This window comes from Trachemys scripta, chromosome 20 (genome assembly GCF_013100865.1).
Source record: "Trachemys scripta elegans isolate TJP31775 chromosome 20, CAS_Tse_1.0, whole genome shotgun sequence".
Lineage (NCBI taxonomy): Eukaryota > Metazoa > Chordata > Testudines > Emydidae > Trachemys > Trachemys scripta.
The window spans coordinates 3,227,900-3,297,827 of record NC_048317.1 but is presented as its reverse complement, the minus strand read 5'-3'; the positions used below and the strand labels follow the sequence as shown (position 1 = coordinate 3,297,827).

General features: G+C 50.4%; 3 protein-coding genes across 3 annotated transcripts in view; 2 read left to right on the top strand and 1 right to left on the bottom strand.

Moving 5' to 3' along the window:
- Positions 1-5,759, top strand: part of TEKT2 (tektin 2) — a 12,932-nt gene extending 7,173 nt beyond the window's left edge. Inside the window, exons 5-10 of the mRNA XM_034754177.1 lie at positions 565-708; positions 1,560-1,674; positions 2,616-2,723; positions 3,950-4,093; positions 4,403-4,482; positions 5,166-5,759. Of these exons, the coding sequence (XP_034610068.1) occupies positions 565-708; positions 1,560-1,674; positions 2,616-2,723; positions 3,950-4,093; positions 4,403-4,482; positions 5,166-5,379 (805 nt within the window). The 3' untranslated portion in view covers positions 5,380-5,759. The remainder of the gene's footprint in view (positions 1-564; positions 709-1,559; positions 1,675-2,615; positions 2,724-3,949; positions 4,094-4,402; positions 4,483-5,165) is intronic.
- Positions 5,760-6,972: 1,213 nt separating this feature from the next.
- Positions 6,973-13,015, top strand: ADPRS (ADP-ribosylserine hydrolase). The gene is made up of 6 exons (XM_034754179.1): positions 6,973-7,200; positions 7,903-7,999; positions 8,938-9,145; positions 9,270-9,454; positions 10,389-10,489; positions 11,061-13,015. Exons 1-6 carry the CDS (start codon positions 6,975-6,977, stop codon positions 11,351-11,353), a joined length of 1,110 nt encoding a protein of 369 aa, XP_034610070.1. The 5' UTR covers positions 6,973-6,974; the 3' UTR covers positions 11,354-13,015.
- A 3,542-nt stretch (positions 13,016-16,557) lies between these two features.
- Positions 16,558-64,249, bottom strand: COL8A2 (collagen type VIII alpha 2 chain). The gene is made up of 3 exons (XM_034754176.1): positions 64,149-64,249; positions 43,415-43,599; positions 16,558-21,520 (listed from the first exon to the last, which is right to left on the bottom strand). Exons 2-3 carry the CDS (start codon positions 43,575-43,577, stop codon positions 19,599-19,601), a joined length of 2,085 nt encoding a protein of 694 aa, XP_034610067.1. The 5' UTR covers positions 43,578-43,599; positions 64,149-64,249; the 3' UTR covers positions 16,558-19,598.
- Between the last annotated feature and the right edge of the window lie 5,679 nt (positions 64,250-69,928).

Genomic DNA, 69,928 nt, shown 5'->3' with positions numbered 1-69,928 from the left:
AGCTACAGCTGCGCCACTGAGTAAGGGTTGTCCCTGTGGAGGGTCCCCCGGGCCGGGGCCAGCCTGTTGCTATAGAATCTCATCATTTATTTATTTTTAAAAAAGCCCAATCGAGTCTCTAGACCCCCTGGTTCCCAAGAAAGCTTTGAAAAAGTGAACCGATTTTAGGCCAGTTGGACGGCTGGCCTGACTCACTGTCTCTGTAAAGGGGGAGGGATCGTTCAGTGGTTTGAGCATTGGCCTGCTAAACCCAGGGTTGTGAGTTCAATCCCTGAGGGGGCCATTTAGGGATCTGGGGCAAAAATGTGTCTGGGGATTGGTCCTGCTTTGAGCAGGGGGTTGGACTAGATGACCTCCTGAGGTCCCTTCCAACCCTGATATTCTATGATTTTCTAACCTCGGATGGACAAGGCTGTGTCCTCCCTGAGTGGATCTGTCTGGCAGCCCATGTCTGAGCCAGGCTCGGTCTGCCAAGGAGAGAGATTTTCACTGGCTGACCCACTAACACCTTTTTCAGCCTGCTGACAGTGACAAATGCAGCTTATCCTACCCCTTCTTTGGCAGCCTCTTGCAGGAAGCACGCCAGCAGCTCAACTTTGATCACCGGGGAAAAATGGAAGCACTGGAGATAGACCGGGTCTGTTCCTCCCTCAACGTCAACTCTCCCAACATCTCGTTCAAGGTCAATCCAACCCGGGTCCCAATTGGGTAAGGGAACCACCAGCCCCCTTGTGGCCAAACCCAGGCTGTTTTAACCTTCATGCTGATGCTGGAAAGACTTGGGACTCTTGCCGCCTTTAGTAGAGTTTCTGGTGCCTCGTGGAAATGACTGGCTCAATTAACAGACAGCCTGGCCTAGAGTTTAAAACACCAAGAGCTGGATTCAGGGCTGTCTTACTGGCTCTGCTGCTAGCAGGGAGTGATATCCGATACGGTACTCAGAGAAGCAAGCCCTCCCTTTCTCCATACTCCCAGTGATCCTCGTTCCCAATAACCATTGGTCCTTCCCAAGCACCCTCCCTCCGCCTGAGTGTTTCAAAGCTCTTTGTGGGCACACGTGAGCCTCACAACAGCCTTGTGATGTGACTTAATAGCATCCCCATTTTATAGAAGGGGAAACTGAGGCACAGAGGGGGAAGAGAATTGCCCAAAGTGTCCCAGCAAGTCAATGACAGACTTGTGGTGAGAACCCAGGAGACCGGCCTCCCTGTTGTAACCACCAGACCATGCTAGTTTCACAGTGAGGGTAATCAGAATACCCAAGAGGGTATTCTCCATCTTTTGGAGCCTTTCAATCAATGTTTGGATATCTCAAGAGATGTTGGGCTCCATGCAGGAATCCCCGGGTGTGATTCCCTGGTCTGTGTTGTGCAGCAGGTCGGAGGATGATCACAGTGGTCCCATCTGGCCTTGAAATCGGAGTCTCTTTGCAATTGTAGAAAGCGTTTCCACCTTGGCATGGAGAGGTTTCTTCCAAGCTGTCTCTTGCAGTCACTCAGCTTATTGCCCGAGGCATGAGTTTAAACAGCCTGTCCTGTTGGGCGCTCTTGGCATTCTAGATCAACAACGCCTGAGCAGTGGGACCAGTACAGCCAGTACAACAAAGACCGAGCAGAGGCGGAAATGAAAGCCTCCACTGAGCTGCGGGAAGCCATAGCACTCACCATTGCTCAGGTAAATAAATCGCCCATCACCGATGCAGAAACCATCGGTGCAGTTAATAGATGTTAAGCCGGGTGATGTTAAGTCATGTGTTCCCCAGTGGGGATGGCTGGGTGAATGCAGCCTGCTTCGCAGCTTAGAAATAGGCGGGGGTTACACTGTGCCTTCTGGAGAGGGAAGGCTTGAAAAAGCCAAATCAAAATTAACCCTACAGCACCCATCTGAATAGTTCAGTCAAACTAGGCTTGGACCTGCTGTGTGGTGCTGCTGGTTCGTGGGAAGGGAAGTTTCCTTTGGCTGTCAGATGACTGCTGTTTCCTGAATAGTGATTTTTAAAAAGGCAAACGTGCCTCACTAGATTATTCCTTGGCATCATGAGTGTTTCGCCGCTCTCTACTGATCTCACAAGGCGTCTGCCTTGCCCCAAAGAGCAGACCACAGACTCAAAACAGATCTGGCAGGGAGAGCGGTGTAGGAAGGATATGGGCAGAAGTGGTTTTGGAAGAGAAGAGGGAAGTCTGTTGAAACGTTGGGGGATGTACCAGGAGGCGGTTCCAGGCATAGAGGGAGCTCTTGAGAAGGGCCCAATAACTGAGTTATTGTTTCCCTATACTCCCCCGTCTGCCTGTTTGTGCATCTGTCTCTTGTCTTTATATTTACGCTTTAAGTTCTTTGGGGGCACCTGGGACTGTCTGTTGGTTCTTTGTTTGTAAGCCCCTAGTGCAGTTGGCTCCTGGGTGTTTTGACCAGACAAATAATAATGAGTGTTGGGGTGGTGAAGGGCACAGGGAAACTGTAGAGGAGCATGGCATGGGCAGGCGAAAGGTGAGGTCATGCAGGGCCCTGAAAGTGAGGGGTGTGTGTTATGGAGGGAGCAGGGTAATTGCTTTAACAGTGCAGGGGAGACACCTCCTAGAGGCACATGCACGACCTTTAACTTGTTTTCCCTCTAGACAAACAACGAGCTGGAAGCTCAGCGGGTGGCCACGGAGTTCGCCTTGCGGAAGAGGATCCGGGAGTTTGAAAAAGCCTACGACGAGCTGAAATGGCAGGAGAAGAACGTAAATTTCTGGCTTGTTTCCTTCACTGTCAAGCGCCCTTGAGGGAGATTCTATCTTCAGAGCGTATCTCTTGCAAGCGACACTGATGGCATGAAATGCTTCCTTGCTGCGGTTCAGCACACCCCAGTGCAAGAGGCGTTTCTGACGGAAACCTCTTGGTACATCCACTCCCTGGCACATACCTACCTGCCACGGCTCTCCCAGTACAATGTTGGACTGCTATGGCATCTATCCCACAGTGTCCAGCATTTTGGATAACTTCCAAATGAGAGAGACTGCACATTGGGAGGGTGTCAGCATGACTAGCTGATCTGGTACGGCTGCAACACATGGCCGCCTGTTCATCCCGGGGAGAAATCATTGTAGCCCACATGGAGTCAGCGGGACCCAAGCTAAAGCCCTCGTCTCAGGTGTTGTGATTGCCTGGTACACCCAGCACTTACAAAACACTTCAAGCAGCTGTTGTGTGTGGATGCAAGGCATCAGCTGTGCGAGCTCAAGGCATCCCAACCACAGCTTCTCTGCAGTGCTCAGGTCAACAGGGCCATATTGTTGATAAGCAGCTAGTATGACACCGCAGACAAATCTAAGCTGTTTATCCTCTCCTTGGGTTTTATCCTTGCTATTCAAATACAAAGGAAAATTCCGCTTTTTCTGATTGATCCTGTGAAGGCAGAGAAATGGAATTACAGGGATCACAGAGGGATGATCCGCAAACTGCTTCGAATCCAGCCCAGCTCAACACTGACTGAAAAATGTTGCTATCTGAAGCCCATTCAGTGGTGTGAGTGAAATAATTCAGTGGCTCTCGGTCCACAACACAATTGATGCTCATTGGCATCTGCAGGCCGAGAAGCCAGTTTGGGACCTTCTATCTCACCCTATTAACCCATCCCACGGCAGCCCTGAAACAACCACAGCATGCCTTGCCTGATTGGGGTGGAAATTGGATTTTTAAGCAGAGATGCCTGGTCCACACAAGCTGAGCAAGCTGTGTTTAACCCTATTTGAGCAGAAGTCCTTTAGTCCTTGTTTAAAAACCATTTCCAGCCTGGTAAAACCCCAGAAAGGCTGGAGCCTTCTGAGCACAGCTGGTTCCCTATCTAGATCTCCTGGGAATTTCCAGAGTGCCCAAAAGCCAGTCTTTGAGTGCACCCTTACTAAACTGGACAGCTGTAAGTGCACGATGGTAACAATCCCTTGTGCTGTGTGTGTTTAATCCTCAGACCTTGGAGGAAATTGCTGAGATGGAAGAGGACATCCGACGCCTCGAGGAAGATCTCAGGAAGAAAATGTGGGATCTAAAACTCGCGCACACTCGCCTGGAGACCCGGACTTACCGCCCCAACATGGAGCTGTGCCGGGATCAGGTACAGATGAGCCTGTGGGGTGGGATGGATACTAACCTGGCATGCCCGTTGTCCATGAGGGATTTGAGGTTGTGAGGGTGGAACCCTAGATAGAGCTTCTGTGGCTCCAAAATGATCAGACATGTTTAGGTGTGGACTGAATGGAGACTAAAAGATGAATAAAAAGGAATCCACCATACTTGTGTGAGTTAAAGCATAGAAACAAAGTGGGGAGGTGGGCTAAGGGAAGGGGAACTTGGGGGAACCATAGCAACAAGCAAAAACCAGTACTGGGTCTACTAACAGTTACGGCCTGTTCCTGACTCGTAGGTGCAGTATGGATTAACTGATGAGGTCCATCAGCTGGAAGGCACCATCGCCGCCCTGAAGCAGAAGCTTGCACAGTCACAGTATGTTCCTATGTGGTTTGGGAGTTACGCGTCCAAGAAAGAATAATGATGTTAAGCACCAGAAGGCTTTGTGACGTTCTTAGCAGGGGGCACTGGAGGTCAGAAACAGGGTGCCTCATTAGAGCTGTGTGGGGAGCTCTGGAGTGGACAGCAGGGGGCACTGCAGGTCAGAAACAGGGTGCCTCATTAGAGCTGTGTGGGGAGCTCCGGACTGGACAGCAGGGGGAGCTGCAGGTCAGAAACAGGGTGCCTCATTAGAGCTGTGTGGGGAGCTCCGGACTGGACAGCAGGGGGAGCTGCAGGTCAGGATTGGCAGAGCTGGTGTGGGATGGTGTGACTACACTTACGAAATTATTGAAGGGTGGGGGGAAATTGGATGAACAAATGGGGAAATAGAAATGCTGCTTTGGGTTTGTGTTAGATTCCCATCGCCATGTCTCTTGCGAGCTGCATTCCAGCAGCAGCATGTGGGCTTGCTATTCAAGAGACCCGAGCAATAAAGTACAATGAGTCAGGAACTTCCCCTGTAGCTCCGGTGTGCGTTAGCTTGAAGGCAAAGGCAAAAGCTGTGCTGATTTTTGTTGTGGTGAGAGAGCAGAAAGCTGATTATTTGTCATCAATGCCAGGAGGCAAGTTCAGTGGCACAAATGCACCCCTGACTCCCTAACTTTTGCTTTTCCCAGGGATGCCCTAGACGCTCTCTATAAACACCTGTACCGCATCCAAACTGATATGAGCTACAAAGCTAACTCCCTGATGCTGGATAACAAGTGCATGGACAGCAGGAGAAAACTCACAGTCCCCGCTGAGAAGTTTGTGCCAGAGGTTGACACCTTCAACCGAACCACTAACCGTACCCTCTCACCCCTGAAGAGCAGGCAGCTGGAGTTGGCTTAATCCACTGGGAACAGCATTGGGCAATGGAGCCAGACTGAAGATAAAACTCCTAGAGCCTCAGTTCCGTACCAAGGAAAGCTGACATCTGTGTCGTGTTAGATCAATGTTATTCTCCTGCCCCCGAAGTTGTTTTATAACTGTCTGTCCCCTCGCATGATTTGTATAGCTTCTTGCACTCCAAGGAGCATTATAAACAATAAAGTCCGTCTCTAAGAGCACTTGTCATCTGACAGCGTTGGAAGCATTTTACGATGATTGAATCCATGTGGACTCTCCAGTGATTTAAGTCCTTTAAAGTGCAGGACTGTGCTCTGAAAAGGAACTGTGTAACAGTGGTACCTCTCCAGATCGTCTTCCTGTGCTGATAGATTCAGATCTGCCCGCTTTAATTTTAAAATAACGTTTTGGGTTTTTTTCTCCTTCTCTTAGCCCTGCAGAGCCAGCGCTGCTACAAACAAGGGAGCTGGAGTCCAGTCTGGCTCTTGTGGCAACGGACTTGTTAACTAAGAGCTAGTTGCATAGTCACTGTGGGCCCTCAGGTGTTGTGTGTGTCCCAGTAGTGCTCACTCCTCATGTGCTAGGTCTTGTCAACACACCCAAGAAGACACAGGTGCTGCCCCAGAGAGCTTGCAATCTGTCCTTGTTATGCTTGTGAAATTGGGATCAGCATTTGCCCTGCCTGCCTGTCTGTCTATGACTCACTGTTTATCACCAGTATTAAATGTGTTTATGGGGCACAGATGCTACAGCCATGGGCCCTGTAGAAAGGAACCCAGCTTGATTTCCAGCTGCTAAGGTGAGTTTGCAGGACTGGAAGTTAGGGGAAAACCAACATCTTCATACCTGTCAACCTGGGCAGGTTCCCGGCATGTCTACCAGGCTGGGGTTTTTCATAGTGGCAGTTGTCTTCTGCTCTAGACTCTAAGCATTCATTTTATAAAAAGTCCTGTCTACCCTGGGCTTTCTAGCTACAGTGAGGGGGTTGTACAAATCCCTCGTGTAACAATACAGGTATAGTAGTGTAAATAATCACTTGCACTATGCCTAGATTAGATACTTGCACTACTGCAGCTAGAGTGGTGGCTAAAAACCCAGGCTGGATAAGGCCCCAGTCTCGATTGCGGGGGCCAGCATAGGAAACCTTATACCAGGGCCCCAGCTATAAACTAATGTAAGGTGGTCTGGGGTAGGCTGCAGCCCACCTGAAGCAAGGGCTCTCAGGGGTATGAACTGCCCCAGTTCTCAGCTAGTGTCACCTCTCAAACCTAATCCGATTTAAATATCACTAGTGAAAATGTCCTCCAAGTACGGAGGAAAAAGGAAGGGCAGGAACTCAGGCGCTGCTGTGACACCTCCCCTGCACCGTCCCCAAACTCCTCCTGCTCTGCCCCTCCCCTGGGACTCTCCCCCCCCCCAGCGTTCCAGCCCCTCCCCCCTCAGGGGGCCCTGCCCCCACCCCTCCAGGCGCTAGCCCCGCCCCCATTTCTCCTAGCCCCGCCCTCCCCAGGGTGCCAGTCCCCCCGTAGCCCCGCCCTCCCCTGGGGCCCCGCCCCCGTTTCCCCCGGTTACCAGGCCCCGCCCTGGGCCGGAAGAAGATGGCGGCGGCGCTGGCGGGCGGGTCGCTGGGCCGGGTCCCTGCGCGGCTCCCGCCGGCCCGGGGCCGGTTCCGGGGCTGCCTGGCCGGGGCGCTGCTCGGGGACTGCCTGGGCGCCCCCTTCGAGGGCAGGGACGTGGTGGCGCTGCCCGACCTGCTGCGCTACCTCCGCGGGCTGGAGCCGCCGGGCCGGGCCGGGGGCAGCGGCGAGGAGGCGGATGGCAAAGGTGGGGGCCGGGGTGGGGCTCACGCCCCCCGCCCCCCCCGCGGGGTCTGAACCCCTCCCGCACATCCTGCCTCGCCCGGGGTCTGTCCCCCCCGCATACCCTCCCCTCCCCCGCGGGGCCTGACCCCCTCACACACAGCCTGCCCCCCCCGCCGGGTCCTGAACTTCCCCCCCTGGGGGTCTGTCCCCCACAGTTGGTGCAGGACTGGTACCTGGAACCACTTTGAATTCATTGTTTTGAAATAATTAGATTTCACGTTGACTGTGTTTCTTTCATATGAATCCCAGATCACTGGTCTTGTTTCTCTTACTGACACTGCCACGTAGGGTGACCAGACAGCAAATGTGAAAAATCGAGACAGAGGGTGGGGGGTGATAGGAGTCTACATAAGAAAAAGACCCAAAAATCAGGACTGTCCCTATAAAATCGGGACATCTGGTCACCCTACTGCCACCTAATGTATTACTAGTGAAGGCGTGTTCCTCCACCGCTGTAGTTACGCCTCTGCAGTCAGTGACCATTTTTAATCTCTCCCAAGGCCTGCTAAGAGAACGGAGTGTCTGGAAATACAGCCAAGTCTTTTACACTCCAGATTCACAGAGAATTCCCCTAGCAGTAGAGAAATAGGATTGGGATTCTAGAGGAGCAATAGGACCTCTTGGTGTTTGGCTGATCATCTGGTATTTTTGCCTTCTCTTTCAGAAACGCTCTGCTACACAGATGACACAGCCATGGCCAGGTGTGTGGTGCGGTCCCTGCTAGCCAAGGGAGAGTTTGATCAAGTTGATATGGCCAGGAGGTAAGGAGTTGCAGTCACCACAACAGGGAGATCTGGGTTGCTTTTGCAAGTGATAGTGAAAGCTAAGCAGCCACTTTGTGCTGTTCCCGTTCGGTCCAGGAAAGTGCAGAGGAATTCAGTCTGAAGTGGCCACCTATTTGCGTGGAGAGACTAAAAAGAGCAAATGCTGCAATTTGGCCTGTGCCTGCAGGGTTTGTGCCATCCTAGATTCTCATTGACTTCAGTATCATTAGAGTGGCATCTCAAATCTGATGTTGAAACTAACATCAATGTAACTTGTGTTGTAAGCAAACAAGTTTGTATACTTTTGTTATTAAAAGCACTTCAGTGTTTCAAAATTATTCCCTTTCTAGTTTACTTATTGCTTGGTATGCTTTTTTACACTTCCCCGAGCTTTGGGCAATGAAAATCTTTGAAGTCAGTTTGTTTTATAGTCCGTTTCCCATTCAGATACTTGGTGCTGAAGTGTTTGGGTTTCAAATGGTGAAAGGCAAAAGTTGAATTGTTTAAAAACTGTCTCCACTGGACTTGAACAAACAATATTTCTGCCTGCCTGTGACTAGTAAAAATGTTTCCAATTATTTTTTAAAGTATATCTTAAAACATCAAAAAGTTAAGAGCTGAAACCAGTGATTTCCACACATAGATATAGTCAGTACAACCACATGGTCCAACCTCTGTTATCCTCATCCACCCAGGTCTTTGGGGCAGGGATTTTTCTCTTTCTACAGCACATATCTATACAGCACCTAGCGCAGTGGGGCCAGGATACTTGCTGAGGTCTCTGGATATTACTCTGATGCAAAGAATAATAAGGCTTTATAAAAGCGTCTTTCAAAAAAAGATTTTAGTAGCAGACCAAATGTAAGTTGAAACTGTCCCTTTCCAGTGTGGTTTTTCTAATTCCTATGTAACTGCTGCTGTTTTACCTTTGGCAGATTTGCTGAGGAGCACAAGAAGGAGCCGGATCGTGGCTATGGGATGGCAGTCGTCAAAGTGTTCAAGAAACTTCTGAGCCCCAAATGCAGTGATGTGTTTGAGCCAGCCCGAGTGCAGTTTAATGGGAAAGGCTCCTACGGGAACGGTGGTGCTATGAGGGTAGCAGGCGTTTCGCTGATTTACCCTGAAGTTCAGGATGTGAAGAAGGTGCATTACAGGGAGGTTGTTCAGGCACTGGGGCTCCCAGATCTCTGCTGATGGGATGGGGTTTGGTTATTCTCTTTTACTCTGGTTTCCTAATGATTTTTTTTTTTTTTTTTTAAATCCACAGTTTGCGAAGCTCAGTGCTGAGTTGACTCATGCCAACTCACTTGGCTATAACGGAGCCATCCTGCAGGCGCTGGCAGTGCACCTCGCCCTGCAGGGAGAGCTCAGTCGGGAAAGCTTCCTGGAGCAGCTGATCGGCCACATGGAGGATGTGGAGGCAGATGATAAATCTTTGGCTGATGCGCGAGCGTAAGTAGGGCTCAGAGAGTTGCATTGTGTCGTCCATATGGAATTTGGTCTAGTTCACAGCAGTGTCTTTCTCTTGACTCTGTACGGCTGTCTACCCAATGCCTCATAGATTGCACTCTGTCCTGTCTCTCGATGCCATTCTGTGCATGGGACGTGTGAGATTTTCCTTCATGTCATTAGGAAGGAATGACATGAAGGAAACATGGTGAAGCTGCATGTGACTGGGGAACTCATGTTTGAAAATACAGACTCCTCGCCTCTCTAGAAGTGGCCTGCAGAGCCTCTCTTGCCACACACTCCGCTGCCATGAACACGTCTCCCGGTCTGTCCTGGTGTAAATGTCCTCGGAGTGAGAAGTGAGAAATTCCTCCAGGTTCCATTTCCCTCTGCCTCTCCCCCTCAGTCCAAGCCAGTCCCTTTATGGAGTGGAAGAGTGTGGTTGTGATTCATAAAAGCCGTCCAACCTGCTGGCTGCATGCTGTTAGGTCTAGCTTCTCCTCCCTGTCCCGTAAGCAATTTGTGAGACTTCAGTTCGTCCTCTCCCATAACTGGCCTTTCCAAGAGAGTTGACTTGCTGCAGACTGGTAAGATGGGTCCTTTTCTCTCCTCCTCTGAAGCCCTCATTCATTCATTTCAGTTTGACGAGCTCTCAGAACAGCTTTGCTTTGAGGTTCTTGCTCGTTCTCCTCATGTGTACAGGAGGTCTCAATAGACATGGTCATGGTTCAAACACCTGGAAATGTGGAAAGATTCACTCCTATAGCCACTAACGTTTCTTTTTTCGGAAAGTCTGGGTCCCTGGGAGCCCTCTGTTTGGACACCTCTTCATAGGCTGGGTTGTATTAGATCAAATCAAGCAGATTGCTTCCTGGTGGCAGGGAGGGAGAAGTCACTGGAGCAGAGCATTTGTTACATTCCTGTCTCTTGTCTCCAGGATGGGTTTTGAAGAATTGCCATTTTCAAGGCGTCTTAAGAAGATCAAGGAATTTTTGGAGCTTAGCACCGTTCCGAAGTCAGATGTATTGCTTGAGTTAGGTAAGCACCTTTCTTCCTACAGGGATTCAGGAAAAGCCATGGGGCAGGGCCAGCTTAGGGAGCCTGTGGTTAGTGCTTTCCTGGACTTCTGCCTCTTGCTTGCCAGACCAGCGGGGGTTGGATGTGTTGCAAAAACTGCACGTTCAGCCCTGTGGAAAGAGTAAGTGTGTGACCCGCTCTGTGGTGACTCCCTCCCCGAGGGCAGCCCTGGTGGATGAAAGGCTCTCTTTCCAAGAGAAGAATAATGCCGAATTTTCCAAGATCTCATCTTAATGACAGTCCATCAGTCAGATCTTCCTTCTGGACACCAGGCAACCCAGTGATGTTACAGGTTAGACTGTAGTTGGGTGCATGTTCCTGACTGGAATGGTAGTGGGGTGCTGATCAGGAATGAGACCAGCGAAGAGCATGGCATGGAAAGAAACTTGCATAGCATCTACCCATACTTCACCTGGCTTGACCCAGCCATATTAGAGTTTGAAATTGGCAATAAGATGAGCTCATGAACAAAATTAGGGAAGGGATGTAACTGTCCTGCTTTGACACTGAATGCGGTTGGTTTTATTAACAGGCAATGGCATTGCTGCTCTGGAGTCTGTCCCCACTGCGATTTACTCCTTCTTGCGCTCCATGAAATCCGATCCAGATATTCCCGATCACTACAACAACCTACAGAGGGTCATCATCTACTGTATCTCGCTGGGTGGAGACACAGATACCATAGCTACCATGGCTGGAGCCATTGCAGGAGCTTATTATGGGGAGGAGCAGGTACCCCCATGCTGGGAGCAGAGCTGCGAAGCTTTTCAAGAGACAGAGATGCTGGCAAATAGCTTGCACGAACTCTACTGCCAACGACTTTGAGCCACAGAAGTGGTGTCTTGTGCCAAGGTTAAAGCAAGTGGCTACCTCTGCCTCATTGATCAGATCCATAGCAAATGGGTCCACCTTGTCTTTAATGATCTATAACCCGTCCAAGCCCAGAATGGCACTTACTGTCATGTGTCGCATGGTAGAAGTGAGACTTGGACCTTGTTTTTCTGTTACAATTGATCTGGAGGGTGCTTGCACAGAGTGTTTTGGACGATGGAATCTGTTGTCCCACCAAAGCACAAAGGCAATATCTGGTTTCTGATGAGATTTCTTCTTACCAAGGCCTCTCCTCCTGTCAGTGTCTCGTTCTGTCATACGACTTGTCCAAGCTTCAAGTGGGGTCTAAATCCAGGAACCAGCTTCCTGTCATCTGTTTCCAGATTCCACAGACTTCCATTCAGATGTTCACAGCCTAACCTTCAGGAAGCACTTGGGTTGCGCCATACCCATATTGCAGTTCTTTTGTCGTCTTTGCTCTCTGCATTACACCTGTGCCTGACTCCTTAAACTTTCCATTGCCTTATGCAGCAGACTGCGACCTTCCAGAATGCTGGTGGTGTTCTGCTTACTCTCTCTCCTCCCACTGCCTAATCTGTGCTGTGCTATCCTTGCACCCCATTCTGCACGCCTGGTGTCCAATTCATGTGGCAAGGTCACTAGTAAACCAGTGGGAAGAGATGTAGTAAAACCTAGTGGTACCTTAGGCCCAAATCTTGGTCCCACTGAAGTCAGTGACAAAAATCCAATTGACTTCAGTGGGAACAGGATGCAACTTTAATTGCTTTCAACCTCTGCACCTGCTTGGGATTGTCTAAAAGTGGACAGGAGGACGGTTTCAGTTGAGAATTCACTTCTGTTAAGAAAGGGCTCATGTACTAGGAGACCGTGCAAATGGTAGAAGATGTATTAGAAAACAGTGTTCTGCAGTGGGATGTTTAAAAACGTGCCCAGTCAAGCAGGCAGAGAGGAAATAAGCTGAGTCTGTATGCAAGCTGAATTGTGTAAATAATGTGTTTTGAAATGTCTATAGTAATTACAGAAAACGAAATAAAAACCATTGTGTTTGCAGGCAGCTATCGTATGGAAATGGGTATAAATCCGAATATTCCAAAGATTTTACTAAAACTGGGAAGTGAACACATTACTAATAGGGGGCTTATTTCCTGCTGATGTCAGAAGAAAGTTATTGTGTGTACATATGAACAATCTGGTTGTAATTGGGTTATTCCTCACCTTTCCTGTACTTTGCTTCCCTAGAGTACCAGTCTATTGCATGAAGCTTTAATGGATTTTCTGTGTATACACATGACTATTTGTCCTATAAATATGTGGAATTATGGGCCCACTGTATTTATAGACTGTGCTGCAGATCTGAGAAGTAAAACATTATATCTTATATACTTCAAGAGCCTTCAGAATTTTCAAGGAAGACATTTAAAAACAAATTTTCTGTTTAAACTGATCTTGTTTTTCTTTTGAATCAAAAGAAGTTGTGGAGCTTGCACAGGTTAGCTGTTTATAAAGTCTAGCTTTTCCTAAGCTAGGATTGAAATGTGTTTTTCTTAAAAGTAATCCAGTCACTTAGGATCATTGAAGGAAAATACAGGAACGGTGGCTAATTATCAGGGTAAAGGAGTTGTGTTGCATAAATCAGTCATTAGCCTGGAGCCTTATTTGACCTCAGCCTCTTTAGGTAGCAAACTAAAGTTTGGACGACTTGGACAAAGAGATGTTCTTTATACGTGCTTCTGGTATGGAGCCTTTCCTAGCCGGGGTAGAAATTCCTGGCCATTCAACTGTAGCTGAACTTGGAACCCAGTAGGGAAAATCTTTATGCACATTTGCGCAGACTAATTGGACTGGAGCCTGTTCTCCAGTGGTGGTGTGTAGGGATGGGAGTTTCCTATGTGGAAACCTTGTGAATCAGTGGCAGGCTCTTGAAGTGTTGCAGTGAAAATGACACCTCAGCTGCAGAAGGCCTTGGTCATCTTCTGTGTCCTCTTTCACAGCTCTGCCAACCGGTTCCCAGTCTTTTAACTGTGACCTTTGACGTTCATGCAGAGCACGATTCATCTACTGGTAAAAAGCTCAGCGCGCTTCAGCCAGAGCAGATGCTAGTCCCCTGGCAGCATTTCCCATATGTCCAAACACCAGTGACCATACAGGCTCCCAGCAAAGAAACTGCACTCAGACTTGTGTAACGCCTGTGATGATGAGTCAGTAACATCACTGGAGCTATGGTTGATGGGCTGAGTAAGGGACTTGGTTTTCCTGTTCTATTAAGGCACCATTTATAAATCTGGCTCCATTACTTTCCCATCACCTTCCTGTCTGGGCTCCCCACATTCTGATTGGAGCTTTCAAGGCTTCCCCAGTATCAAATTTCCTCTGCAGTCACCTCCTGCAAGCTGCAGTATACTTGGCTGGAAAGTGCCCCGTGGGTATCACCTGTAGTTGTAATTTGCCACGCCCTGCTCCACCTGGGAAGCTGCATTAGACCATTGGGTCTGTTGGCAGGAGCAGAACGATCTGTGCCCTCTCCTTGGGGTTCTTTGTTCTAATATTGCAGCCAGCTTTGAATTTTAGCACTGCTAGTTATTCCAGTGCAGAGCGCATTTAGCTTTTACCCTGTGTTAAGTGCAAAGGTGTTTGTGCTGACGCCATCACAGTGTGGGATTTGGGAATGATCCTGATTGCGTTTTCCCAGATCTTGCCTCCGCAGTTATAACAGTTCTGAAATTAACCCTGCTTCCATCTCCCTTCACAACTGATTTTGGCCTTTACTGAGCAGTACTGGTGGGGGAGGGTGCACTGGGTGCAGAACTAGTCATAAGTGTACTAATATGGTGATAATTTTACTAGACCATAACTGCACTTTAAATGCCATCTTTGGGCTTTATTGTATGTAATTCTATTTATAGTTTTACCCTCTGCCTATATATGTCCATGTATGGGGGCAGCCAGCCTCTTGTGAGGCTAAATTACAAGGGGAATCATAGGAAAGGCTTTAGGCTATTTCCATGCCCCCCCACTCCACGCACGCGCGCGCACGCACACACACATCCACACACACATCTCTTCTTTCAAGACTCAGCCTGAAACTGCTTTGTTATGGTTTCTTAAAAATGTTTCTCCGGAAAGCAGGATGAAAGCATTTCCAGGTCAATTAATGGCATCTTGTGAGGAGCCGGGCCTCCTGCTTCATTTGCAGTAAGTTTAATTCTTGAAATCTGTTGTAGAAATTGTTCTCACAATGGCTGCTTTTGTTTACAAGCAGTGAATGGCGAGACTGTCGTGGTAAAAGTGGGTAATGCCTGTTAACATACCGTGCACTGAGTGGCAATTGCATGCCCCCAAAGTATTTCAGTGCTGGAGTTTTCACTCGAGTCTTGCTTGTAGAAAATATTTGCAATAAAGAGCAATGGGTGGAAAGGAGTCAACTGCTGGAGCCTCGTTGCTAGAATCAGTTCAGATTAGTTATTATGTCTAGCGCACCAAAAGTGTCCTGGGAATATTAATAAGATGCACCAAGATGACACTTTGTCTTACGCCCCTAAATGTAACCGGGTTTAAAGGGACATGTCAACTTCAAATTCACATTTCTGCCTGGAAATGTTTCACTGGCTATAGTTAACATTCCCAATTAGGAGACCTGAAAGAGATCACTTAATAAATATTTTTTCCCTCTTTGTTTGCTTTGTGCCTCTGGCAGCACTTCATGTAATAGTCAGTTTCAACATTTCCCCAGCATAGTCAGCCAGTCCCTTTTGTCTGTGGAGAGAGAGAGCTTTTAAAATAAACGAATGTGATTATAAAAGCACAAGAAAATAGCAGTCAGGGGACACAGAGGCAGGGTGGTATCTAAAACTAGTGATTTTTTTAAATTGACTAGCTTTCAAAATGATATTGCTTAAAACAAAACATCCTTCCTCCTCACCCCCACCCCCAAAGAAAACAAACTGATGGACTCAATGATGCTTAAAGCCCAAAGAACTGAGCTGCATTCTCACCGGCATCTTTTTACGGGGAAGAAGGTAAATGGGTAGCATAGTCCGTATACATATTGGAATTTGTTATGGTGGCAAGGGTGGTCAGACCCAGCTAGCACAATCTGGTATTCTTCATAGTTTTGGGAAGCTTGAATAGAAATTCTGCATTGTTACTTAAAATTCCTGTCTCCTTCCCCATCGTAGAAGGCACGCATGCTGCTCTCCTTGAGAAGGAGCTTGGGAGTGATGGGTGAGCTCCTGGCTTTGGGTTCATTTTTAATTTCTAGCAAAACCCCATTTTTCCAGGAAAGGAAACTCCAGCATGCACTCCTGTTCCTTAAATTCCTCAACGTAATAATTGCCAGGTAGAAGAGGAAAAAATGTTGCAATATTTGGAAGGCCCCAAATTTCACCATCTTCCTTTAAGGAACTTCTGGACTGTGGCTGTGAGGCAATGTGGAATAAGTTTTTCCTATGTTGATCAGGGAGCAGGATAGATGCCATCTCCTATTACCATTCTCTCAAGCCAAGTCTGAGTTGAGTGGGCAACGGGGAGGTGACAGGCTTTGAATGAAAGCTGATACCCTCAGCCTATGCCAGTTGTGCAATCTCATTCCAGTTCCTAGGGGACAGTTACTTACATTACCAAAATCAATCCTCACCTTTGCCACCAATCGGTGCACTCAGTGGCAGTCTTAGCAGATAAACCATGGATTGACTGGACTGTGAAGGCTTAAGTACCCCTTCCTCTGGGTGCACACTGGTGGGGTGTTGCAGGGAAACCTGCCAGCGACCCGGGTGTGTTCCTGTTGCATGAAGAGAAGAGAGGACTTCCGTATCTAAGGCTGTGCATATTACAAAGGAGAGCTCATAGGGCAGGCAGCATGAGCTGAGACCTATGATTATGGCCAGACTTATACAAGGGTATTTCAGAAGTGGTACTTTGAATATAGAAATTTCGTCTCATTGTTTGGGTGCTGGCTGCTGTTACAGAAGGTGTGGGTTCAAATGTGAGCTCTGACATAGACTCCTTGGGTGAGCCATGGACTATTCCCGTGCCTCCTGTCCCCAGAACAATGGGATATTAATCTTTCCTTCACCTGTTCAGACTGTAAGCTCGTGGCGCAGGGGTTATCTCTTACTATGTGTAGGTGCGCCTGCAATACAAATAAATCATAATAGGACAAAGGCACAGCTGAGAAGATCTTTTATACAATAAGTTTTATTGATGTTGTGTCAATACAATCGAGTACTGTAGTTTTAGTTCTGAAGAGGCCAGTTTCCGATCACAATCAAAGAGAAGGCATTTTAAACCAATTTTACTATGACAGACAGTGCATGTAATAGGTATTTTTACAAAAACTAAAATCCTCTATATACTAGATTAGAAAAGAAGATACTAGAGGTAAACTTAAAAAAAAAAGTAAGAATTTGTATATAAAAAATGCACACTGTAATGTAGTTTTCATAGTTAAAAACTGACAAACTTCATCCATCCCAACCATTTTTTGTATGTGTGCGACTGATACCAACATCCCAAGTGCTCACACCCATGACAGAAAATAAACCTTCCTGCTGGCAAATATTACAGACTGCGTACTTCAAAAGAAATCTTCCTGACAATATCTGGTTTACTGAACACCTTCCCTCCTTCACCCTGTGCATCGTTTCCTAGCCTCCCTGTATGTGTAATATCCTTGTCATTCAATACTGTGTAAATGTAACAGGTTATAGAGCTGCAGAAGGGTGATTATGGTTTCTGTTCTGCACATGAAGGGAAAGTGAAATTGAATGAGTTAATATTTGCGTTTGGTTAGAATGTGCGTTTCTGTCACTGTTTTTGCCAGCCAGAACCAGAGTATTGAATAATAACAAAACCAAACCAGGACTGAACGTAGGTCAGAACACAGTATAAATAAATTGCTTTGTCGAGTAACAGGCTTAAACTTCCACCCTTGGGTGAATTTTCAACGGTGTGGAAGTTCCTTACCCTGCTGCAGGTAGTATATGTAAGTTACCATCTCTGCCTCTGGCAGTGTTCCGTGATTCAAGGAGTGAGACCGCTTTGCTCTGAAATGAAGGGATCTGCTGTATTATCAACTTGAGTTCATTGTGGTTCTCTGCAGGAAAATACATTTAAACCAAGAAGACAGAAGCCCCATGCCGGCTCTGTCCTTTCAAGTGTGGATTTGAAGAGAGAAATTGAGCTCCTTTTCTTCAAATTTTAGGTCTTTATGGTTCCTATTTCGAATGGGAAATCAAAGAACCGATTACCAACAGAATCTGGGCCGTGAAGGGCTCTGACATTCTTCTGCCTTTAGGAATTTAAAAACATCTGACAGAATTCAAAATATCAGGCTGTATTTGTCTCTGTTAAAAGTTCCATCGCTTCACAACCTGCTCTTGTAAATCCGAATAAAAACTAAAACAAAGGGGAGGGGAGACCCAATTCCAGATTCTGTCTGAAATGTTAGTCTATGGAATTTTTTTCTTTAGCTTCCTTCTTTTTGTTTCCTGTTTTGTAATTCAGGGATGGGCGGGTTTTTGTAAATGGAAGCCCTGGAGGGCAAGACACACAAACGCAGTGTAGTTTAAGAAAAAAAAAATCTATGTTTAAATAGTTTTATCTACAATAAATCTGGAGAATAATATTAAGTCACATTCTTACTCTTTCTCTCTCCTTTGGCCATATTCTAGGCATCATGGACATTTGAGAGTAATGAACACTGAGCTATTGACTGAATGAATTTCAGCTATTTTCTTAGGCACATGTCTTTGTAGAAAGGAATTCAGTATATTATATGTGGCTTAACTTCAACAGCGTTCTACCTACCCCGGCTGAGAAGAATCTCTTTAGTAACTTTTAAATGCAATGGTCTGTAGCCATTTTACCTTACCGCAAGCTGCAAAGCAACAGGCTTCAATTGTTCCAGTTTGCAAAGGCCAGCGCAGCCACGTGGTCACTAGCTGGGCACACCAAAAGCTGTAATAAACCTTGTAACCCATATTCAAATCAATGACGTTTCAAGCATTATTGAGGCAAAGTGGTAACAGGACAAACGTGAAATGATTTTTTTCCTAAGTCACAGAACCCTGCACGCAGACCGGTGCCCCTTTCAAAGATACGTATTGCACTATACTTGTAAATAACATTAAGTAGATAATAGCACCGTTGTAAAAGGAATGCATGGAAAGGTAGAATGAATGCTTTTTTTTTAATAAGTTCCCCAAGGGGAAGGGGAAAAAAAGTGTACACGTCCTGAAAGGTAGACATTAAAAGTAAGTTGTCCATAAATGGCACCTTAAAGAAAGCAGAGCTAAACCGTCCATGAAATCAGCTAGTAGCAATGTAAGCCATGCTTGCAGCGCCATCCTTGGACTGTCAGATAATAAAACGTTCATAAGCCCAAACAGGGCTGTGGGCTACAGAAATATATGTGATAGAACTGGCCCTTTGACTTGCCAATGCAGGAATTAATACAAGGTCAAGGAACATTGTTCATCACAGGGGGTCCCAAATTCCCTGAATGGCTTTGGAGTATATTCGGCACCCATCCTATTGCCAGGTGCTACTAACGATGTTTTTTGTTCCTAAAGATTTTTTCTTAAATATATACTTATAAAAAGGTGCTTCTGCAAAGTGTTCCCCTTTTGATGACTAAATCCACCCACCCTGATCGAATCCGAGACACTGATTCAAGCGTCAATGAGATTGAAATGTGGGGAAATGATTGCTTGGGAAGGTGAGAGTCAATCCACCAGGAATCTCCACTGCTCTAGAGATCTGAGATTGCTTAGGATCCCTGGATTGGCTAACGAATATGCAAAATGACTTTCTTTATTTAACTAGTACTCAACAGCGGGAACAAGGGCACTTGATTATAAACCAAGAAGGGTCTGGATTCTTCAGCTTTCCTCCTCTGACTTAAAGAACAATGTAGTTGCATAGCTAGATCCTAGCCAGCCTGAGCTAGTTTCTGAGTTTGATGTGCAGTCACAAAGGTAAAATTTATTCCAAAGACACCTCCCCCACTTGCCCCCCCCCAAGAAACAACAAAGGCTCCTTTCCCCTTATCCTCTCGACTCCTTGAGTGAACAGTGTGAAGCGAGGTCCTGCGCCAATGACTTGCGCGTTCTTCCCAGTGATTTTTCTTTTTTGTATTTCTTTTATTTTTTAAAAAAAATTATTAAAAAAACAAGACAGTTTATGGCTAAAGTGGGTAAAAAGGGGAAACACCCAACAACTGTTATGTGGGGCAAAGCAGGAAGCCGGAGAAAGAGGAGTGGATGTATTCTGTGGAGTACAGCCCATTGGCTTGGTCCGAGGGCATTTGGACCCAGACTTGGTCATTCTCTTTGAGTTCGAGCACTGCGCTGCCTGAGGCTTGATCCAGGTAGCCTTTTTTGTACTCGTCGTAGGTGTATGTGGCGGGCACATTGTTCTTATAAAGTGCCACCCAGACATTAGTCCCTTTGACATGCACGTGGTAGGCAAAGTAATAGATGCCGGAGATGGGGCAGGTGAATATCCCTGTGGCTGGATTGTAGGCGTTGTGCCCGTTGTACAAAGTCCTGTCGAATTTGACTGGCATGCCAGAGGCTGGGAACGGGGAGGTCAGGATGGCCGTGAAAGCGGGTGCTATCCGGGCAGAGAGCTCCCCTTTGCCATACTGTGGCTTCCCAGGCTTACCATTCCCTAACACCGCTCCTTCCACGCCTCCATCCGGCAAGTGCAGCCCAGCGATGCCTGTCTCGTCGAACACCCCTGGTGCCCCGGGGGGACCAGGCGGCCCTGGTGGTCCTGGGGGTCCGTTTAATCCACGTGTCCCTGGTATTCCAGGTGGGCCAATGGGTCCTGTAATGCCAGGCTCCCCTACCTTCCCCTCCCCTGGAGGGCCTGGGAGGCCAGGTTCCCCTTTCAGCCCTGGTAAGCCCTGTGGCCCCATGGGACCAGAAGGGCCTTGTAGGCCTGGAATACCAGATGGGCCCCTCAGGCCTGGCTGGCCTGGAATTCCTGCATCTCCCTTTGGTCCCAGGCTACCTGTTAACCCTGGCATCCCAGGAATCCCTGTGAACCCTGGTTCTCCTTTTGGCCCTGTGGGGCCAGGTGGTCCCTGAGACCCAGGCAAACCTCTCTCTCCAGGGACCCCTGGTTTCCCTGCAAAACCGTTTGGCCCTTGGTCTCCACGCATCCCTGGTATTCCTGGGGGCCCAGGCAGCCCAACCTCACCTTTGAGGCCTGGCAGCCCGTGTTTGCCTGGCAAGCCCATGGAGCCTGGCACCCCGGGGGATCCAATGACACCCTGCGGGCCCTGCTCGCCTGCTTCCCCATCCATGCCTGGTTCCCCTTTGTCGCCAATGGCTCCTGGGATCCCAGGTTGCCCACGATCTCCTTTTAAGCCTGGCAAACCTGGTTTCCCATAGCCTGCGGGCCCAGGTAAACCGGGAAGGCCACGGATCCCGGGTTCTCCCTTTGGCCCCACAGGGCCTTGCATACCTGGAATCCCTCCAACGCCCGGGATGCCTATTCCATCAATCCCTGGTGGCCCCCGTGGCCCCATCGGCCCAGGTTCCCCATTGATCCCAGGGGCTCCAGATGGGCCCATCTCGCCTTTCCCCCCTGGAGCACCTGGTAAGCCATTGAACCCTGGTTTCCCAATGCCATTTGGCCCTGGAGGCCCAGCGGGGCCGGGGGGGCCTCCATTTCCTCGGGGACCCGGAAACCCTGGCTTCCCAACACCATTTTCACCCTTTAAGCCCCGCTCCCCCCGAAGCCCTGGTTCCCCTTTTGGCCCAGGCTCACCCCGAAATCCTGGTAGACCTGGAGTGCCCTGCATGCCTGGTTTCCCATTGACTGAGATGCCTGCTGGCCCAGGCAATCCTGGTGGGCCAGGTAATCCTCTCTGGCCTTGCTCACCTCTCAGGCCGGGTTCACCTTTGAGGCCGGGCATCCCTTTCATACCTGCCTTTCCTGGAAGCCCTGGGATACCTGGTTTGCCAACACCAGAAAATCCAGGGGGCCCAGCAGGGCCTGGCTGGCCATGAAGTCCGGGTTTCCCAGTGCCTGGTTTTCCTGGATAGCCTGGGGGGCCTGGAGGTCCTCTTGGGCCTGGCTTTCCTGGGGGGCCTGGCTCCCCTTTGAGATCCATCGGCAGGAGCGGTTGCATGTCTGTTAAGAGCAAGAGACACCAAACCCTTACTGGATAAGTGAGGAAAGGCCTAGTGCCCACCCACTACCAGGAGAAGCAGAACCTCAGCGTCATGAGAGGAGAAGCCATGGTGGCTAGTGCTGAGCGTTAGTGAAGTCACAGCCCCGCGCCTCAGAAGGATTTAGGAGGCTAACGCCCACTGATTTTTAATAGGATTTAGGCTCCGGAATACCTTTTGAGGCTCTGAGCTGTACCGCCTTGTTAAATGGAGATATTGCTATAAACCCTCCTGCTGATGTTGGAAATTAATATTTGTGAAGCACTTTGAGAGTCTGAGATGAAAGGTGCTCTGAAAGCCTGGGGGTGGGGTATCATTAACTATACATAAGTTACACACCCAGGGGCTCCTTTTGCTGTAATGGTAGGTTGTAGGAATGTACGTTAGCACCAGATGAAAAGAGGCCTGTTCAGACACACTGTCATTTATGGCTGATTTAGAAGTAGCTAAAACAAGTCCCACCGGGTACTTGAACATTAAATGGGGAGTCTGACCAATTTGCTCAACCAACCATGGGGGGAAAAACTGAATAGAGATGAACAATTCAGACTTGCTGTGCTCAAGGTAATGCAAAAGGAAAAGAGTGAACCTGTAGCTTTTACTGAGACTAAAGATGGTGGCTTCACGGATGCCCTGCTGTCTGTTTATCAGTGTGGTGGCAAAACTAATAGTATCAGCCAAGATATTCTTTGGAGTGCGGGCTAACTCTGGGACGTTTTTGATAGTTTCAGAGGCCCCTGTGCTTCCACTGATGCTTCTAACAGGATCTAGAGTTATCATTATGGCATCTTCAATAAGCAATATAGGCATTTGCAAATAGTAACAAGCTAAGATGTTCACCAAATTCACAGATGATGCAAAATCAGTGTTTGGGTTGGGAAAAAAATCTATGACTTAGAGTTATCACTGTTGATATTATAGTAGCACCTAGAACCCCAAACAAGACTGGGCCACCCTCATTGTAGCACCTAGAACCCCAATCAAAACTGGGCCCCTCACTGTGCTTGACACACATATCCAAACAGGTAGTAAGCGAGTCCATGCTCAAAAACAGCTTACAGTCTAAACATATAAAATAGTCAAAAAGGAAGGAGTTTAATTAGGCCCATCAACAGAGGCACAAAGAACTTAAGGCCCAGCGCCTTAAAGGTAGTCAGACTCGTAAGGTCCATTGAAATCAATGGGCATTAGGTGTCTAAATGCCTCTGAGGATCGGGACCGAAGTGACTTGGTCACACAGGAGGTCTTGGCAAAGGTGGGGACTGAATCCACATCTCTTTAGCCCCAGCGCCTTATTCACAAGCCTTATTCACGATCCTCTAGATATGCATCGAGCCAAGCAGTGACAGAGGAGGCTTCACACACTGCCCCACCAATGAGCGTAAGGCCTGTTGTTGCAGAACTATCACTAGAAACAAGAGCATTGGCTAGCCTCCAGGGTCCCTGCCAACCCTTAGTTTCTCCATTGCCAGTATGGCCAAGCATGCCAATTAGCATCAGCTGTGAGGGTGATTTTTAGGGGGCTGTTTTTACATGTTCCCCAGGACCTGAGGACTTCTCCCCCCAAATCATTCATACTGGCTACAAAAGAGCCATCAGCGGGTAATGGCTTTCAGTCACTACCAAAGAGTGTGTTGGAGTTGAAAGGCACAGCCAAGCTTAATGATACCCTATCACCAATCCGCTGAGTGATTGAGCCGCCCTTAAAATCTTGGACTTCTCTAGTCCTATAATGGTTTTCTCTTACTAGGCTGACTACAGTGCTTTAGGATATTTTCTTGGGAGAGCAGCTAGGTAACTGCTTTGTCATTTGTGCATTCACGTAAGATGTGTCTGTGTTCACTGGCGCAGTCCCACTTGCCTATGGAGTGTAGCATCGGGGAGGAAACTTTAAACACACTGAGAATGTAGACAAAGCCAATTGCTGCAAAGGAAATGCAACAGCAATACCATCTTGGACTGATTCAGCACAGCTGGGAGTAGGTCCTAAGCACTTGCCATTTAGAGAATTCTAGCCGTTTTGCAAAGGGCCATAAGAAAAAGGAAAATGCATCAGAGAAGGACGTGGAGATGGAAGTGTAGGCGATCCAGAGTGTGTCATAATTGCTACTCACTACAGCTCGGTACTCTTGGTACAGGAGCAGCGTGAGTCCCCGGACCAGAGTAGCCCAGGCATGGCTTCACTTCCCACCTGAGAAGTGGGTGAAATTTTTGACTGGCTCTTGTCCCAGGTAGGTTTGATAGAAGAGAGATTTGATGGTTACTTATACACGTTTCGAAAAACAAGTTTCAGACTGGTAGCTATGTTAGTCTATCAGCAAAAAGAACAGGAGTACTTGTAGCACCTGTAGTTAGAGAGACTAACAAATGTATTCGAGCATAAGCTTTCGTGGGCTACAGCCCACTTCTTCGGATGCATGCTGTGGAAAATACAGTAGGAAGATATATATATATATATATATACACAGAGAGAGAACATGAAAAAATGGGTGTTGCCAGACCAACTCTAATGAGACTAATTGATTAAGGTGGGCCTCATTAGAGTTGGTCTGGCAACATCCATTTTTTCATGTTCTCTGTGTATATATATCTTCCTACTGTATTTTCCACTGCATGCATCCCATGAAGTGGACTTTAGTCCACAAAAGCTTATGCTCAAATAAATTTGTTAATCTTTAAGGTGCCACAAGTACTCTAAAAACAAGGGCTCTGATTGGCTGGCAAAGACTTCTCATTGCCCTGTCTATGACTTTATAGCCAAACGTGACCCAAATGTAGCAAACTGGCTACAACAGCCAACCTTTCTAAAAGTGATCACAGAAGCATCAGGTACCAGGGCAGCATCTGGCCCTCTGTGTCTGAGTTTATGTAATCAGGTAATCTCAGCAGCTAGATGGACCTCAAAGGAGTCTCAAACTGTTGGATGCTGTTTACATGGGAGGTTTGTTCCCTACTCCAATTCTGGTATCTGTATACACCATGTGTCTCTACAGTCACTGTTTACAAATGGAAGAGGCTGTGCCTGGAGACATTTGCATCACGTTTGCCTTTAGAAAGGGAGGTTTCTGTTCCATTTAGTTGTCCTCCTAAACTGTGGAGTCAAAGGTTTTACTCTTTGATGTGCATTGATTTACCCATGTATTAGGAGTTAAGATTACTTCATTGGGCCATATCTAGCTTGCCTCACAAATTACTGGCTGTAATGTGAAAGGGCCAAATTTACAATGCGCTTCACGCACCCTGCCATATTTGCCTGGTAGCAGAATAGAGCCCAAACTCATTTCACAAGGAAGAACCATCTAATGATTTATATGACAGTAACATCTAGTGGCTCCAGCTGAGATCAGGGGCCCATTGTGCCGGACGTTGTTCGTACACATAGCAGGAGACAATGCTGGCGTGAAGGGCTTGCAATCTAGATGGACAAAGGGTGGGAGTGGAGAACTGACTTGCCCAAAGCCACACAGCAGAGCTGGGGGGGGGGAAAAAGAACCAGCGACTTCTGGCCCTGTCCAGCGCGCTGTCCTCTGAACCACACTGTCCCTCAGCCAAGCTTGGCTTTGAGTCATGGCTCCTGCCATCTGCCAGGTTCAAACCGGTGACTTGCATTTGCGGAGTACGGCCTTGCACAAAGTTCTCCCACGGCCAACCATATAAACCACCCAACTGTTTGCTCCTAGTTTTTGGAACTGTACATGGGCTACAACCCCAGTAGACACTATGGGGAGGAAGGAGGAGCATGCAAACTGTTTGGTGGTTGCAAGCTGCAGGATGGGAAAGTTGATGCAGCGGCACACTACTGAGTCACATTGCACTGAGGACAGACTCGGCACAAACAGAAAACGAAAGAAAGATGCTGTCTTCTGATTGCTTTTCATACTCTGCAAGAGGAGAGTTTTCATTCTCTGCAAGAGAGCTGGTTATGGATTCTCTAAGGCCTGCAGCCCCACAAGTAAACGTAGGGAGAGGAGGAAGCTGTCTATCTGCATTCTACCCACCCATCCACCATCTGAGAGAAAAGCTTCAAGCTACACCCACTGCCTTGCTAGAGCCCACTAACCCATGGGCAGACAGATGCTCTGAATGCCAGAGGCTGGACGCACAGGCCTAGCTGTTGGTCCTGGCTTTAGAAGGAGTTGTGAATGGTAACAGAGAAGGGAAGGTCTGGGGCTGCCTGGTTCAATTCTCTGGGCAAAGGAGGTTCAAAAGTTCCAGGAGGGGGAGGGTAAAAGAGAAGTGGGTGCTGGAAAGAAACAGAATCTGTATTGGGAACAGAGCCAGGTCCATCCCCTGGAGACTGAGGAGTCAGTGTGCTGAGTGAGGACATAAAAGCAAGGAAACCGTGGGGCTGGATGGATCTGCCAACACTAGGAGATTTTGCTCAGTCAATGGGGAAAGATTACATGAGATTTAAGGCACAGGCAGTAAAAATAATAAAGGCAGCAGACAAGGCCCCAGCTAAGTATCAAAGGGGGCTTTTCCTTTAAGCACAAAAATTAGCACTGGTCATTTCAACCAAGTCTGGAAATGTGGTTATTTTTCTTTCGTTAATGGAAACATATTCAGGGCTTAGGCTTTCCTGAGCTTATCTGCATATCAAAGACTTGCCCACATCCTCTGCTCTAATAGAGGTCACATGGTTATCTTGATTAAGGAAATACTTGTCTATCAAGACATCGCCACTGGATTTCTGCAGCCGAGAAAAAAGAACGATTTAAACTGTGTGCTTAAGCAGATTTCTGGAAAATATCTTCCCCGGAAAATTATTTCAATATGTGGGGTTTTTTTTCTTTTCTTCTTGTGCTGGATGCTATGGTTTGTAAGAATTAGTTTTCTAGGTCATTTCGCATGGAATCAGAACATGGAGATACAGCTGAGCCCATGAAGGAGGGGGCAGGAAAAAAAAAAACTCACCAAAAGAAAAAGCCAGATGTGAGTTGCCAGCTTGTGGGCAGCCAAGAAAGCAGACAGGAAAACCAAACCGGGGACGTTAGCACAGAGAAATTGGGACATTACAGCCCCAACGGTATCCAATTTCAGGAGACCGTGTCTTACCACAGACGCACGTCTCTGAGAGTCTGCGTTTCCCAGCAATAGCAAGGGGTTATGTGCTCCCCTCTGTGTATGAGCAAAACAACCATGAATGCTAATGGAAACAGCCACCTGGGAGTCTGGGAGGGAAAACAATAGACAGAGCCTCTACAGAAGGTCTCGCCTCAGGTCCAGAAGAAAGGTTTCAACCTCATTCCAGAACAAAGGAATTTTCAGCTCAATGTCTGTCTAACGTGGTCTCTGATAGTGGCCAGTGTCAGCTGCTTCAGAGGAAGGTGCAAAAAATTTCATAATGGCCTGTGATGGAATAATGTGCCAACGAAAATAAGTTTCTTCCTGACCTCAAGCAGCCAGTGGTTGGCCTATACCCTGAACCATGAGGGCTGATACATCCCTGATGAATTGTCATCCTAGTTACAATACCTGTGGGGGGTTCTGTTATTCCTAACAATGGCTAATCCTTTTTTTTTTTAATGTTGCTGAGCTGTTGGCCTCAGTAATGCCATGTGACAGTCAGTTCCACAGGCTAATTATGTACATGGTAGCTTGGGCCAATGGTTATCTAGTCCATCATCCCATCTTTAGCTGTGGTCAGCGCCTGATAAGGTGTGGGGAAAAAAACACCCTTAATGCTCACTGCCTTTCCTCTCCAGTGGAAATACAGTTAACTCTTATGGCCAAACAATGGTTGTCATTTCTGGAGACCTTTTACAAGGCAGCAACTATCTTCCCACCTTGAATACACCATCACCATGTTCTCTCTGAACTCACTCTTCTCTGTCTGCATGCCATGGAACTACTCAACCCTTCCTTATTCTGTGGGGGCAGCCCAAAGAGTTCACCCTACGAAGCAGCTCCTTTCCCTTGTCCTACCAGCACCCCTTAGGGCAGTGTACAACGAAGACACTGTCAGCTTCAGCTGGGGTTGCCAGGGAATATGAACAGGGCATAGGAAACCACGCAACAAATCCCAGTGGCTACCGGAGAGGTTGGCAGCATTATGTTCTAAATCAGTAGCCCCCATCCAAACGTTCGGTGTGTTGAGTCACCTGGAAAATGCAGATCAATCCAGAGAAGATTCCAAGACATATCAAACAGGCTTCTTACATATAGATCACCTCGTCTTCAAAATCCTTAATGAGCTCTCCCATGTGTCATACATTAGGACTTTGTTCTTGAACATGTAGGGGTTCTAAGACCTTCTCTTGCTCATGTGGCCTGTGGAGACTCCTCTTGGCAGTTTATCGTGGAGATTTTCTTGCTTGCCCAGGTTTTTTTTTGCCTATGGCTGGATAAACTTCTGGCTGGTTTCCTTTCATTTCTGCTGGCCTTGAAGTTCTCTCCAGGCATTGCATTTTCTTCCAGAGGCCAGAGCTCAGCAGATCACAGGGAGCAAAAGAGAGCCACAAGGGGAAGAACGAACAGACGGCGCTTAATGGGATTAAAGTTGGAAGGGAACATATTATAAAAATAATTGTCGTCTTGGCAAGGGAAGTTTCACATTTAGCAGGACATGACGGAGCTGCTGAGATGTTAACTGGAGGCCTCTTGACTTCATACGAGCAGCCGCTCTACAAGGTGTGCAGGGCTTAGTTATTCACTGGGTTTTCTGTAAACATTTTAATATAGGTGAAAGCTGCGGGATTGGCAGCTTCTGAAGGCTGAAGGGTAGGTCCTGCTCCGTGCAGCAGTAGCCCACGGGTTCCCCCCAACTGCCCTGCTGTTAATATGTCTCTGGAGGAGTCACCTTTAAGGGAAATGGGGGAGCTCAGTCTCTGTGGACCATTCCCACACCTTGGGCTCCTTGCCCAGTCTCAGATGGGGAAAAAATTATAGGGATTGTTTCTGTGGTTTAGACACTTGCCCTTGGACCTGGGCAGAGAACCTACAAACTCATTTCATAGAAAGGCCACCGAACAACTGCCAGATGGTAGCAATTGTTTGGTCGCTGCTGTGGGAGGGGTGAGGACTGACCACTCCCAGCAGGCAAAGGTAAGACCCTGGTCAATAGCTGAACGAAGGGGCTCACCGGCTCTCTGACTTTGTGAGGGGCTAGGGGAAGATGTGGGGCTGCTCTGAGAAGGCAGTGCTACCTCAGGGGGATCAAAGCCACATTCCTTTTGCCCCACCAGGATGGGAAACAGGCTCTCCTGGCTTAGTCTGATAAATACACACGTTAGCAAGGCAGGAGGCTGGGGTGTGTAATCTGCCATGGTGAGCCAGCAAAAGGCTCTGACTTAACTAATGCTTTATTCCGTGTACAGTCAGGGATCTCTGCTCCGCAGTGCGAGGCACTGCACATGCACACACACGCCTAGTGAAGCAATAGTGCCCTGCCCCAAAGCCCTTACACTCCTGTGCTCCCACCTCTGCACAGAGACCAAGTTCAGTCAGAGTTTTGGCTCCTTCAAACAAAGCTGCCTTTAAATCCAGGACTAGGACATGAACAGGATCCTCTCACGCGGCTCTATGTTACACCTGGGCTGAAGTGGGACTAAGTGATGCCAGAGCCACCCTCTGCCCAGGCGGGAATTGTACCTTAAACACGTTTCCAGGTCATGGCAGCCCAAAAACACAGGCCCTTCCCGAACACTCTGTTCCTGCACGTGGGACAAACAGCGACACAGAGCCCAAATCTACACCCGTGTGCAGGTGCAAACTGTTCTGATTTGCGTGACCCTTGTAGGCAGAGCTACTGCTGCGGGGAAGCAATTTCCTCTGCTCCTTGGAAAGACCAGGCAGGGTCTGGGGAGCAGCTGCCCTCGGAGGGTGGGACACACCTGCTACGCTGCCCAGCACCTGAGAGGCAGTAATAATTACCCCCTTCTGCAGACTTGGCCAAGGTCACACAGCAGGTCAGAGGCAGACGCAGGACTAGAACCGGTAATGGCTGTGCTGTAACCACTAGCCCCCATGCCCCCACATTTAGCTAGGGGGAATTGAGCCCACAGCACACTCAGATCAAGATACAGCAGATAAGGGGCTACATCCTCTGTGGTTTTTTTGTTAGCATGGCTCAAAAATGGGTACAATTAGTTGTTCTTATGCAGCCACACGAAAGAGCCTGGTTCACTGATTATTAGTTCATTCATTAATCATTCATGTTCATCAGCTGTGTTTATTTTTAAGCACTGACCACACACTTGGCGATGGCTGTGCGTGAAGGTGGGAAAGGCCCCTTGACCCACGCCTATACAATAACTCTGCCCCCTTGGTTTGCACATCGTCACAGAGCGCAGTGGCATCACATAGCCAAACACTACCAGGGAGGGCCAGCTTTTTAAAGGTGTTTAGAGGCCTAACTCCTAGTGACTCCAATGGGCGTTAGGTGCGTTGGTGCTTTTGAAAATATCACTATCTGCGGCTACTTTTAAAAATCGGGCTGTTAGCGCTGTTAAAGTCTGTTCCTCAGCCAGCAGCCCCTGCTAATCATGTCTGAACTCTGACCTCCACCTTCCAAGGATCACGAGGTGCTGAGCAAATGCTGATTTAGCGAAGTCTCTTACCCCTCTGTGTCAGGTGGGGAAACCGAGGCAGAGACCGATTTAAGTGCCCAAAGCTGTGCACGTGCCCAGGATCACAAAGTGAGTTGGAGTCAGAGCCTGGAATGAAAACAAGGCAGCCAGCTCCCCTACTCTAACCACTGGACCTGCGCATGGTTTGTCAACCATTGCCAACAGCTTGCAATGGGTCCCTGTATTCATGGCTCTTTGAGGGGGCCAGGAGCAACACTTGTCTGTTGTACCATGAGGCCAAGACACAGAAGAGGCGGAGAAATCACTGACACCAGCTAACGTGTAAATCTGGTCCCCAGTCACTCATGGGCTGACACCTCTTTCCCAAGCGCAGTATGGTGCTTGGTGCAGTACTCACTGAGCTCAGCAGCTCTTCTAGACACCAGCGGGCTTAAGGCCCAGATTTCTATGGCAAACATGATCCCCAAAGAAAATAAAAGGGAAGCTGATATTCTCCTAGCCACGCTTGGGGCAGGATTTTACTGACATGAAAGGATAAGGAGTCTTTTTGGGGGGTGAAGCAGTTTGGTTTTAAAACTGCTCACTTCCCATTAAATCCCATTGGTGCAAGAGCACCAGAGGGAGTCTGGGCATTTAGGGACGCTGCAGCAGCTGGGGAACTTAACTGAAGGGGGGAGAACCAGATCCAAATGAGACCAATAGGTCTGAGTGGCATTTTGTCATTCGCACAACAACAAGGATATGAAGAACTCCCGCGGGGATAGTTGGGTTCCAGATAACCCTGCTTACGAGCTCTACACAAACATGCCAGGTCTGGGTGAATAATACATCCTGCTGTTCTGGCTGATGGCGTCTAAACCACAGCCCACAGTGAGCACCACTAGAGGGCTCACAAACTATTTAAATAGGCACTGCCCTATTCCGCTACAATACAAGGTCCCAGGGCAATTCTCTTTTCTCCTGCACTCTAGGTAACCTTCCAATGCCCAGCTATCCGCATTAGCAGGCTGTGGTGGGCTCTGAAGCCATTAATACAGGGCCCTTGTGTGTATTTAATACCCATGGCTGTTGCTCACTTTTGCCCTATAATAGTGGGAAAGGTTTGGAGCAGACCCAAAGGAGCAGAAGGCAAAGTCCAGCCTGGCGCCCTGTAAGTAAACCCTGCACCGCACTAAAGAGACCACCGCGATCTGTCCTGATGCATAGCTGTGTTTTTAAAGTTCCCTTTTCCTGTTTTTAAAATGTATTTTTTTTTTAAATCGCACCGGTCGTTAACATTTTAACGGTTTTTAATGCCACCCACCCGGCTCAGGTCTTGGAGACAACACAGCATCTCCGGAGAGCGGTGTTGGCGAAGCTGATACCAATGCAGGCGGGCACAATGCTAAGCAGGTTATAAAAACCGAGCTAGAGATACATCTGGGGCTAGACAGACCGGCCCAGATCCTCACAGGGATTTAGGTGCCCAAATACCTTTGAGGCTCTGGCCTTAGTTGCGAGAACTACGTCCTCTGGTGCTACAGCTCGCTGGGCTTGCATTGTAATGTGCGCCTCGGGACGGCTCGAACCAGGAGGAAGCTGAATGACCTGAACAGAATCAAATTTCCTATGCCGGGGGAGGTGCCGGGCAATAGCTGGAATCACCACGGAGACTCATTAAGTAGAATTATCCATTCAGCTAGATTTGGGGGGGCAGGGGTGTACCGTCGAGCCTCGTCCTTGGGGATCAGGCTTTCACTTACACCAGCTCCCCAGGAAAGAGGCCTCCCTTCCCCTCGGGGTATTAACTAACAGTCAGGGAGCAAAATGTTGGTTTTTTTCCCCCCCTTTGCCATTTAGAAAAGCAACTTGGCTTTTTGGAAAGGTAACGCCTGACATGTTCACTAGGTGGCGCCCGCAAGCTAGGAACCCGGCCTGCAGTCGCTCAGTCTCCCAGGCCACTCAGGTCTTGGCTTAGCCCTGAAACCCAGCCTGCGAGGGTCATGTTTAACCCCCTTTCCTGACTGCCCTTCAGGGTCAATTGCAAACAGGGACCGTCTGGAGCTGCCGCAGGCTCCTCCCCTGGCTATGCATCCAGTGCTTTAACCGGGGGGCGTTCCAGGCCCTGCCACAGCGACCGTTGCCTTTCTACAGACCTGGGGAACTGGGTGCTGAGTGGGGCAGTGACTTGCCCATGGCACCGCCAGAGAGAGGCCTCAGGAATCCTGATTCCTTCTTTATCCCAAACCAGCCTTCCCCCTAACACAGCCTCCCAGGCAGCAGTGCAACTGCCGGGCGAGGTGAGGCTGAGCCTTGGGAGAGGGGGTGCCAGCGGGGGCATCGCCGCCAGCCAAACCGGGTGGACGCGACAGTCCGAAGGGGCCAGCCGCGGTGCCGGACCCAGCCAGCTCTCACTGGCTAGTGCCAGAGTTGGAGCGGTGAGTGGCGTGGTTCCCTGCCACACCCTTTGGGTGCCCCGCGAGGGGAAAGTGACGTGTGAAACCGGAAACAAAGTCAGTTTGCTTTCGATTAAAAAAAAAAAAAGGGTAAAATGCTGGAAATGAAATAAAACCTTTCATTTGACCCAACCCCATTTTTTTTGTCTTTTGTTTGGAGCTGCGAGAGAACCAAAACCTCTGTCAGTCGCTCAGCTCTACCGAGGAGCCAGAGGCCTGGTCTAGCAGCATGTCTAACACTGGGTTCAGGGAAGAAAGGGCACGAGAGCGCATAGCCACAGCCCAGCTGACAATGACTGAGCCACCACGTTCTACCCACGCTCAGGGCCCCTTACGGACACGTGGTCAGAGACAGTGCCTGCCTTGGAGCGCTTACAATCTAAGCAGAGGAAATGGTGGTCCCCTGGCAGGCGTCACCAGCGGGCAGGTGGCACCCACAGGCGGGGTCATTTCAGGCCCACTCTGAGCCACTGGTTGGAGGCTTGAAGTGCCAAGGCCGGTCAACGTGTGGCTCCCGGCGCAGGCGCCGTCTCGTGCTGCACTACGCCGTGGCGCTGGAGCTGGGAGGGCAGGGGGAGCAGCCTCCCTTTTGAGCCATGGTTTGGATCCCGCTGTCTGAACCTGCCGGCAGAGGCTAGCGTGCTCCAGCTGTGCACGTGTGCGCTAGTGGAGCGGGCACTGGGCTAAGAATCAGGCAACCTGGGTTCTGGCCCCACTTGTGGCCAGTCCCTTCCCCTCTGGGTCCCTTCCCTACTGTGACCGTACGCTCGCCAACGCAGGGACTGTCTCTTGCTGTGTGAACACGCAGCTGAACCGAGCCCTCCGTAGCGCACATACTAATACAACTCTTCCTTCAAAGCAAAGCGGGGGCAGCATCCCCCAGGCATGACACGGTAAAACCACAGGATGCATTTTGCCATGTCCCAAGGCCTCGAGCTGCGGGCGCCGCAGACCCAGGGGCGAGCTGCCAGTTCAGGGTGTGGGTTTGGTGCGCACCTGGCTGACCTGGGAGCCTTTGAACCCGGAGGCTGCGTTGGCACGGGGTTTACGCTGCACCTCTGACAGTCGGTATCCAGCAGGAAAGCCGCTGCCACGCGGAAGCCTCAAATCCTACCAGCACCCATAGGGGCTAAAAGGTGGGGCGAGAGGAGACGATGGGGGCTAGCTGTCCCCTTCCAGCCCCTTCCGCCAGCTCCCTCCACAAGCAGTTAGAGTCGCCAGCAGATCCCAGTCGGAAAGGTCCCGGCCCGGCAGCTTTCCCAAGGACAGAAAAGGATGGAGGCTCCTCCCCTTTGTATGCTGGTGTCATAAAAAGAGGGACTTCATTGGTCCAGGGCTGTGCTGTGTCCTACCCTGACCCCGCCCAGCTATGCAAACTCCTCCCCTTTCATAAGACCGGCCATACTGGGTCAGACCAATGGTCTAGCTAGCCCAGTGTCCTGTCTCGGACAGGGGCCAGTGCCAGATGCTTCTGAGGGAACGAACAGAACAGGGAAATTACCGAGTGATCCATCCTCTGCCGTCCAGTCCCAGTGTCTGTCTGTCAGAGATTTAGGGACACCCACAGCATGCAGTTGCATCCCTGATCACCTTGGCTAAGAAATACATTCCTAGAGGATAGGTCCATCCATGGCTAATGCGTTTTTTAACCCAGTCATACTTTTGGCCTTCACAACTTCCTCTGGCACTGAGTTCCACAGGTTGACTGTGCGCAGTGTGAAGAAATACTTCCTTTTGTTTGTTTTAAACCTGCTGCTTGTTAATTTCATTGGGTGGCCCCTGGTTCTTGTGTTGTGTGATGGGGTAGGTAACTTTCCCCTGCCCCTTCCCAACTATGCAAATTCCTGACCTCTCCCAGCTGTGTGAGCTCTTCCCCCAGCTGTCCAATGTGTGCCCCCCCCCCTCAGCCAGCTCCCCTTGGGGGACTTATCAGAGCGACCCCTGAGTTTTTAATAAATATTCTCAAATGTGGCCTGGCTGAAAGAAGTGATGCTTCGTTATGCCCATTTCCTGCCCCCTCCTGGGTGGAAATAGCCCCGCACAAAGCTTGGGTCACTTTGAAAGCCACTTTAGTGAGAGTTTTGTAAAGCTACAGGCAGCCAGGCAGGAAGAGCGCGTGTACCGGGGAGACGGGCATGAGATCTCCTGCTCCTTGGTGTGGCTGGGCCCTGTGGGGCTAGCAACCCCCCTCTCCATCCTCACCTCCAGGCTGCTGCCACCACTACAACACTGCGGATAACAGGGACCCTGGAGTCCGGTGACATCAGAGAAGGCGAGGCAGTGGCCAGGCGTGTGCAGACTGACAAACCCAGATGCAGTTTCGCTGCGACCACCAAAGACTAATGAGGAAGGCAGCCAGGTCCCTTCTTTCACTTCTGCTTCTGGGCTAGGAGGTACTTCATCGCCTTATTAGGTGGTCTTTGCGTTGCCCTAGCAGCTGCTAGCCCCAGCCATGGCCTGGGACTCCGCTGAGCTAGGCCGCTGTGCAAACAGACCAGAAAGACGGTCCCTACCCGAAGAGCTCGCAGGTTTGCGGAGTCTCTCGCGGCCTCGTTTTCTGGTCCCGCGCACACTGCGCCCTTGTCTTGTTCTCACAAGTCCCATGTACTGCCCCCCGCCCGCCGCCGAGCTAGGCTATGAGCTCCAAGCACTGGATTCCTGAAAGCCCAGAACCCTCCCCCTGTGAGGTACCACGGTGTTATTGTCCCCCTTTTCAACAACTGGGGAAATCGGGGCATGGTGCGGTCGAGTGACACCCTCAGCCACACACAGGGTCAGTGTCAGCATGGGAACAGGACCCAGGCATCCTGACTCCCAGTGCCAAGCTCTGACCACTAGATTGTCAGCTTGGTTTTATTAAATAAGTGGAGTATTGGCTGGATTAGGGGCAGTAGGGTCTATAAATAACCCTCTGCCAGGAGCTAGAGGAGTATTTTCCCCCTTGTGTGTGTTATATAAAGCAGGAATTACCAAAGCACCAGCAACTCCTGTATGTGTTACTTACGCTGTTGGGTAAGACAGACAGACGTAGGGGAACGTGCCCCTCACAGGGGCATCTGCCTTCATTACAGTGATGCTGCAGGCATATACCACTCTCCTTGACAGAGTCACACCTTCTCTCAACAGCCAGTGGGACTGACGCAGCCTCTGGCCTCTCCTGGGCCTTCACAGCCGTCCTTGCTTGCCCGACTCTGCTCTCTCGCTCTTACGAAGCTCACGCTAGGATGGCCAGTTAGGTGAGCTCAGAGAACTGTCTGTCACCTGATCCCTCAGAGCAGCAGTGTCATCCAGTGGATAGCGCCTTGGCCTGGGATGCAGGAGATGTAGGTTCTATCCCTTACGTTGCCACGGGCTTGATGTGTGACTTGGGCAAGTCATCTCCTCCCCCCTCGTGCCTCAGTTTCCCCACCCACCCTTGGTCTACCTACATTCATGCAGCTCCTAGAGCTGTAGGTACTACCACCAATAACAACTCTGTCTTGTCTGTGGCTAGAGTATGTAGGGAAAAAACAGCAAAGATATTTGACTCCAGTCCCATCGGCAGCTAAAACGTTTCTTTTTGGTGAGGCTGCCTGTGGAGTTTCTGTCTCTGGCTGGGATTCAGAGAACAGACTCCCAGCAGCTGGAGGGGGCGGAGAGCTTAACTCACTTCAACTCCAGCTTTTGCCGTGTTTTTTCCCCGGCCGCATGTGCTGATCTAAGCTCTTGATTAGCCATTCAGATTCCTCGTAAATCAGGTACTAGCAAGTTGGCCTTCTGCAGCCGCCTGCAACCCCCTGGAGACGTTATTCCTCCTGGAGCCAACACTCCCGCCAGGCTGGAGGGTCCAGCCCTGAGCTGACTGAGTGGAGCAGGCTCCAGAGGTTTTCCCCAGCTGGAATGAGCCTGCAATCCGGCTTTCAGCAGGTAGCTAATGTTTCAGCACTGGGCCGCTGCATTGTGTTGTCTGCGGCTGTATTTATGAGCGCAGGTACTTCTGTGATCCGCTGCCGACACTGCGCAGATAAAGAGCTCCTGGCACGGGCCCTGCACCAAGGAGGGATTGAATCATCATTTGTACTTAGGGCTGCCCATCCGATCATAACCACTTCTGCCGTGTCCAGCAGTCTGGCCCCGCCAAAGCCTGCGGCACACTTCAGTTCCCTGGGCACACTCCACCGCATGTTAATTTCCAGCACGAGGGTCAGGACTCCGCTCCCAGTTACACGGGTGTCAAATCCGGAGTCACTTCATTGAGGTCAGTGGACTCACTCCAGATTTACACGGCTGCAAACGAGACCAGTGTGCGCTGGCCAGGAGGAGTCTGCTCCGGCCAGGGTATGCCAGAGAAGCCAGTCCAGCCCCAGGTCAAGGCAACCATCATGACAAACCCAACAACTTGCCACGAAGAGCAGCCGCTCCAAATCCAGATCAGGTTAGAAAAATGACTATGTGTAAACGGCCCCTCCTTAGTCACTGTGTCTGCTCCATGTGAGGCTTTGGCTCAGTTGGGTCAGTGAACATGGCTGGGGTGCAGGGACCACCATCGACTCATTCGTTCCTCGTGCGCCCCCAGCTGTTGGCTGCTTCCGGCTGTTGTCTCTCGTTCGAGCGGCTCTTAGGATGGGGACCGTCTCTGTTAGGTGTCTGTACAGTGCCCAGTACCGTGCAGCTGCTCCCACAATACGAGCACGAATCCAACACGTTTGCATGCCATGCAGTGGCAGGCGGGCGAGCTGTCATGGTTCTGCCTCTCCCGTCCTCAGGAGAAGGCTCAGCTCTCCGCCCACTTGTTGCCCAGCCTGGAGGGACGCGGTGCAAAGGGCTCAGCTGGACTCTTCGATCCCAGGGCCAGGTGGCAGTGCCAGCAGACAGGCCACAGCTTGGTTTGGAAACTGAGCACGTCTGGCCTGCAACCCTGCACGGGAAAGGAAGGTCTCTGCTGCGTTAGCCCCACGGAGAGGCTCTTCCTGAGCAGTCGCTGCTCGACGTGACTCCGGATGGTCCTGCTGCTGCCTGGCCTTGGGACGGCTTGTTATCCAGTCAGCCCCCACTGCTCCACTGGCACCTCCGTTCCTCCAATAAACTGCCCCCCGCTGCTCTCCTCCAGCGGGGCTCCCCGCTTATCCTGGCATTGAGAAGCCGGTGGAGCCGGGAGGGACAGTTTGTTTCCGGGGATCCAAATAACAACCGGGCAGGGCGATGGCCTTTGCCTCTTTGCTTGCAGGAAACCGCCTCCTCTCCCGTGCGTGTCGGCTGCTGCGGTTTTGCCACCCAGTGGCTCCTCAGCCCTATGCATCGCTGAGGGGTTGGGCAAGGAGCTGGGGGGCGGTCCCAATGTGCACAGCGAGGACTGGCTCCAGGCAGAGGGCAGCGTGCCAGCTCACGCTGCATGGCCCCAATGGCGTTGTGTGTGGAGAACCAGCACCTCTGCTGTCATGGCAGGGCCTGGGAACAGGCTGGTTGAAACCACAGCGTTTGGGGTTAGGAGGAGGACAGGGGCGCAATTCTTTGGCTGCTCTTGGAGCCTCAGTGCGGAGCCTGGTCCTTCCGACCCAACAAGGCATTTCATGGGAGGTGCTCTGACAACTGACACCTCCCTGGTGCAAGAGTCTCTGCTTAGGGTGGGAATGTTAGGAGCAAGGTTTGAAGGCTGCCTGGACCTAACCTAGAGACTGTGGCCCAGATCTCCAGCTGGTGGACTGCAGGATCGGGGCCTAGATTTGCAATGCTCCACAGGGCACGGCTCCTTACTGCAGCGCTGGGTGTTTCCATCATCCATGGCTAACGAACCCCTTCCTCTCCAGCTGCTGCGCTGCAGGAGAACGTCAGCTGTGACAGGCAGCCTGGAAATCCCTGCTCTACCCTGGGATTGGTGCTGCTGCAGAACTTCATCAGCCATGAGTTCAGGGTGGCAGAAGCAATTCTTAGTCACCCATGTCACTGTCACTAAAGCATCTGACATTTCTCTCCCTGGCTGGGTGTTTGTAACAAGCAGCTGCATTTTTCAAGGGCTGTAATTTGAACCTACTGCAGCAACTGGGCTGGGAAAATAATCATCAATAATAACAATTAATTTCCACTTCTCTAGTTCCTTTCATTGAATGATCTCACAATGGGCCAAATCTGGAGCTCCTAATCAGTAATAATAATAATAATACTTATTAGCACTTTTCATCAGTAAATCTCACAGCACTTTGTGAGATCACAATGATGATACTGGAGACAGTATCATTATTACCATTTTACGATGACAGACAGCTTGATGTAATTAAACTTGTGAATGTTCCCACACCAGGCTCCCCCCTGCTGACACATTACAGCTTAGTCCAGCTCTGCGAAATGGCAGAGGTAGTGAAAAGAGGGGATTTCTCCCATGAGACCTGATGCGCAGTGTAAGGGAAACACATCTGATGAAGTGGGTTCTAGCCCACGAAAGCTTATGCCCAAATAAATTTGTTAGTCTCTCAGGTGCCACGAGGACGCCTCGTTTTTTTTACACTGGCAAAGTGTGGCATGTCCCTCTTGATGGCTGGTCCACAAGAGGACAACAGCCCTAATACTGCTGCCAGCTAATGGAGTTACTCTTTTGGCTCAAGTGATAGAGGACAGCTTTGTAGCAAAGTTGATTGCATCAGTGGCTCAGCGAGCCAAGTAATGCGTTGGCCCTTGTTTGGTATCCAACACAGAGTGTAGAAAAACCTCCTTTTACTAAAAACAGTCACTGTTTATAGAGACCAACATGTGGGCAAAGCCATTCCTCTAAGGACATTTAACTAACACACACAAAACACACTGACCGTCAGGCTTCTGTCCCCTAGTCCTTCTGGTTGAAGAATTCCATGCCCCGTGTTTCGGATCTAGCAGAAGGGAGGGTGATAGAAATGGAGGTGAGCGAGAGGGAGGGGAATGCTTGGGGCAGGTCAGACACTTATGAAAAAGCGGCGGGTTGGCGGGTGGTTTTCCGAACGGCTGATAACACAAAGCAAGGAGCTCAGCTCCGGGGCATCCCTGCCCCACTGACCGGCACGTGTCGCTTTGCAGAGATGGATTTAACATGTGGGGGGGCTTCTAGTCTCCTGCTCTTTGAAGGGAGGAGAACGCTTTCTCCCGCTCGCGGCGTTTCGGTTCGCTGGATCTGTCAGGACTAGCACCCACAGGCTTCTTCCCTCCTGGCGGGTGGGAAACCAAAACAGGCGAAGGACTGGAAACCTGGCTGGGAACGTTCAGCATGAGAGCGCGTCCGGGGTGGGGTGGGGGAAGGGATTCTGATCTCAGTTTCTCTGGTATAAATCCAGATTGTCTCAGGGTTACTCCGGGTCTGAACCAGCTCCCGAGACCAGAGCCTGGCCAGGGTGTGGCTGGGCCGCTTCACTGGCCCGGGCAGGTGTCAGATTCGATCTCCAAAGCCCCTGATGAGTACAGAGTAGGAAGGGATCCAAAGGAGAAGGAAAGACCAGCAGGTGGGAGCCGTCGCGCTCAGCACCAGCCACATGGTGCTCTGATTCAGTAAACAGATACACTGCTGTGTGCTAGGGATGGGCACATCTTCGTCCTAACGAATGCGGGCAGGCCAATCGAGAGTAGAGCTGTGGTCACGTGACCCTCTAGGTGTTTAAAGGACAAGTCCCTTTAGGGAAAGCAAGAGAGGGGGAAACAGAGGCAAAGTAACTTGTCCCAGGCCACCCAGCAGGACAGCGTCAGAGCTGGGACTTGAACTCATGTCTCCTGACTCCCAGTCCGACCCTGCCTCTCAGACGCTGTGGTATGGCTCCCTCTCCCCATTCCTACCAACACAGGCAGTTTTCTCAAGAACATTCCCACAATTCCAGCAGCCCTTGTCGCTGAGAAAGCAGCTGTCCCCCCCCCCCACCCCAAGTAAACCCATTTACTCATGTAGCCTCCACGTGTGCGAATTGACTCCCACAGGCATACGGGCAGGAGAGGGTTAATGCGCTGGGCTGTGGTACTGCATAACCCATGCTGGGATACCAGCTGCCCCGCCAAAGGCCATCTGTGCGTCTGTGTTTATCTTGGCGTGTCTCCTGACTTCTTCCTTCTCAAGAACCACACTGGAAAGAGAGCACAGCTGGGAAAGGGGCTGCAGACAGCTACAGGCACTCACAAGCTGTGGGGAGAGGGAATTCAGAAAGGCCCACGTAAAGGTCGGGTGGGGGACACACACACACAGAAACAGGTAACTTCCCTCTTTGGAGAAACCTTCTCCAATTCAGCTATCTGCAACTCCCCAGCCCCAGCCGCAGGGGCACTGCACATGGGCAGAGCAGGTGAGAGAAGCGAGAGACGAGTGTGAGCTGCATGTGAAGATGTTCTGTATCCATCACAAATCCCTCTCCAGGGAACCGGCTGCAGCATCTGCTAGAGATTTGGACTCGTTTTATGGGCACGGAGAAGCTTCGAGAGCAGGAACATCTTCACGTAAACGACCATATGCAAAAAGAGGGGGAGGATGGAAAGGTGGGCCAGGACATGGGGTGGGTGGATGACAAGTCTGGGGGACCTACTCCATACTGGGGGATGTGGTTAGCACTGCAGGCCCTGCTAGCTCTGTGTAAATGGCCCAGAAGCCAGGGAAAAGCTGGGAAAAGGAGCTAAACTTGCCTTCTTTGGGCATGAGCCAAATTCTAATCAATGGAGGCCAGGAGGAGACATCCCCTGGGGGCAAGAGAACCCATATCTGCAGGGTTTCAGTTTCTTGCACGTCCCTCTGAAGTAGCAGGTGCTGCCCATGCTTGGAGACGGGACAGTGGGCTAGATAGACCACGGGGCCTGATCCATTCTGGCAGCTCTCCTGCTCCTGTGGAAACGCTCTGTTCTGACACCATCACTGAACGGGGGACAAGCCAAAAGGGGGATTCGCAGGAAGCTGGGAAGCTGCTGGCAAGAGTAAATACCCACTTGTGAAAATCATGGTGAAAAATGGGTCCCACGCAGCCCTGCTCCTGGGGGAGATTCCCCACGCTCTGGCAGCCAGTGGGATGCCACGGAACTCGCTGTTGGAGGATGCATGCTGGTTATGGGGGCAGAAGGTCAGTGTGTGGGCAGATGTGGAAACAGGGACAGAAAGGGAAGGGGCGAGGGAGCCCAGAACTAGCTGGGGTTGTCTTCGATGGACCGAGCCCCAGGAAAGTGCTTCACGGCACTTAGATGCAAAGCGGAGGCCAAGTGGTGTGGATCCCATCACACGAAGAACCTGCAGCTCTCCACATCGACGTCACTTGGAGTCTTTAAATCAAGACAGGATGGCTCTCTAAAGAGGCTGCCCAGGCTCCACCCTGAAAGATGGGCCGGACTGGAGGCAGGAATCCCAGCAGAGGGCATCTGACCTGTGTTATACAGGAGCTCAGACTGGATGAGCAGCAAAGTCCCTCCTGGCCATAACATCTCTGAAAGGCTTCTCTCCTAGCAGAGCTTCGCACCTCCTCCCCGCCCCGGTACCCCTGTCTGCCCCACAGGCAACGCTGCTACTGCCCACCAGGCACCCTGCAGGCAAACAGCGAGTCAGGCTCTGTCACGGAGCTGGCATTTCAGGTGGCTCTGCCAGCGCGGTGGGGATGGGGAGTAGAGCAAGACTGAAGGGTCTTTGGGGTGGGGACTGTCTATTACTCTGTGTTAGTACAGCACCTTGCACAGTGGGGCCCTGATCTCGGTCGGTCCCAGGCACTACCGTCAGGTAAATAAATAATACTATTATGGGGGAAGTGATGGCTGTGTAAAGGGCAATGACTCAGGGAGCAAAGCATCCACTCAGAAGATGATTAACAGCAGATCCTAGGGATCCGGGCTTAACATTCTGGATGGGCAGGGGCGGGGGGTGGGTTAGACTGTGGCCGAAGCGCCAGTTTGTCCAGGGTGGACTGGACTGGTCTGGCTGGGGGTGGGGGGGTCTGATTTATATTGAGCGAGGAGGATGAAACCTTGGCAGGGGTTCTCCACGTTAATGGGGACCCCACAGATGGATTTGGTCCACATGTTACCTTAATCCACCCCCTGCACCCCATGTTTAGTCCATGTTATTTGCCAGGCTGGTGGGTGTGCCCATGTCACCCATGTTACTATGAAGTCTCCCTGGTTATGGCATGCTCCTTCCAAAAGACCAATAAGCTCGTTCTTCTAGGCCCCATTCTGCCAGGTCAGTACAATTCTGCATCATGCAGAACCACATAACCGTGATCTCCAAATGCGATTGCTCTGACAGTGCAGCGGCTTGGCGAGATTTCAAGCCCAGGCCCAGAGATTAGCAGAGGGCAAGGCTCTGCCATGGCTCCTGAGCCCAAGGACCAGACAGAACAGACGACAAATGAGTAGGGACGAGGCTGATGGTCTGAGGGCGACATTTGCCTTATTTTGGTAACGCAACCAAGTAACAAACCATCGCCCCTGAGGAGCCTTGTCTGGTCCCTGCTCCTGCCCGACTCCAGCCCTGCTCACAAGATGGACTGAACTGAAATGCACAAAGCTACCGACTCCTTCCTGGCCCCCACCACTCAGCCCCCCAGCAGGTACCGCCCACTCTGCCTTCTGGAGGGGCTCCCCTGGTTTTGATTCATTCCTCCTTTGGCCTGCATGTGTTTATGCAGAGAGGGGCATGGTGAGGGTCCCACTGGCACATCCATGGGTGTAGCAGATGCTATAAAATGCTGAATTACTGACATGTCGCACTTCCATCTGCAGGTCTTCATGGACCAACAACAAACCTTAAACCCTATAACTGGGAGCATTACACAGGGGGTGAATTTTCACCCCATTCGAGCAGCTGCAGGTCTCCAGATCCTACAGGCTGCCAGGACAGTGTTACCATTTCTGCCGTTCGTCACATCCCCAAATCAAACCTTCCACCCCAGGCTCCCTTTAAAAAAGGCCGAGCACCTTGTGCAGAAAAGTGTCCCTTACCGAGATACTGCCCTTTGCCTTCCCGGAATGGGGGCCCCAGGGGCCCTTTCACCATGGGCTGCATGTATTTCACTTGAGCATATCCTCCACCTCCAGCGCCTCCTCCGGACACCGAGCGGATGCCTGCCACAAGCAGCAGCAATGAGACAGCTTCGGAGAGCATCCTGGCTTCACGGCTAGTCTTCCTGTGGAGAAACGGGAACAAGGTTAGGGAGACAAGGAAGCCTGGAGTCCCTTCAAGGCCATGAATAAAAGGGACTCAGGCTGTTGTGGCAAGTACTCAGTTTGGAGTAGGTAGGTCTGAAGGTTCCCAGTGTGCCAGGATATAAACCCGCCCAGCACTCACGGTCCATGGGGATGGGCATGCTAGAAAAGCCTGAACAGAAGACACTGCTCACCTGTGCAAACTCGGGGCTGGACCTACACTGTGTGCAGTGACTTACATCAGTGCAGAATGGGTGGATTCTGCTCTGCTACCAGTGTACACCCACTTTGCACTGGTGCAGATCAGGGCACAAGGTGCAGGGCAGTGAAGGCTCAGAGGACGTGAGTCTGGTATTTGCAGCATCCCAAGCGTTCCTGATAAGCTGCGTCAGGAAGCTGAAGTGACGCCATGTAGGCTAAGTCAACTTTATCTACGTATCCATTGGAAGATTTTAAGGCTGAGCATATCCTTAAAATGACTGTTGTCACGTGACAGCACATTACAGCACCATCTCCCCTTGTCACGGAGTCCCCGGGCGATGCTCTGGAACTGCTCCCCACAAAGCCAGTCAGGACTTTGGGGAGCCTCCTCTCCCTTGGAGCAGACTGTCTTCAGGGCAAGAAGCTCACACGGCTTCACCTCCTGGGAGCATTCAGCATATGCCCCTCCGTGCGCTTCCCACAGCGAGTCCGCCCAGGCGGGGTCCTGGGGAAGCCAAAGGGTTCTGCACCCCCACTTCGCAGTCAGACGTGACTCTCAGCCAGCCAGTAACACAGAGGTTTATTAGATGACAGGAACACGGTCTAAAACAGAGCTTGTAGGTACAGCAGCGAACGGGACCCCTCGGCCGGGTCCATTATGGGGTTCAGAGAGCCAGACACCTACGTCTGCCCTCACTCCTAGTCCCCCGAGAGCTCCAACTCCCAAACCCCCTCCAGTCCCTCCTTTTCTTGGCTTTGTCTCTTTCCTGAGCCAGGAGGTCACCTGATCTCTTTGTTCACTTTAGCTATTTCCTTGCAGGGGGGGAAGGGGCCCTGGCCATTTGTTGCCAGGGAGACAGAGTGTCAGTGATTTATGCACACTGGCCTTTCCCCACCACCTAGAGACTTAAGAAATGCATAGGGGAAACTGAGGCACCCACACAGTATTCAGAGGAAACATTAAGAACAGTCCCACTTCGTCACACCCCTACACTGCATCTCCCTTGTGCCAGAGTCGTTTCACACACGGGTCTTCAAACTGCTCTTAGAGAGTCACAACTGAAGGGACCTGGGCCAGATTGGAGCCAGGGTACCAGAGCAGAGACGCAGTGTATCAGATCCTACAATACCAATCGCTGACTACACATTTGATGGTGAAGGAGCCATTACCATCTGTGGGTTAAGTTACAAAACAATGGACTCCATCTAGCAATAGATTGGGATATTCTGGAAAATGCCTGTTAAAAATGCAGTAATACAGTTTTAACTGGGAAAGCTAATGAGTATAGAGAGAAAGGCTGTTCTTGTGGGGAGCACACCGGACTGGGTCTCAGATGATCTAGATTAAATTCCTGGGTCTGCCACAGAACCACTGTGTGACCTTGAAGAAATCCTTCAGTTATAGTGGGTCTCAGTTCTGCAGCCTGTCAAATGGCTATACTAATTCTAAGTCCTTTGTGACTTTTGCTTAGGGCATGTGTACACATGAAAATTAATCTGGATTAAGGTAAAGTGTGGATTTAAAAGGGACTAACTATTCCTAGTTGCCTCCATGGGTGGATGGTCTTCTTCCAGAATAAAAGTGCCTTATTCTGAATTAGCATAACCCACTTCCAAGTGGAACAAGAGCATCCACACATGGAGTTAATCAGGAATAGTTATTGTGGTTGCAGAATAACGCCTCATTGTAGATAAACCCTGAAATGCTCAGCGCCTTGGACAATGGGGCCTTGAGCTTGGCTGTGACATCTGGCTGCCATGGTAATGTAACTAATAAATACTAATAAGGTACCTAATATATAGTTTCAAAAGTTACCCAAGTGAATGTTCATCTCAGGTAAATTATACCCGTGTTATGAACTTCCAGGAAGGAGGGTTTTTTTAAATTAAAAAAAAAAATCCCTCTGAGCTGAGAGTTGTTGTCACATCTCTCTACTGAACAGGATTTCCTCTAACAAAAAACGTGTGTGCTTAGGATTTGGCTCTCGAAAAAGATTTCAGGTTCCAAGTCCGGGCCTCACTCTGTGATTGAAACCTTAGAGGCACAGAGCTCTGTTTGCTCTCAGACTGGACAGTGGGTTCACAAATGCCTGTAGCTTTTGGCGGCCAGCAACCTGAAAAATTAAATGTCAGAAACAAATTCCCACTCCAAGGTCTGCCAGCGCTAGTAGCTTTCCGCTGTGGTGCTTTTTAAACAACAGGAGTTTGTTTGGTCAAGTACTTATGAGAACCTTGGATTGTAAAAGCACCGAGGGTTATGATGCTCTGGAACACCAGACTCCAACTTGAGTGCCTGTTTATATAAAATAAATACCCTCCATGAATACATCTTTCCTCTAGCAACACTTTCCGTGCCAGGCCAGCCCCAAACAGAGAGCTGCAAACAGATTGATTTGCACGAACGAACATTTATTTTCAGAAGCTTAAATAACAACACACAGCGCCAAAGAGCTGATCCCCGTAAGAACTGAACCGTGGTTGCTATTAATAAGAATTAAGTGCTTGGCCTTTCTGTTCCTAAGAAAAACCGAGCAGAGCAGTTCCTCAGCTGGATTTGATCGGCATTTCCTGAACCATTGCCACTGAAACGGCAGCAGAAAGCTGCGGCATGAGAAAACAAAACCAAATACAACAAAATTGAACGAAAGAAAAAAAGAGAAAAGAAAAGGGCGAAACCCAGGACGGGGCAGTTTCTGACGCTGCAAACTCTAGGCAAAGCCATCAAAGGTCTTTAATGAAGACCCCGCGCCTTGCAGCACTTGCCTGCTGCCCCAAGGAATGTTTGCGAAGTCTCGTTTTATTAGCTCGACCTGCAGAACAGTGCTCCAGTGAGTCCACGTGACTGGCAGCGAGGTGGGGAGCTGAGCTGGCGTGCCGACGCGCTGAGGTAAAGGGTTTGCTCTGGCTGCCATCTTCAGGCGTCCATGTTTCCACGCAGCCGTCTCCTGTCCCGAGGGGAGGAAATGGCTCCTCGCAAAACGCGGGCGAGACCCGAGTGAGCCGTTCTGGGGCTGTGGAGCTCACAAGTGCAGCAGGTGGTTCAACTTACTGGGGCCCACGAGGGAGAGGATTTGCTCTTCCGTACACCATAGACAATGAGCGAGGTGAAAATTCGATGCCTGGCTCATTCTGCATGGGGCTAATGCCTCAGTCAGATGGGCTGTTTTCTTAGCAGCTGGCGGGGTCTAGTCCTTAATGGACAAACTTTGCAGGCAGGAGACCTGGGTTTTATTTCTGATCTTGCTACTAACTCACTGTGTGACGTGGGATAAGTCACTTTCCTTCTCCGTGCCTCTGTTTCCCCTGGGCCAGTAAGGCTGTCCTACTTTGCTGGGGGGCTGTGAGGTTTAATTAACTAACATGCCTGGGGTTCTTCCTATGAAAGATCCCAGCGATGCAGACACTATTGTTCCCAGGCGGCAGAAAGAGCTAAGCTCAGAGGCCATGCTGCTAATCGGGCCTGAAAAGCATCACTGGACCCAAGTCCCCATGGGAATCTGTGCCCAAACTTTGCAATTCAGGTGTTTTAAGGATGGCCCAGGACTGTAGGTAGATCTGAGCAGCTCCAAGCCTGGCAGGCACACCCCTGCTGAGGCGTCTCCCTAGAGTCAGGTCATGAAAATAACAAGCACCCAGGCAGTTTCACAGAGTGTCATCCTTAAGGCCCAATCAGTGTCCTGTATGTCCTGGGGGTGGGGCATTTCTGGCACTCCAGGAGGGGGTGGAGGGAGGGGTTTGTCACCCCTGAATAGTGCTGGGGTGGAGCATGCTGAGCAAAGGGAATTGCACAGGCATTGTCTCTGGCTCCCACCGGGTTGGGAAGCACAGCGGCAGTGCTAACTGGCCCCTGTTGCTTGCCCTTATGAATGCACCCACCCTTCACAGGGATGCTGGGTAGGAAGGGGTTCCCCAGCACCTTCTCCCCCATCTAGGAGGCCTCTGCTCAGGGTGCTGCCTGAGTCATCTGGGGCCTGACCCTGTGAGAACACCAAACGCTTCCTGCAAATCAGTGGGAGCGGAGCGTGCTCAGCGCCTCGTCCTTGGTTAACAGAGAACCGGGGAGGCAGACAGAACGCGCCTATCAGCTGAGCACTGGGACTGGCTGCTCACGCCCACAAAGCAAGTTCAAGATTTCCTCTCGGGAAAGCAAATGAAAAACAGAGGCCGGGTCTACGCTACACAATGAAGACGGCCTAACTTACGTTGGCCTACAGCTGCCGCAGTAATCACATCGCTTGAGCATGTCTAGACTCTTTCCTCCTGGTGTCGGCTGGTGCACGTCCCCACCCAGAGCGCTTGCACTGACTGTACAGTCAGTGTGGGGCATTATGGGATGGCTTCTGAAAGGTAGCAACAGTCGATGTCAGCAACACCGTGTCTACACTGACACCGCGTCGACCTAACTACTTTGACATTGACTCTACGCCTCTTGTGGAGGTGGAGTTATTAAGTCAGCGTAGCGGGCAAGTTATGTTGGCAGGAGCAAAATTTTAGTGTAGACACTTCCATGGTTGGGTCTATGTAAGCTGCCCTGCATCGACCTGAACTCTGTAGTGTAGACCAGGCCAAAGAGAAGCCATGAATGTCAGAGACTAGAGCTGGGAAATCAGACTTCCGTTCGCAGGCCGGTAACAAACATCCCACACGCTTAACAAAAGGTTTCCAGAGAACGTGAGATAGGCGTCTCCACCCTCAACCATCCAAGGACAGAGCCATGAAAGGGAAACCTAGCAGGCATTAAATGTCCCTTCTGAGTGGAGAACTAGGGAGAAAGGCAGAGCTCCAGGGTTATTTCCAGTCTCTTGAGCTCCTATGGAAGTGCCTAAGTGCAAACGAGAGGCAGCATGAACAAGGTGACCTATGTCATGAGGCTGTAATCTAGGAAACTATTAAACAGCACTGGAGAGAGATTTCCTGGAACAGCTCCAAGGCTGGGCTCAAAAGGAGAAAATTATTTTGTGGCCTCTAACCCTGAGGTTAGAAGTTTCAAAGGAGAGCTCAGAAGCTGGCCGATCCTCGAAGCGCTGCTCGTGTCCCAGGGGAAACATTCTATTAGGAAAACCTCTGCTTGCAGGTCAGAGGTTTTCAGCATCGTTCACCCCCTCCTTTTTTATTACCAATGCTACTGATGTGAAAATAGGATCTTTCTCACGGAGTTGTTCAGTGAAGGGAAGAAGTGAGGAACAGTGGCCAGGGCAAAAGGTCTGGGAATCTCTTTGTGAGACTGTAGGTGAGTTATTTCCTCTTTCTACGCCTCAGTTTCCCCATCTGTAAAACCAGGGAAACTATTGAAGCTGGACAAACACTCTAGAAGCTGGTAAAAAAAAAAAAAAAAAAAGCTAAATCTTTTTGCAAGAAATTTTCACAACAATTTTTGGCTGAAATTTGTACAATTATTGACCAATTCGAATAATGACCCTTCCCTTCCTACACGAAGCCCCTTGTGAGCTAGAGATGACATGATTCAAGGATGATGCATTATGATTATCTACTTTTTTCTCATGTGATCTCATAATTGTCACTTCGTGATGTCATAACTATTGCGAGAACCAGCTGATATAGTGCAAAAGAAAACACATCCTGCAAATCCAACATTACCACCACGATAATATTCCCCCTTGCTTGGATGAACTCCAGACCCAGTGCAGCCAATGAAAAGCACCAAAAACCAGGCATAATTGTGGGCGTGAGCTTGCAAAACAACTTAGCAGCAGACGAGATCTTAGGTTGCGTGTGTGAGTGTCAAATCACAGGGCTATGCTCTGTCTACAGCACTGTAGTGACCACACCTGGAATATGGGGCCAGATCCTCACGTGGTGTAAATTGAGGCCAATGAAGCTATGCAGGGGAACGCGGGCCATTGCATTCAGTTTTGGGCACCTTTGTTACTAGAAAGATGTTGACAAACTAGAGAGAGAGCTCAGAGAAGGGCAACAAAAATGGCAAGAGGATCTAGGAAGAGAGAATGAAAGAGCTACACCGGTGTAGCTAAGTGGGCTGGAAACATGATAACTCATCTACATATAATTAGCAGGCATACACACCAGGGTGGGAGGGAGAGGGAATATTTAACACAGTCAAATGAGATGCCACCAAGAGTGATGGGATGAAATCAAAAATAGGTCAAACATCTGAAGAACTTCTTACATGCCTGATCTCTAAGACAGTGGAGGAATCTCTCAAGGGAAGGGGCTGAAGCCCAGTAGTTGGGATGTTTAAAACTAGACAGGAGTAGCCACTAGAAAATATGTGGAAGGAAAGTTTCCTGCTATGGCCTTTGGGAGGCGGCTTGGACGGGACCTCGCACTAGCAGCTCTAATTCCATCTCTATCTTCCTGACTCTGGGAGTGACCATACGGGTGATGACTTAGGTGCTAGAGAGCGAAGCAGGCATGTTTCCTTGGGACCAGCCGAGTCTAGCTGCTCCCTCTGGGCTTTGGGAAGAGGTTGGAAATCCCTTTGGTTTTGCTGTTCATGACGCCGGGGCCGGACTCAGGATTAAGCTTAGGGGAGGCTGTGTGATTGGCTGGATGGGGCACAGGCCAGGCAGTCAGGAGACCTGGGCTCTATTCAAGTTGCTGCCCATTCCCCCTCCCGCTGCCTGTCTATTTAGACTGTGAATGCTCCAGGGCAGGGGCTGTCTCTCCCAGCGCGCCTGTACAGTGCCTAGCCCGGCGCTCATTTGGGGAATGACACATGTAACAAACCCTACTGAAGAGTCACTCCGCCAAGCTCAATGGAGTTGTATCAGCATGAAGCTGGTGTGCATCAAGTCTTAGGGCCTCGGAGCCTCCTCTCCAACCTCCTGCAGCCCTTTGCCCACTCCCACAGGGCACAAGCAAGCCAGATGGCAAGCGTCACAGCCTGTTTCTGGACCCCTGTGTATCGCCTTGGGGAGCAGAGGCTGCTTCTCATCTCCCCACGCACCGCCGCCTCGCCTGGCTTTAGACTCCACATTCTTCCCAAAACTCCACAGCTTTCGCTTAAACCAGAACATCGACACAGTAATGAGCTCCCAGCTGCAAAGAGTTCTGGGCTTTGGCCGGTGTCATGTGCATTTTTCCCCTGCAGTCCTTGAGCTGAACCCCGGGCACACACCCAGAGTACAAGCACCTACACCAGAGACAAACGCAAGGCGCTGCCTGAAGTTGCTACCAGGATTATTGCATTTCAATGGGTCAGTACCAAATAGAGCAGGGAATTAAAAACGCAGAAGGCTCAGACCTGCTGCTTTATCTTAAGCCAAACACAGATCTCTGCTACCAGCTCCCTTGACTGGCACCCAGAGCAGGTAGCTGAAGGGGGCGGGTGCATACGTCACCCCAGCCTGGAAGCTAAGAGGCCGAGCAGTTGAGAAACACTCGGAAGCTGACAGCTCTTGTTATTGCACTTACAAAACAGGCAAGAAGAATGAGCTTTCTGGGTCAGGCTCCAACACTCCCATCTGCTCTGCTCCTTTCCGGCCCCACGTAAGCTGCCAAGCGTCCAAACCCGACACAAACTCTACAGCGTCGACATGGGATTTGCTTCCTGGGGGGGATGAGGAGGAGTCACTTGCTCACTGAGTTCACATCACCCAGTTGGGCCTGGCCTTTCAGCGATGGGGAGAGGGGAGCAGCGAACTGCATTCAGGATGCCGCAGGCCGAGTCCAGTCACATATAAAATCCTCATTTGCATCCACCTGTTGAGTCCCCACTTTGTTCCCCTGCCCCAAAGCAGAAAAAGTCCCCTAGCCATTACACAGAAGGGAATTTGTGCTTTGCAGCGGCTTCTAGTCTCAGCCAGCTCTGCCACCCACCTTCAGCTCCCAGGAAAGTCACTTCTCCGCTCGGTTCCTCACTCTGCCCTGCCTGTGAAATCACACTAATGATCCCGACCCTCCCTTGACCAGGACACGGAGATCTGCGGTTGGGGAGCTCTGTATGGGTGCCGGGGAATCACTCACTGTTCTTTGCAGAGTCCGTTGTTGCAGCTTTAACACCAATATCCTGAACTGCAGATGCATTTCTGGTCAGTCCAGAGTCTAATCTCTAGCTCCTGGCGAACACCCATTCTCTGGATGTCTGCACGTGAGCAGCCTTCGGTTTGGAGTAACCTGCGAGGGAACATCCCTTTGGTAATAACAAGAGGCTAAATACTCACAGGCTCAGGGTTTAATACAACCGGTGGCGTGGTGCATGCAGGAGGAGACTCACTCAGAGATTGTTGCAAATATCCCTAGGTTGTGTCAGTCCTTGCACGTGACTTTGTGCAGTGCATAAAGGCAAGAAAAGGCAAAGTTACATAAAATACCCCCTAAATCAGTCCTGCTTTTGAGAGCCCTTTCCGGGGAGAACAGCTCTGTGGTTCTGGATCAACTGGCTTGCAAGAGGTTTTTACTGATTATTTCAAGGTGCTGTGCAGAGAGATTAAATGTGAGGTCCCTGCCCTGGGAAATTTACAATCTGACCCAGGCCAGACCCTGCAGACTCCTAATTACACCTTTACCTCCCCCACTGCCCTTCTAGCAAAGCAGCTGGGGACTGAGTTGACCTCTGTCAGACACATTCCCCCGGGGGTATATCGGTGTGACCCAGCCTAGGTTCGTTGGAGGGGCAGCACTCACTGGTATCCTACACACACTGCGAGGCTGGGGGGCCCTCTGCTCCCAGGGAAGTCGACGACAAAACCCAGGCTGATTTCAGGGGAGCAGGATTTAGCGGCCAGAGGTTAAAGGCTGGTCTTTAGCCAGTCTGTAGCTCTTTTCTCCACGATGAGCTGAGAGGAGCTTGGATGAATGCCCGGCCCATCTCCCCGCCGCTCAGCCTGGCCACGATCCTCCCCCACTTTGCTGGGGCAGGCAGGGTCACAATGGGGAACGCGCCCGCACTTCTCAACCGTGAGGGGCTCGGGACGATCCCCAGGAGGGGTTCTCTGTTGGGCGGGTGAATAGCCCCCAGCTTTGGGGGGGAAGTAAACCTTTCCCAGGCCGCTCTCCAATCAGAGATCCTCTCTTCCTGGCACTGACTCTGCAGCCCAGGTGAAATCCAATCCAGGGCGGGATGGCGCACAGAGGGAGCTGCCATCACTGAGTTTCGCAGAGGGAGTAGCAGCATGTTCATAGGCTATTTCCCAGCCCTCTGATGCCCCGGCAGTTATCCCCACACTGGGGTGAACCGGGAACCCTGTCCCTTTGACGCCACCCTCTCATGGCAACAACGCAACAAGAGACCACAGGAGGCAGCATGGCCCAGGGGTAGCACACGGGAGTGGGACTATGAAAACATGGGGTCTATTCCCAGCTGCGTCACTGATTTTCTGGGTGACTCTGGACAAGTCACTTAAGCTCTCTATGCCTCAGTTCCCCAGCTGTAAAATGGGTATCAACTTTGCTTTGTTAGTTTAAGATTGTAAGAACTTCAGGGCAGGGACTGTCTCTCGAATGGGGCCTTGATCTTGACTGGGGGGTTGCAGATGCTACCGTAATACACTTAATAGCAGCTGTTTGATATTTGCATAGCGTGGGCTGGTTTCTGATGAGGATTGTCCAGGCTCTCTGCAGTTCTCTCCCTTGGCCATGCAGACACCACAGCTACACCAATTCCTTTATTGCTGACCAGCACAGTCAGCCCTTTGCTGAGCAAGGGGCAGATGTCCAGTTTTAGACATGCACAGATCTACCCCCTGTACTTCCCATGATCACTGCAGAGCTCCTCCAGTCTTAACCCAGGCGCCATGTGCAACCGTAACCCGCTGGCAGTGTGCACCATGCCATGGCAGCTTGTCATTCCCTAGGCTTCCCCTTTCCCAGTGTTCAGATTTACACCCTCTATGATCTGCTCACTATCACCTCATGGTCTTGCTCGGTCAGAATCTAACCTGTTGGTAGATGCCAAGGGGCAGCCTGGTGCCTGAAAGCCAGTGTCTGGACCTTTTAAATCTCAATTTCCTCTCCAGGCTGCTTTAACCCCCGTTCCCCTCTGTGCATTAAAATACCCTGGGAAAGCTCCAACTCAAAGTGTTTTCCAAAAAGGGCCTTTACAGCTGCCTGGCTTTTCACTTGCTGCTGCATTGGGGAGGCATGGGGGGGCGGGGGAGGTTCGCTGCCAAAGGCAAACGGGTACAAGTGAGTTTGCCAGGACCATGCGTTTCACGTTTCTGCAGCGTGAGAGCTCTCGAACACAAGGCAGAGAGCATCATTAGCGCCACTTGGGGTGTGTGTGGGGGGTTTTAGCTCCTCTCTTCCAGGACACCCCCTTGCAGAAGCCAGGAGGATGAAGCAGACAGGGGGCTTTGCCAAACCTGCATCAAAAGCAAAACAAAACAGATCTCTCGGTCTGGATTGTGGTGAATTGCTGTCAGCTGAGAGGCTTGAAGGATGGTGCATGTTTCCGATGACAGCCGTGTCTGAAAACAAGCTCGCAGCTCCGAGATTCCTTTCTTGGGGACGTTTTGTTATGGTTTGGTTTTTGCACTGAGTATTGGAAACAGATGCATTTTAAATAGATCCTGTAAACCCTCCCACCATACGGTTTTATTCCCTTAAGTAGGAGGGGTAAGTGGGCTTGAAAAGGAAAGACGTGAGCCTTCAAGACTTGTCCCATCTTCCCTGCAGGCAAAATTTCCACTCTAAGAGCTCTGGCTGCCACAGTGGGGCCGAAACACAGCCTGAGCTACGGTTCTGAGTCTATTACAGGCATGATTGACAGGGCAGAGAGCACTGGCTAGTTCTGAGATCTGAAAGACAATAGCTGAAATAGGGCTGCTTCTGCAGTTTACTGTGCATAATCTCACCCGTTTGGTGCACGATGCTGCAGAGCCCATCCTGATGAGAAAGGGGATGTTGTCTAGCAGCGGCTGACCGAAACGTTGCTGTAGGTTATTAGGCAGTGAGCCTAGTATTTAGGGCAAGACCCTGGGCCCCAGGACTCCTGGTTTCTAGTCCCAGCTCTGCGACAAACCTTGCTGACTTGGTCTTCATCTGCATGAGAAATTTGCACCTGTTTAATCTTAAATTAGTTTTAAACCAAGTTAGTCAAACAGGTACAAGCCCCCCCCCCATATAGACACACTTAGTTCAGTTTAAGAGTGGGTTGTTTCAGGTGAGGTTAAACCGATTCCCAATTGAATGACAGGAAACCAAACGGGCCTGGTTTAAACCGAAATAAGAGTGTCCACGCAGCCTTTTGCACTACATTGGATTAAAATTGCACCGTTGGGGGGAGGGATAGCTCAGTGGTTTGAGCATTGGCCTGCAAAACCCAGGGTTGTGAGTTCAAGCCTTGAGGGGGCCATTTCGGGATCTGGGGCAAAATCAGTACTTGGTCCTGCTAGTGAAGGCAGGGGGCTGGACTCAATGACCTTTCAAGGCCCCTTCCAGTTCTAGGAGATGGGATATCTCCATTATTTAAAAATTTATTTAAATTTAAAGTTAGTCAAACTGTGCAACTCTGCCTGTAGGCCGACCCTTCCTGTATGCGTGAGCAGCACCTAGCACATTGGGGCCCGATCTTGAAGGGGGACTTTAGCCACGACTGCAATGTGAACATTACATAAGAACGACCGCACGGCCGTTTACGGTCTGTGTAGCTCGGAGATGTAGGTTTTTACGCGGCCTCTTCCAATGCCTTAAAATGCTCTAATTTGTTCATCTTTCCCTGTATTCTAACCATCGCCAAGGGCCCCGAGTGCACTGGATGGGCGAGCTACCCTCCTGGCAGCCGGTACAGAGCTAACATCTGCTCTCCAGGGTGAATAAACAGCCCTCAGAGACAGGTGAACCGGACAGTCTGTCCAGACACACCTTTACAGTCCTGTCCGTCAAGCCGGCGTGTTTTCTAAATGAAGCACCATGAGCCAACATGGCCGCCCATTGGCTGCACAGTTCTTTGTGCCTCACAATACAGGCGGTTGGTCAATTGCCCAGGCTCAGCTGGCTGCAGGCCTGAATCAGCTGTGCAGAAAACAGGCATGAACAGCCTCCAGCCAACTCCTTACAAAACACTAACAACTTAGCGTCGCTGGTGGACAAATCAGAAGCAGAGAGGGATTCTGGGTGGCAGGAGCTTCCGTTCAAACAGATTTGTGTAGCTTCCAGCGCAGTGGGGCCTCCGTCCTGGCTGGCTTCTAGGTGCTACCGCAATATAAAAGTTAAGGGCTAGAGGTGCCGAGGACGACGATCCAGGGCCAGTTTCTCAGCTCTGCTGAACTCAACGGCGCGACCCAGGTTTACACCGGCTGAGAGCTCTGCTCATAATATTTAGTGCTTCTAGGGCACCTGCTGTCAGACAAAGGCATTTTAAAGCCGGTCTGACCTAATGGCTAAACATCGTGACAGGGTCAATTTAGGGGTGTTTTAGGGAATGGGGGGAGAGTGTTTTTTTCAAAGGCCAACATTACATTAATTGCAGTGATTTATACAAAGATCTATTAGCCCCCTCCCCCGATGTTTTAGTTCCATCCCGCCCCCCGCCCCAACACACAGAGGGCTTGGTTCCTGCTACTGGAAAAGTGAACAAGGCAGATGTCACCCAAACCCACGTTGCTGGGCAGCCACAGGCCTCCTCTCCTGGAGCCCCATGGCCTGACATCAGCCCCTACTCCCAGCGATTCATTTATGAAACTGATAAATAACCCACATGTGTTTCGACTCAGGAGGGGGAAGTAGGCAGCGGCAGCTGCCGGGTTCTTTTATTTATGACATTCTGTCACCCATTGCCTGGGCCGTAACACGTTCCTCTCCAGTCCCAGGCTCCTCGCTGCTGGAAGCTGCCTCGCTCAACCAAAGGCCACACCGTACCGATGCGCAGGTAGCGTTCCAGTGATCATACCAGAAGGGGGGACAGGGAGAGCTGTTCTCCATCTGACAACGCAGCAGCAACGCTGTTACGAGGCATTTCCCCTGGCTCCCTCTGCGTGATGGAAGCTGATCCGCGAGCTGCATAATGTGCTGCAGCCTTAAACATATTGCATTCGTTCTGGTTTCCTTTAACGAGACTGGGTCGCCCTTAAATACATTGTATGATTAATGCCCCTTGCCCCTGCAGCAACGTACATACGAGATGCTTTTCAAGCCAGAGTGTGTAAAGCATGCATTCATTTTTATACCTGTGAACCCTCCATTGCACGCCTGCCACTCCAGGAGTGCCTGCTCATAGAGGTGCCTGTGTAACCCACACTTACACAGTGTGGTGTTCGGTCTCCCTCAAGGGGCTGGGCTATAGGGAGGTTTATGAGTCTGCTACTGGCTTTAGCAATAGATGCAAAGGCCCCAGATACAATCCCTGCTACTGTTGACCCTGGCAGGGCAGCACTGGTGTCACCCCAGACCTTGAGATGCACCCCTCAAGAACATGCAGAAGTACTCACAGGCTATTCAACATCGGGCCCTTATTGTCTTCAGCTAGTAACAGAGAGGGCCTTTGAGTGCTATGTGCAAATGATAATGGTTGTACACCTAATGCCACATTAACCCTGCATAAATCAACTGAACAAGAACTGGTTAGTAACCGGGGATGAAAAAGGTCTATAAAATCATGAACGGGGTGGAGAGAGTGAAGTGTTATTTACCACATAACACAAGAACCGGGGTCACCCAATACAATTAAAAGGCAGGTTACAAATAAACAAACAAACAAACAAACAAAAGTACTTCTTCACAAAACGCACTTCACGAATTGCCAGGGGATGTTGTGAAGGCCAAAAGTCTACCTGGGTTAAAAAAAGAATTAGATGAATTCATGGAGGATGGGTCCATCAATGGCTATTAGCCAGGATGGTCAGGGACGCAATCCCAGGCTCTGTGTGTCCCTGAACCTCTGACGGCCAGAAGCTGGGAGTGGACGACAGGGCATGGATCACTCAAAATTTCCCTGTTCTCTTCATTCCCTCTGAAGCATCTGGAACTGGCCCGTCAGAAGGATACTGGGCTAGAGGGACCTTTGGTCTGACCCAACCTGGCTGTTCTTAAGGCTGATGGCTTCTATCTGCAGGTATTAAGTGGAGCTGGGTTATTACAGGGCATCATCATGACAGTGTGCGTTATAGCAGCGCACAGAGGCACCAGCTGAGATCAGGGCCTCATTCTGCTAGGCGCTGTACAGACCCTGAGTGAGAGACAAGCCCTGCCCTGAAGAACTTAATGAGCAAATCAAGCACACCAGGGGAGGGTGATGGGACTTGCCCAAGGCCACCCAACAAGTCACTAGCAGAGTCAAGATCAGAAACCTTGTCTCCCAAGTGCCACTCCAGGCCCTTATCCACACGAAGGGGCTGGGATCCAAACTCTCCTGCTCTTCAAAGGTGTCTGGCTCTGAGATTTTGTGTGAGCCCATTTCAACCCACACAAATTCATGGGTTTGTGTATCTACCACAACTTTTTTGCTAAGCATCAGCAACCTAGGTTGCTGGCTGCCGTGAGAGGCCGCTGGGCTGAATAAAAACATGACTGGATGATTTTATGGCCATTTGTAGCTCTGCCAATGGACTAATAAGGAGAGTCAAATCTCATGCTTCAGGGCAAAACCTGACCAGCATCTGCAGCGCTCAGGCATTCCAGAGCTAGGTAGGTACAGAACAGCCAGAAGGAGCTCGTTTGCTGCCCTTCGCGCACCCGGTACGGGCTGCAGCCAGGCCAGGGTTGCGCTGTAACTGTACTAGGTTCTCCCCGGAAATGCCAGGAAACACGGCTGCTCGCTTAATGGGTTGAATACGACTCTTGCTGCCGGAACACCTGCCGTTTTAACCCCATAGGCTCAGAACGCCAGGCTGCTACTGCCCATTAATCCTGATCCCAGGTCACATGGGCATCTCCCGCTGACGTGAGCTCTGTCCCCACATGGACTCCAGGGCGCGTTTCTAAGCCAGCGGTCAGTTACTACTTTTGGAAAATGTCCTGGACAGTCAGTGCAGGAACGTATCTCGACCCACACTCCGACTCGGTGGCTAAAAGCTGTGGTGCGAACCACGTGGCCTGGTCAGCTCCAGACACCGTCTGTGTGCGTCCATCCCATGACAAACGCTCATTCACTGTGGCATCTAACGGGCTGCTCAGGACAGAGCCTTAGGCTGGCACAGGGTTATCCTTTGCTGAACTGGTTGCAGAGAGATACTCCCCCAACTTTGCCTGTGTTAGCCATTCCCCCTTGTTCCCAGGTCTCTGTATGGCAGGACATCCCAGAATGCATTGCTCCACATACGACTAGTGCTGCTCTGAGCATGCGTCCTCCAGGTGCATTTATTTCTTACTGAGGCACTGTGGGATAGTTACCCAGCATGCACCTGTGTTGATGCAGCGCGGTAGCTGCAGATGCACAAATGCAGCGGTGACTGCAGAAAAGCTGCAGTGTGGAGGCAATTTGGATGGTGTTATTTACAAGGAACCCAATGGCTGTGCCTCTAACTGGTTAGAAAATCACAGCTGTAAGATAGAAGGAGGACATAGCCTCGGAGACCGAGCAGGGAAAGGGAAGCCCTGCAATTGATGGTGGTGCTCAAGGGAATAAGAAAATTAAGCTATGTCTGGAATTTCCAGATGGGCCTGGTTCTATTTAGGCATCAAAATAAGCGGTTGGATTGTCAGAAGAACTGGGTGAGGGGGAAATCTGACTCTTACTTTGGTGCCGAAATGGGAGCTGAGCTGTTACATGTAGCCCTGGACTTTAGCAAACATGTGGCCCCTGTGTCTCCCTGCACTTTACAAGGCCTGAAAAATAGTCCCAGGCCCCAGCTTTTAGAGTGGCTGGTCACAAACTCAGAAGCGTCCCAACGAACAAAACCCCAAAGAAAGGCATGTGAATAAAGCGGACTGTGAAAATAAAAGACAAATGGCGAGGGAGGGGGAAGAGAGAGTTGAGAAAGGGACGAGGCTAGAGGCAGAGGGGCATGGGTCCTACCAGGTAAGGAAAACAAATACCTAACTAACTCAGGGTTTGGTTCTCTTTCTTTTATAGAGCAGAAACGGTATTTTTACAGCTGCAATCCCTTAAAATGGGATTTCCCCCCCTTTTAAACAAATTCCCATAAAATAATGTTTCATAAAAACAAGCGTTCCTCTTCTAAACCCCGAATATGAGAAGTAATAAAATCAACAAGGCCCTCTCTGCCCCAATGACAGAGGCTTGTTTAAATAAACAGGAAGAAGAGTCTGTCTCTCTAAACCGCTCTGTGAGATGTGACAATCTGCACTCGCAAGACAGCATGGGCTGTAAGACACAGGAACCGAATCACCAGCTCTAGGGCGATTCGGACACTAGCCTAGTACAGGCAGGTCAGGTTTGGCCCTCAGTTTGGATCTGCAGTTACATTAATTCACGGCAATGGGTGCAAGGGATGGAAAACACACGCCGAGCAGGCCAGGGGATGTAACGTACACCCATAGCTTACGTTTAGATATAGAGGCCCCTTTTGGAATAAAAGCAGAGCATGTCTCATCATCTGTTCTGGGGAAGGGGACGTCTCCTTGGATTTCTGGTAACATAAAAACCAACGATGGTGCAACCTTTCTATTCTAGCTCCTTTTAACTGCCCCAAAACTTTGTGAATGCAGAGCTAAGGTTGGCTAGTGCTGCCACGAAGTTGAGTTCAGCGCCACTCAACCCCCCTGAAAACAAGTTATGGTACATGACTCCCCCGCAAACACAACCTTTACTCTGCCCCCTGGAGCTGGCAACAGCCCCTGGGAATGGTTCACGAATGGTAGCGCTGTAGTACACTGTACTAGTTGGATCCGGGACGCAGAAACAGCCATGTTCCTCTGAGGACATGTCAGAGATCCCACTCGCAATGTGCCCCCTGGGGCAGGGCAGTGCTATCAGCCCCAGATTGCACACGAGGAACTGAGGCGCAAGAGTCTAGGTCAGAGGTGGGCAAACTACAGCCCGATGGGGGCCACATCCAGCCCTTGGGACCCTCCTGCCCGGCCCCTGAGCTCCTGGCCTGGGAGGTTACCCCTGGCCCCACCCCTGCTGTTCCCCCTCCCCTGCAGCCTCAGCTCGCTCCGCCACCAGCGCAATGCTCTGGGCAGTGGGGCTGCGAGCTCCTGGGGTGGCGCAGCTGCAGAGCCTGGCCTGACCCGGTCTCTGTGCTGCGTGGCGGCGTGGCCCAGCTCCAGCCGGGCAGCGTGGCTGTAGCACCGCCAGCCACCGGTGCTCCAGGCAGTGCAGTAAGGGGGCAGGGAGCAGGGGTGGTGGTCAGGGGGTGGGGGTGTGGCTGGGGGTCGGGGCGGTCAGAGGGCAGGGAACAGGGGGTTTGAATGGGGGCAGGGGTCCTGGGGGGGGGTAGTCAGGAATGAGGGGGGTGGGTTGGATGGGCCGGCGGGGGCAGTCAGGGGACAGGGAGCAGGGGTGGTGGTGGATGGGGCAGGGATCCCAGGGGGGCTGTCAGGGAACAGGGGAGGTTGGATGGGGCAGGAGTCCCGGGGGGGGGGGCGGATAGGGGGTGGAGGCCGGGCCACGACCCCCTCCCCTAACCGGCCCTCCATACAATTTCCGAAACTCGATGCAGTCCTCAGGCCAAAGAGTTTGTCTGCCCCTGGTCTAAGTGACTAGCCCAAGGTCACTCAGAAAGTCTGTGGCAGAGCTGGGACATGAACCCAGGTCTGCAGCTAGCCCCCAAACCACTGCACCAGCCTTCCAGTCTCCTACCTATAGGCCACATTCCCCCACACGCTGGGAATCAGCAATCCTGAGAATAGGTGGAAGGGGTGGGTTTCCTTTCTCTCTTAGCCTTCAGACACAGCGCACTCAGCAGCAGCAGACATACGGTAAGTTGGCTTTGAGCAATACCATTACAGGCCGGTTTCCATTCCTGCGTGCCACCTGGCCGTGCCGGGCAAGGGCCGGCTTTCTGGGCCATGTCTTTCCATCTCTAGGAGGTCATCCGGGGAAGCGTTGCCAGCAGAGTATGTGCATCAAAGCTACTTTTACAAATGTAGCTGGCTCGCGATCAGATGTCAGGCTGGCTAAGTGCTTAGCCCCTGGGACACCCACACTCAGACCCATTGATGTTTATAAAATCTCAGGGAGGGAGAAAGCGCCACAAACTGCTTCTCAGACCATGAACCTTGGCAACTGCGGATCACGTCCCGGGTCTAAAATAAATCTGCTTAAATGGGGTGTGAGAAACAAGCCATCGCTCACACATGACAAACGCTCCTGCTGCATTTTCCAGCCCCTTCGGCTCCATGGGGCCAAATCCAGCCCTGGTGGACGCCTGCCTGGACCCATTCTCTCCGTTCTTTTTGCCCGAGGAAAGGCACAGGGAATAGGGACTTTTTATTAGATCCAGATAAGAGAAAAGAAGGATCTTTATGGGGCTTATCTTGCAACCCTTACTCATGTGAGTAAGCGCTACAGAATCGGGGCCAGGGGCATAGGCATCAGTCCCTTCTGTGGCACCATACAGACCGAAGTCTGCATTTGCATTATAGCCACTAGCCCCCTGTTGCATTGCTGGCTGAGTCTGGGATTTTTGAAGCATGCCTAAATTCTATGCCTAAATTCAACGGGAATTAGCTGGATGCATAACTCTCAGCCTCCTTTGAACCTCTGCCCACTAGAGAGAGATTTGACCTGGGCCTGTGAGAGCCCCCTGATGTTTGGGACAAAACCCCTAGAATTGTTTATTAAGTGTCAGGTTTTGCAAAAGAAGTTTGAGTTTTGTAAAACAATCCTTCTCCCTTCCCCCGTATCTCAAAGGAAATTCACTCCTCACGACAACTTGCACACTTGCGTATTTCTAACTAAATAGCAGTGGAAACAAAGATCCCTGTTTGCAAGTCGTTCTGGCCCTGCTTTCTGGAACCGCCAGGGGACTAGCAACCCAAAAGAGTCACCCATCAGACCTGAAATCCAACAGTTCTGAGTTCTATCCAGAAACTGCTGGTTTTTTGGTTCTGAATTAGGCCAAGCAAGTTCTCACTCGCTAATTGATTTCTGGTTACAATAAATTAGCTCCCGTCTCTTTTCCTCCCCTCCCCTCACCATCCCAAATTGTCTTTCTGTCCCAATAAATAGTCTGTGAAGAGTATAAAACCAGAAACTTGTTGGCTGGTCAGAATTTCACAGATTCCCAGCTGTATAACAAAGCAATGAGCTAAAATGCCAGCTACGAGTGAGGAAGGTTGATGAGAACTAAGACTTAGAAAAATAACGAAGGTCAAAGTTCCTGGCTTCCTAGGTAGCCCCCAGTCCCAGGGACAATGATCCTGTAAGTGGAGATTTAAGAGAGCAGGAGATTCAAGCCAATATGAATTTACAAGGTTGTAACACAAGCTTCCTTGTCCAAGAGTTGTAAAGTATCACAGCCCAGACCTTGAAGAAAAACAAGGCAGATCCCCAGGCAGGGATAAATAACATGGGATGCCGAATGGAACTCTGAACTTGTCAGGCGTCCCTGCCACGACCCATTCAGGCTGGGCGAGTTTGACTGCGCTGATGGATTTGTTTAAAATGGAGATAATGCGTTTCATCCGCACACAATAAAAAACGGGACAGTAAAGAGAAGCAGGGTTTTACTGTCGATCCTACCTGGCCTTGGCAAAACAGGGGGAAAATATCATACGTGGTCAAGCCACATTTCTCATTAATAGCTGGACACCCAACCCGTATTTATGTGGGAGAAGAAACCCAGAAGAGGTAACACTCGAGGCAGGGAGTGACAGACAACGAAAGCTCCGGCAGTGCAGGAAAGTAAAGCTTTTATTTAGAAAAAAGGCAGCTAGCTCCTCTCCCTCTCTATGCTACCGGGTGCCTCTTATATGCTGATTTTTATCCTCCTTTCGAAATTAAAACCACCACCGACTGTGAATTAAGAACTCATACTCCGGCTAACTTCAGACAACCCCCTGAATTCCGAGCCTGCTGAACATTTGGGAGACTCAATGAAAGGTTAGACAGCACGTCCTGTTATTTATTCTAGGAAGCCTCGCACATAACTTGCTTGAGATTTCAGAGCCACCTTAACCGCTCCATTGACATCCCATTGCCTGACAAAATTTTTTTGCCACTGGTTTCCTACCAATAAAAGCAAATGTTCCTCTCCCCCAGCTCAGCCACCAACGTAGCCAGAAGGACAGTGCATCACGGCACAATACAAGCCAGTCAAAGTTTTTGCACAGTCCTGCCCTTCGCCTGCTACCCATAATAAGGGTTAAATACACACTCACACACTGAGCTTTAAGAGAGTCTAGGCTTGCAGCTGAGTCAATTTTCCTGACTATTAGATGGGGGACGGAGGGGAAAAACCTGCCTGGAATGGAGCTTTTGTTGGAAAAGAAGATGCAAGCCTTTCCTCTCTTGCCCCGGGTTGGAATGCGAAGTACCGAGAAGCTGGGTTTGTCTTTCACTCACCGACGGTATCCCGGAGCTGCGGTCTCTTGAGTCCAGCCTTTCCCCCCTACTCGCCGTAGCAGGACTTCATCGCACACTGAATACTTTTATTGTCCTTTGCCAAGCAGTGACGTCGACCCACTTGCATGTTTTCTCTCAACACTGGCATGCTCTGCTCCGGGACAAAGTGCTCGGTTTTAGCAGTTTGGAAGGGTTCTGTTTGGGGCTGGGGAAGGGCGGGAGGTTGACTGAACTTAGATTTCATCTTTAAAAAGCCTCTTACCCCAAAGCAATGCCTTAACGCAAGGTTGTGCTGCTGAATCCAACTTGAGCTTCACACCTGTCCAGAGTGGGAACAGAAGCAGGTACAGCTCATGCATGGGGATTTTCTCCTCTTTGGAAAGCCTTGCCTGGCAGTATAGCCCAGTGACTAGAACATTGGCTGGGGACACGAGAAACCTGGGTTTGTTCCTGGCTCTGGCCTGCTGGGTGACCATGGGCAAGTCACTGCCCCACTCTGTGCCTCAGTTTTCCCCATCTGTAAAATGGGAATAATGATGCTGATCTCTGTGAAGCGCTTTGAGCTCTTCTGATGACAGCTAGGTATTATCATGTCCCCACTTCTGCTGCTGTGTACACACTGCCTTGGCTGAGTCAATTGTTCTGTCTGGTGGGACATTTGCTGCTCGGGTCCATGCTGTGGGTTTGGTTCATTTTTTTAGATACCGGTCATAGCTGAAAAAAACAACTCCAGAGGTGTCTTCTGTCCAGGATCCTCTTTTGGGTTATAAATCGAACTAAAACGTCAAAGGGACGGATTGCAAACCCTCCCAAGCAGCTCCGTGCCCCAGTATAAAGAACTGCTCCCCAGGATGAATAAGGGATTCACAAGCCTTGAGACATACTACAGGTTCTTCCAGCCCATTGCTCTTTCTTGCAGTGATCGCTCTCAATTCTAATGCCCTCTCAAGGTGACCGTATCTAGGAGGTGGAAAAACCCAACAGGAATCCTTCCTAATTACGCTCATTCTCTGCTCCAGGCCCCCAAGGACCACGCCATGGTCCCAGCAGGGCGCAATGATTCAGCAAACCTCAGCATCTATTCGGTTAGACTCCAGGTCTTGGCATGCCGCCCACAGCCAAGCGCTCGGGTCATGCTGTGTGAATGGCAAGTGCTGGATCTCAACTGTGCTGCTGTTTACCATTGGTGGGAGAATAAATAAATAAATCACGAGAAATCCCAGTCCATAAAGTTCCCATTAGACTCAAAAGCAGAAACAGCTGCTGGAGTCATGAGTGGCTTTTCTAGCCGAGTTCAACAGCAGGGGAGGCAGCGGAGGACGAGCCCGGGTGACTTGCCCAGGAGGTGTGCGTGCCATGGGAATCACTGAGCCTGGGGCTGGCTCTGCAAGCGCCAGGCAGTATTACTTACCTGGCGCTAGCCAAGGTGGAATAGAAAAGGTCTCTCCTCTCCCCCCTGCCCTCCGGACTGCAAAGGAGACACTAGAAAGGATCATAGCATGCATTCCTCTGTGGGAAAGGCCCCTCCGCCGCTGGAGGGGTTCCCATCCTCGCTCAAGTCCCCTCTGCCAACAAAGAATTGGCGCCTGCTCGCCCAGAGAGGCGTCTTTTCAATGCGCCGGTGTCCTCCGTACAAATAACCCAGCCCATCCCTTCCGATTCCTCCTCCTTTATTAACTAGATAAATAATTAATTGCATTAAGTTTTCCAAGCCCTCAGAGTGAAAGAACCCGAGACTTGCCCTGGGAGGCTAATTAGTGCGTTGGTATGAGGATGCCCAGGGAACAGCCAGGTGGCACTGGGTACCGAGCTCTGTGCCAAAAGGAGACGGCCGCTTCACAAACAGGCTCCAAGGTCTGAACCCTTCATGTCCCTTGATGCAAGAGCCCTATAGAATTTAATAGGCAAACACTTTTCTATAGGGCTTTTGTGTTTTGGGAACCCTCCTACAGAATTTCATAGAGAATTCCACCCCTGCTATAGAAGCCTACAGGATGCTTTAAAAACCAGACAATACACAAAACCTCGGTTTAGGTTTGTGGCTTTCTACAGCCTCCCCCCGAATTTCTATAGGACCTGGTGCCCTATTGCAGCCCATAGGGCTTTGCTCCCAGAGTGCATAGCTTGCTCTTCACAAACGGGAGAGTTTGCCTTTTGCATGGGCAGGTAGAAGCAGGCATAAAGGAGTGTGTGTGTACGGAGAGAGAGAATGTAGATGACCTCATTGGGACCCTGAAGGCTATTTACCAGAGAGTTGCTTAATGGGCCCGTAATAAGTCAAATACAATCTTTCAGGAGAGTGAAAGAAGCTGTTGCTGTGCAATGCGGTGACAGTGCTAAGTACCCTGTTCAGCAGAGCATTCCAAAAGTGAACCCCTGCCCCGCCCCATTAGACTTTCAGCTTCCCTCCTCCAATCCATTGTGCTGGCTTGCTTTGCCTGAACAGATACACAGCTTTGTATTACATGGTTTCCATGCAGATGAATGAGTGGCCAGCGCGGTGCCCGCATAATGGCGACTGGGGGTCAACAGCTTTTCATGGTAACAACTCCATGAATAAACAATCAGCGTGTTATGCACTATTATCCCAAACAGCGTGTGCTGCATTTTAAAGCGATAACCGCTTAAGCTGCTGTATTCCTTCTCTTTCTGAGGGGCCGATTCAGAGTCAGTCAAGCAGGGGGGCTGTGAATTACATGGACAGAATCCCCCCCCCCAGCTACTTTTCCCTTGCTACTGTTATGATAAAACAGGTTTTAAACGGTGCTGGTTTCCTCCTCTCTTTCACCCGGGAAGCTCCGATCAGTCCAGGGGGCCATGGACGGTTTGAAGCGATTTTCTACACTCTCAAAGGAAGCGGCTTTGGGACCTGCTAAAGTGATGCTATAGACTCAGTCAGTCTGTGAGCAGACAAGCTCTCCCTTTGTAACCAGCGGTGGCTAACCCACCCTGGGAGACGTGTGGGGCTTCCCTCCCAGACACTTAGGCCTTGAAATGCTGCCTTTGGCATAAGGATGGAAGCACAAGTTGTCATGTCTCAACCTGTTGGGACCGAAAGTTAAGTAACAAGGATGGGAAATTGATGGGCAGCTCAGCAGATGGTGGAGGAGACTGTAAACTATGTGGGAACCATTCGCTAATTCTCTAGCCTGTGCCTGAGGTTTGCTACGTCCCCCTTCATGCAATCCAGCAATTCCCTGTAGTATAAAAGGGTACCGTTGGCAGCGTTAGTGCGTGCTGGGAAGCGGTTTGCTGCTGTGTTTCTCCCCAGAAGTGGCTGCCCTTCAGCATCCCATCCTCCCTGCTGAGAGGCGAAGGTCAGAACTTCGTGACCACCAGGTTCTGGCAGCTACTTCAAAAGACCCACCGCCCTGTCCAATGGGGCATAAAGGCTGCCCCTAGCACAGTTCTATTATCCATCCTAGGGAGGCATTTTAAGTGCCCCTTTGTTCTTCCCAGGGCCTTTTATCCCCAGGCCTGATGCTGCTAGAGCGGGCTTTTCATGGGGCCATCCCTAGAGACTCTTAGTTAGCCCTGATCCATTGACTGCACATCTGGTCTCGGATCTCAGTCTGGTCTCACGACCATGGGCAAGTGACGCTGCTTCTACTTTCCCCCGTCCCTTTCTCGACGGGCACCTGGGTCAGTTTACAGATAAACCAGAACTAGCCTTGCTGAGATTTTGAGTTATCCCAAACCTATTCCCCGCGGGGGCCCCCCACACTCACTCACTGATCGTGGAATGGGGCTCCTGCTTCTTTCACACTCATTGACCACCACGGGAGTTGCTTCAGATTTGCACCCATGAAGGCAAAGGGAGAATCAGAGCCCGGGGAGGATTTGATATTGACTGGGAAGCGGCAGTTTTGGATCCACTGTTGCGAGTCAGTGCTGGCCCCTAGGAGTTCTCCAGAGTGGTCGTTCTGTGAGCTTGTGTGTTTGCATCTTGCTGAGGGCGTGTGACTGCAGGCACCAAGGAGGCAAAGAATACAGCTTTATAATCCCCACTGTGCTATTACAGTAGCACCAACCGAGATGAGGAGACTAAGGGGGGATCTGATAGAGGTATATAAAATCATGAGTGATGTGGAGAAACTGGATAAGGAAAAGTTATTTACTTATTCCCATAATACAAGAACTAGGGGTCACCAAATGAAATTAATAGGCAGCAGGTTTAAAACAAATAAAAGGAAGTTCTTCTTCACGCAGCGCACCGTCAACTTGTGGAACTCCTTACCTGAGGAGGTTGTGAAGGCTAGGACTATAACAGCGTTTAAAAGAGAACTGGATACATTCATGGAGGTTAAGTCCATTAATGGCTATTAGCCAGGATGGGTAAGGAATGGTGTCCCTAGCCCCTGTCTGCCAGAGGGTGGAGATGGATGGCAGGAGAGAGATCACTTGATCATTGCCTGTTAGGTTCACTCCCTCTGGGGCACCTGGCATTGGCCACTGTCAGAAGACAGGATACTGGGCTGGATGGACCCTTGGTCTGACCCGGTACGGCCTTTCTTATGTTCTTATGAGATACCCAGCCAAGGTTTAGGCTGTCAGTGACCGAGATGTGGGTGGCCTTGACTGGTAGTCAGGACTCAGCCAGAGTCAGAGGCCAGGCACCAGCCCCGAACTCAGAGCACAGGATCAGGACCGGGCTACCTGGAGTGTGGCATGGCAGGGCCAAGTCTAAAGCAGGAGCAGGGCTGGGAACAAGCAAGCCCAGGACTCAGTGAGACTTATGAGCCAGTCTGTGACTCTTCCAACCAATCAGGCAGCCTACTGCCGGCCAGCTGTGCTCGTTAGGGGGCCTGGAGACGGGCTCTGATGCTGACAGAAGCCCTATGGTGCTAGGTGCTGTACAAACAAAGTGACAGACAGTTCCTGCCCCAAAGAGCTTCCGATCTAACAAGACAAAACAGAGGAGGCCAGAGCTGGTAATAGAGTCCAGGTCTCCTAAGTCCCATGCCAGGACCCTACCCTCCAGTTTAGGCCACATTGCTGGTCTCTCAGATATTGAAAACCCTGTTCAGATGGTTCAGGGGCTGATGTTAAATCACCATTTCACGGAGCAGCGTGGCTGTGATACGGGGAAAGGAGCCAGCAGAGCTTTGGGACCAGTGCCCCTCAAGTTCAATGAAATGAGGGTAGACTCAGCACCTGGCAGATGGGACCGAGTGGAAGGTGCCAGCGTTCCCAAGCTTTTCACAGCCCCTTTCATTCCGATGCAGCGAGACACAAACGCTTTGAGCAAGAGAGCCTTCCTGGCACCCCTGCTTTGTTTGCAGAAATGCAGCTAAGCCCGTGTGTTAGCCATTGGCACAATTTTCACCGACTTTGGTTTGCAAAACTGCATGCGACCATTTATTAAACCCAGAATGGCGGGGGGTGGGGGGGAAAAGAGTCAAAAAATCTGTTTTGACTCAGCTGTGGTTTCACTGTATTCTGGAATCTAGATCAAGTCAAACTGTGTTATGTGGAGGGCCAGCCCTGGCCTAGACCGTCTGTAATTCAAGTTAGCCAGACACAGGATTTTAGCCTAATGAATTCATAGGGACAATCTCATCTGTAACACCCACCTACATCAAAGGGAGGGTGCTGGGGGCTACAGAATAGCAAGTGATTCCGCAGTATATTAGCGATGTATGGTAAGAGCAGCAGCAAGGCCAGACATGGAAAAGGAAGAGAGAAAGACTTAAAAGTGACCTGCAAAGGGGGCGAGGGGGAAGAGCTTCAGGGGTTGTTGGGTTTTTTGCTCATTTATGATGGATAAAGAAGAAGACCTG

Bases quoted from the DNA above. Each gene is read 5' to 3' on its own strand.
- COL8A2 (XM_034754176.1), bottom strand. From the start codon at position 43,577: ATGCTCTCCGAAGCTGTCTCATTGCTGCTGCTTGTGGCAGGCATCCGC. The intron at 21,521-43,414 runs GTAAGGGACACT...TGCTCTTAACAG, and splicing joins AGGCAAAGGGCAGTATCTCG to ACATGCAACCGCTCCTGCCG.
- ADPRS (XM_034754179.1), top strand. From the start codon at position 6,975: ATGGCGGCGGCGCTGGCGGGCGGGTCGCTGGGCCGGGTCCCTGCGCGG. The intron at 9,146-9,269 runs GTGCATTACAGG...TTAAATCCACAG, and splicing joins AAGTTCAGGATGTGAAGAAG to TTTGCGAAGCTCAGTGCTGA. The intron at 10,490-11,060 runs GTAAGCACCTTT...TTTTATTAACAG, and splicing joins AGATGTATTGCTTGAGTTAG to GCAATGGCATTGCTGCTCTG.